General features: G+C 43.6%; 1 protein-coding gene across 2 annotated transcripts; it reads left to right on the top strand.

Annotated features, from left to right (window-relative positions):
* The first annotated feature begins 44,174 nt into the window (after window positions 1-44,174).
* Window positions 44,175-68,079, top strand: EDAR (ectodysplasin A receptor). 2 transcript variants are annotated; one of them, XM_008937806.1, is made up of 11 exons: window positions 44,175-44,236; window positions 44,774-44,896; window positions 46,064-46,245; window positions 50,923-51,008; window positions 60,681-60,767; window positions 61,897-62,025; window positions 62,114-62,188; window positions 62,495-62,567; window positions 63,310-63,469; window positions 66,393-66,453; window positions 67,760-68,079. In XM_008937806.1, exons 1-11 carry the CDS (start codon window positions 44,186-44,188, stop codon window positions 68,077-68,079), a joined length of 1,347 nt encoding a protein of 448 aa, XP_008936054.1. In that variant the 5' UTR covers window positions 44,175-44,185. The 2 variants fall into 2 exon arrangements, with proteins under 2 accessions (XP_008936054.1, XP_008936055.1); XM_008937807.1 differs by having other exon boundaries at window positions 44,186-44,236; window positions 61,900-62,025.
* Window positions 68,080-71,574: the final 3,495 nt, after the last annotated feature.

The following is a 71,574-nucleotide window of genomic DNA, read 5'->3' as shown; positions in this document are numbered from 1 at the left end:
TGTGAATACGTCCTTTTAGCATGCTGATTTTTACTTTCCCTGCTTCCACCATCTCGCTGTAAAACGGTGCTGAGGGACAAGAAAGTGAGCTGTCACCTCCACCAAGGAGTAGGGCAGCAGTGGCATCACACACTTGCTCCAAGCACCATCTGCTGTAGCTCTAGGTAGTGTTGGAGGAGAGTTGAAATGTGCGGCTCAGCTACCTCGGGGGAGCAGAGAGCTCAGCCAGGGCTGCAAAACTTACTCCAACAGTCAAGTGTTGGCTCTCGCATGACTCTCAAAAGACTATCATTGGTGCTGAGCTGGGTGCTTTTAGCTGCTGCTGCCGTGGCTACAGCACTGACTGGAAAAAGTGCAGCCAGGCGCTTCTATGCCTAGCAGAAAAAGTGTTCTCATTTTTGCAACCACTGGAGCTTGAAGTCTTCCATGAAGGAGGACTAGGCAGCACTTCAGATCTGTCCCCCGTGGGGTGATGGGTGAGATCCTCATCCAGTGCAACAGTGCCAAGGAGCTTGGTTATCACTTCCTCTGTGGGCTACCACCCAAAACCTCTTCATATGCCTCGAGCTACAAGGAAAGCTTTCACACGTACAAGACGAGGCCTATGGCTACTGCTGCCACTGCTCTATGGCAGAGATGGGAGTGAGATATCCCCAGAGATGGGAGATATGTTGTACACTGAAGTTTCAAGTGATAGCTCTTGAAATGTTTTGGGCAAACGATGGAAATCTCAAACACTTCTGTAAGAAAAATCACAGGAGATTGCAAATATGAAAAGGAAATTAATGCGACTGTGCAAAGTGGAGTCAAACCCCGTGACTACGATCAGGATTTCTCAGTTCTTTGTTCTTCTCTGTTAGAAATAGCTAAGAGGTAGAAAGTGGAAAGAAAAGAAGCTTAGGCATCCGCTATCAAAAAGCAACAGTGATAGGAATTTAATTTTGAAATTAAACGAGAACAAACAAATGAAGGAACTGTATTATATTCACCAGCAGCTGGTTTGGCTCCACACCACTCAGTGGAATAGCTTTATCTTCAGGTAAGTTCCTGTGAGGCCAGTTATCCCTGGAGATGTCTGACAAGGGTGAAACTGTTCCTAAAGCTTAGCCCAGCTCTTTTGGTAGGTAGTGTACAGTGTAGTTGTGTTGCTGTTTGCAATAATGTAGTCTGAAGGCAACAAAGAGCTCAGATGAGAGTACTCAGAAAAAGCCAGCAGGCTTTTTTTTTCTTTAGTAGATAGATAGCTTTTAAAGAAAACTGCTGCCATAAATGGGCTTGTTTTGGTGTTTGTTTGGTTTTTTTGTTTGTTTTTTTTTTTTGTATTTCAGCTATATGGAAAATGTGATGTTTTAATTTCTCACATCAGATCATGAGATGGTAGATTTCAAGGGATGTTACTGACCTGTATGCCATGGAAATCATCTCACTGAAAATGTTGAACCGAATGCAGTTGTATCAGAGAGGTGTTTAGATTTATTCTGAAAATGGCTTCACGTGTAACGTTTCAACTTTTTTTTTTTTTTCAATTTTAACTTCAACTTTCACCTTGTAAAGGTGGCATTTCTTGGAGGACTGGAATAGTTTGACAGAGTCTACAAATTTCTGACTGAACCCCTATAGCCATGTGAGCTAAATGGTCAAAGTCGCAGTTTTCAAAAAATAGCAGCATAAGCTTTTGAAGATAAGATGAATATTAAGATAATGTTTTTCTCATGTTGTCATCAGTGGAGGAATTCCCCTCTAATATCCTCAACAGAGTTGTTTCCTTTAACCATGCTAGGGTGGAACTGGGTTTCAGATCATATCTGTGCTGCTTCTCTTCTCAGCTAAAGAGTTGATAAATCGCTACTGCCTATAACAGGATAACCAGAGAGGTTCCAGCATTACCACACCCTCCATGAGTCAGTTGTGAGGAGCTGGGAGTACATTAGCCTTTCCTTTCACTCCTGTTAAAGTTATCCCCTTTCTCCCTCTGATTATTCTCCAAACCAGGCATTTGCTGCCTTCTGGTGGCCTCTCGACCCTCAAGACCAACTGTCTTTTTTTATGATGCATCCAGAAAATAACAGGGGCCCTGTTTTACCCAACAGCTCCTGGAGCTTTTAGACATGATATAAGGAAGACATTTTTTTACAATGAGGGTGGTGAAAAACTAGAACAGCTTGCCCAGAGAGGTGGTAGATGCCCCAACCCTTGAAATATTTAAGGTCAGGTTGGACAGGGCTCTGAGCAAACTGATCTAGTTGAAGATGTTCTTGTTCACTGCAGGGAACTCCAACCCAGAAGAGTCTACAATTCTATGAAAACTCTCCCTTCCTAATTTGAAGAAATATTCTGGCCAATGCATTGTTAGGGCAGAGTTGTTTCCAAAAACAGAGACACTTTCTTGCTAGGTATATTCCAGGAAGGTAAGTCCCTGTAAAGGATTAGATATTAGTGAACAAGGACAGAATTATGATATTTATAACTGTCTACCTTGGCAAATATTATTGGCCTGTGCCAGTGGCCACCACGTGGACAAAGTGCTTGGCTATACTTTTACCAGAAGAGAACTTGGCTTCGTACAGCAGAAGAATAGGACATCCAGATATTATTTGGAGGCCAAGTAACTTGTTGTTCTTTAGTTTGATTTATCACTCATCCAGTTGTATTAAAAAAAAATTCCAAACTGAGATCCTGGACCCATCCTCTCAATGGCAGAGCTCCCACCAGGGTGGTGTGCCCAGCTTTTGCTGGCTCTGTGGCAACATTTAGGGATCAAATGCTGCTTCCTGAACCATGTTAGCTTTGAACACATTTCTTCTGAACTGATGTAGTTCAGATCTTTCAGCTGCTTTCCACCAGGGAAATCAGAACAAAACTAGAGAGGAAGTTATTTTCAAATTCAGAAGGAGTCCATTAGAAACAAAAGAATAAAAGATAAACAAAGGCGATTTTAAAGTATTATTTGCTATTGTCTTTTGGAGACGTTGAAGGTTTGCCAGTGGATTGTCAAATCTATGCAGACACAGAGTCAGGGCCACATCCTCCTGATCTGACACTAGTGAGAGCTGGTTTTGGACTGCCAGAAGTGGCATTCTGTCAAGCTGATCCACAATACTTGAGCTGAAATCACCCACCATGAATCTAGCAACAGGTTTTACGTTACCACATTACCAAAACCTCTGACCATCTGCAGTGCAAAATCAATAGCAAAGTCCCTGGTGGATTTCACAGAGTTTCTGGCATTTATTCTTTTTCAAACTCAGTTCTGCAGAGTTTTTTCTTCAGATTTGGTGCCTTAAATTCTTCTCATTTCCTTTTTGGGAGGAGAGGGCTGGTAAGCTTTTATATGGCAGAAGGGACTGACAGAGCTGTGTCAGATTTATAACAGAAAGGCTTTGACAGGAGCTTGCTGTGGCCTCATTCCCTGCCCCACAAGAAATCTCTCCAGCAGTTGGTAGTGTCTCAACTCTGCCTCTCCTGGCTCGCTGTGCACACAAGGCTAGGAGGGTCTCAATGAAATAACTCTCCAGGAACCTGCTCCAATAATAAACATGTACAGGGGAAACTGTGTTTTGGGAATGTAAGTTGGGTACAGTCAATGGCCACGGGGGAGGTGGGGAGGAAAACCAAAAGAGTTGATAATATTTAGCTTAACTATGCTCGTGACATCCCAAAACATAGATAGACCTGAGACTCTTGATCTTCAAGGCTAAGATCAACCTAGTTGCAAACCTCCAGCATCCAACCTTTCCCAATCAATCTTCAGTAAGATGTTTGCTTCCCTACTGGAGCCTGGCATAGGAAGATATAGGAGCTCCAGTTTCTCACTGTCTTTGTCTCTGCTGTATGAATGCTGATGGATGTTCATCCCCTGCAGATTGTGTTAATGAGCCTCAGGATCATTAGGCTTTACAACCAGGACTTGGTGCTGCAAAACTTGGCAGAATCCAAGTCCAAGCCAGCTCTTTGGTAATAAGGAACCCTGAAAAAAATCACTTTTTTTCCCCCCCACCTCCCCTGGAGGCTGTTTTTTAAGTGAAGCTCTGTTAGACCAGCCTTTATCTTCTGTTCAGCAATGGAACAGGCTGAGGACCAAAGCAGAAACATATGGCCAAGCACTGAGAGAGCTTTTAATTTTGACAGTGCATCCATCTCTTCCTTCGGATATATGACAAAGAAAAACTACTCAAGTGTCAGTTAAGCAGCATACAATTATTTGTAGATTGAATGTCAGGATTTTTCTTTTGATTTTAAGCAAGAACCATTTTAATATTTCAGGATTAGATGTTTATAATTATCCAGGCTAGGAGGATGCATTCCATTTTTCTCTCACAACTGTATACACACTCCATTGCTTGGGAGAAGGACTCAGGAGGCAAAGAGACCTGTATATTAATAGCTGATAAATAGAGGCTTTATAGAAACTGAATTCTGTCACTAAAATGAAGGAGAGAAAAATGCTCTATGCATTTAGATCACACATCTTGGAAGGGAAAAACTGCAAAGATATGAGGAACAGACGAGATCAAAGGCTAAAAATGGCAGAATCTGCTGAACTACCTAGTGCTGGTTTATAGCCTGCTATAGTTAGAAACTATGAACCAAACAAACATGGGGCTTAAATTTACCACTTATAACAAAAAGGAGTTTGAAATTACCATCCTAAGGTAAAGTTTCTTTTCCTGATTCAATTAAAAAAAAAAAATTGCAATAGACCTCAAAGGGGTAGAGTTTAGTCAGTGCTGAGCACAGTCTAATGCTGTCCCTGTAGGGCAGTTGCTAAAGAAAGAAATCCAAACAACAACAAAAACAATAATAAATAAATAATTAGATAGATTGATGGCTAGATAGATAAATAAATAATAAAAGGCTGGGGATGTGTTCTATTTTTGCCACCTGTGATTTTGCCATTTCTTCTTTCGCTGAGTAGCTCGTGACAATGGGTCCCTCGAGTTAGATGTGTTTGTATTTCCAAAAATAGGAGAGAATGATCTGTGGGCTGTCACCCATCCAGTGGCCCGTGACAGGGGGGCAAGTGATGTAACACCACCTTCAGCTGGCCACCCCCTTTCTTTCTGAGTCTTTTCCACCTGCACAGCAGGCATGGCTCAGTGGCTCGTGGACTCACCTCTGAGCCATGGGAGTTTATGGGCTGGTGGATCTGTGTGATTCGAGGCTGGTGTGAAGTTTGTCAGTCTGAAACTGGATTCATGAAGCATTCAGTTGTGGGGGCTGCAGGAGGGCAGTAATTTCCAAGAGAGGGACAGAGCACACAGCTGAGGGCAGTAACTATCTCAGCTGTCACCATTTAATCCATCACCAAATTTGAGTGTCAGCACCCTCCAAGAGAGACAAAAGCAGAACCGAGTATCCAAGCATTGTGGGACACAGATTTATTTCATTACATTCAAATACTTCCCCGTGATGAGCCTCATCTCTTTAAATTTTCCATACAGGAAAAGCATGTGCTAACATATTGCCAATTGGAGGGGTATATTTTTGTGTGCATGTGTAGATCCGGCTGGTTTCTTTGGGATGTAAAATACAAAGGAAAAGAGCCATTGTTCTTTCCTTGTTTTCAATTTTCAAAAATTACCAGTTCTCATAAGAAGTCCAAAACAGATAACAGATGGCACTGGCTAGGAACAAGGAAACCTAGATGCAAATACATTATGGTACACAGAGAACGTCTCTGATGTGGTGGAGTTATGTTTTCTATCATGGGTTCTAACTGGTAGTGAGAAGAATCCTGCACTAGCACTTGGTGGTATTTAATTGGATGTGAAAGGTGTAAATAATTCATCTGCTGACCAAACAACAAAATCGGTAATAAAGGAATAAATACATAAGTAAATAAATAAACAGACATACAGGAGCCTGAGCCATTTCCCAGTGAAGTCCAGAGGAGACTCCCCAGTAATGTCACCAGCTATTTGGATGGGACCCACATGCCTGTGTCTGATTTTCATCCCGGGTTTGGGATGTGCTATAAAAGGGAAATAAAGGTTCTTGTCTGTGAATTCCTTCCTGGTCCAAGCAAGGAGCTGCTGGTTTTCACAGCCATCCAAATGGAGTGCTGTGTGGAGCCACTCAGAGAAGGCAGAAGATCTGGCAGGTCAGCCACACAGGTCCCAGGAAGCCTCTCTGCCCCTGCTCCCCCCAGCCTGGAGATCCTTACAATGAACCAGGAGCCACGGCTGGACTGAGCCACGGGGGCTTGTCCATAGCTCTGTGGTGCAGGTCTCCCAGAACTGGTGTATGGCTGGTTTTAATTTAGCTTAGGTGGAAGTCAGACTAAATAAACAAACAGATATCTCTGGTGTGAGTGTCTCTGTATGGGGAAACACCAGGAGCTCTTTCAGGAGGCAGCCCTAGGGGGTACAGCACACGGGTGAAGCATGTCCACTTTTAGATGAGACATCTGGTTGCAGTTTTATGGGTGTACATGTTTCCCACTCACTCCTGCCCACAGTGTCACCTCTACCTCAGCTTTTAAATCCCAGTCTCCAAAGCAGGGAAAGACAGCACAGGTTAAAAGAAACTAAAATCCCACCAGCTTCTCTTTCTGCTGAGAGTGAACCTCTTCTAGTAGCAAATCCATCCCCAGGAATGAACAATAGAGGTCTGAGCAGGTGGAAAGTTGATATCTGATGTCTTGGTCGAGTGAGACTACAATTGCATGCTTGCTTCCTGCAGAAATGGGTGCTTGCCAAACCTCTGGTGGAATACAGAGCACTTGTTCCTTGTGCTGAAGAGGGCTAAGTTATCAGGCCTTCTACCTAACACAACAGACAGACAAATGCACTCAAAATGACAGAGAGATTTCTAATATTTACTCTTTGCCCCTGCCCTCAGTGCTTGTACAGGCAGATCCATGGCAGTGAGCACAGCTTTGCTGTGTTGGTAGAAGGATGTGGTTAAATGCTTACTGTTTTTTTTTCTAGAAAATGAGTATGTTGAAGCAGTGCCAGTCAAATACTGGCAGAAATTTGAGAAAGCCTCTGTAGCTCACTTGCTTGTTGGTGCTCCACTCCTAAGTCATGTCCCCATCCCACACCTTTGCTGCTAAAATACCTTTTCTGTAGCCCTTCTGCCTTACAACACTGAATCTGTGCCTATAGGGAGCATCAGAGCATCAACAGCTTTCCTCATCCTATGAGAAAGATATAAACCTCAATTTTTCTTTGAAGTACTTATTAACACTGCTGTTGTGTTCAGGTGAAGCTGCCTCTGAGTTCACTGAGGTTTGCCCACGTGAGGAGCAAAGGCTCTGTCCCCTTGGGAGCACTCAAGCCATTTTCTAGTAATTTGTCTGCTAAGATGACAGATTTCCTTATTATAGCACTGAAAACAGGAACTTCACTGTCTTCTAACAGAAATGACTTTACATATTTCATGAAGCTGAGCCAAAGGCACTGCTCTTGTACACTGGAGTTGGTGGCTGTTTAGTTGGTCTGGACATGAGAATTATCTACTTCCCCTTCCTCTTTTTTTTTGTTTTTGTTAATGAAGGCTTTATACCTGACTAAAATACATAGCTATATTTCTCCCTTCAGGTCATGTAATTGGAAGCTTTGAGTTGGGGGTGGGGGTAAAAAAGTTCACTTACTAAGTAAGATTAAAGCAATTAAAGGCTAAGGCTCATATTTAATTTTCCCTTGTAGATGCAATTTTTCATACAGTGACAGCATCAAAACCTTTTCAAGTTTTATAGCTATTTCACATTTGGCAGAAACAACAGGAAACCATCTGTAGCAAAGCAGGATTGTTGTAAGCATAATATTCAGTAATGAAAAAAAGATTAAAAGAAAACACTGTTATCTTTCCATGATAGCTTTGAAGGCACAAGGAGCAGGATGCTTGTGTTTGCCCATCTATCTACTAGTATAAAAAATGTCTAGATGAAGCAACCATGCAGAAAGTTGATTATTTCAGCAGAAGGAAGAAGTCCAATAGGAAATTTGACTTTTGGTTTCTTGTTGAGAATTCCATGCTGATTGGAAAGATACCTATGCAGAGGAGGTTGTAGATAGCTGCTTTCTGTCTATTGTGACTTACATGGCAGAGCTTATAAGCACACACACAACTCCAAAGAAGCAAGTTGTCCCATGGAAGGCGAGTAAGCTACTCATGTTCTTGAGCTTTAACTCCATGCTTAAAAGTCTTTCTGGACCAGGGAAATAAAAATAAATTGTGGGAATTCAGACGGCTCATAGTGTTCTCTGTTCCCTTATGGCAAAGTGTCATTCTTGCTTTGTTGTGTTTTTTTTTTTGTGTTGGAAATGAGACATCCAGACTGAAATAATGCACACTCATCGGTTATGGGTGAAAAATGCTTTTTGCTAAAACTTAATCAGGCTGCCATATCCTGAGGCTGAAGTTTTAGAGGTCCTCATGCTAGCCACTGAGTATTTCTGAAGAGCATGGTCAGTCCTGTGAAGTTGTTACAGTGCTACAAGCACGCTCAAATTTCTGGTCAAGCCAAAATACTCCACAGTATGGTGGTTCAACAAAGGGAAAGAATGATTCTTTCAGGTGTTCTTTAAAATTTAGCCTGGGCTCTTTTCTCAAAAAATGCTGAAATTTTGACTAGTGAATGTGAAACGTATCAGCCCCTCTGTGATATGTTTTGCCACTGACAGTGTTTCACATATTAGTAACCAGACCTAGTTTTAAGATAGTATTTCCCTGTGCAAAAGTCAAAATATGTCAGGGAACTGCAGTATCTTCTTGTTGTTAATGTCTTAAATTATCACTAGACACCCTGTTTTTCCAGTTTTCAAGGCAAGTTATGAAGTTGTTCTTTTTTTTTTTTCAAGTGCTGAGCCGATGAGACATTAAAGGTTTCTTTTTCAAATAGTTTGGCTGTTGGGTTGCTCCTTTCACTCACACCTGCCCCTTGACTTAGAAATCGTCTCCGCCTCCTCAGCATCAAACACTGAATTTACATAGGCACAAAGAAAGCGTGGAAGGCCAACAGCTCCTGCAGTCATTAAGATGGGAATGCAAGAAGGACAAAGCAGCACAATGGTAAGAGAAATATCACAATACCCTTCTTCCAGGCTGACTAACTAGGGCTTTCCCACAGGAGGGAACGGGGCTGAGGATACCGCAGGATTAGCAGATGCATGTCGGGCTGCTGGCGATGACTAAGCTGGTAACAGCAAGCGAGTCGAAGTTCTAGACATGAGTCAGGTTCTGAACTTGTTGTGGTTTGTAGCGGCTCAAAAGGCTTTGTACAGCATCACGGTGTAAGTCTGGGACTGTGAAGTGATGGGCTTACAGCTGGCTGAGCTGGCTGCTTTGGAAGGGAACACTTGCTTTCAGCAAAATGTTGTCGTCGAGCTCAGCTCCACGCGTTGCTCACCCACAGCACAGCCTTGGGTGTGCCTCTCACATTACTTTAATGCCTTTCTGAAGTACTCTGGCTTATTAAGTCAGTAGCTTCTTCCTAATTACACAAGAAGAATTTCAGGGATGCACATAAATGTGGCAAAGTTCTTTCTTCAAAAATATGTGACAAAAATAAGGAAAAAAGCCAACAGTGGAATGATATATGTGCTTACCACTGAAAGTCATTTTTTTTGTATGGCTTTTTCTTCTGGAATTCTAAAACGCAGAAGCAAAGAAAATGAGAAGGAAGCCTGGTGTCTGGATTTGTTTTGTTCCTTCAGAACTTTCTGTTCGTCCCTTTTAAACTAAGTTTGGTGGAAAGATTTAAGTGGAAAGACTTGAGATGCTCCCTCAGTTCTGATGTCGTGGGTGTTCTTGCTGTTTCTTGTAACAAACTGTGGATGTTATGCTTTTATTTGATGTTGCTGTTGCTGTTGCTGGACAGAATATTAAAGAAAAGGTACAACTGCTGCATGAGCTGCCAAAACAGTACTAGTTTAATCAAAATGAATGAAACAGAAAGGCATCTGCTTCTCCCCTTGCAAAGCCAAGTGCAAAGGCTGTGCTGAAAGCTCAAGTTCCCCAGAAAAACGTGCAGAAGCAAAGCTGCTATCTGTGGTATTTTCCCTATCCTTAGGAGAGCTAGCTGGATTAGTTTCACAAGTGTTGTACACAAACCTTTGCTTAGCTTCACAAACATGTCCATTTTTGCAGAACAGATGCAAGTTCATAAACAGTTATGTTTCATTTTGCAATATTTTCCATCTGAAGCCTTCACCCTTTTTCGTGTCTACGGATGAAGTACTGCTCCTTAATCACAGAAGAGCAATTAGTGATGGGTGTGTGAAGTGCACAGAGTAACTGACACTCTCTGAATCTCTCATTTGGGAGCACTCCGAGGTGGGAAGCAGATACTTTTCTTAGATCATCTTCATGGACTTAATCCCATGGAGGAACTCGGGTGCCTGGCAAACCTGTCACTTCACATGCTGAGTCTAAAATTTAGATCCTAAGAAACCTTGCTCACCTGCCCCTTCACCCCAGAGGTACCTACATTCCTCAACACCCACGTCTGCATCCACTGAGTTCCTTGCGTGCCTGAGCGTGTGCTTCTGGACATGCTTTACCTGGCCTGGCTCTGCTGGGTGAACAAACCCACACGCCACATCTAAGGCCTGGCCAGTGAGAGTGGCCACACTTCTGCAGTTAGTCCTTGCACAGGGAACGCATGTGGGAGATCTGGACTCCATGTGCTCCTCAGCCTGGGGACATTTTAGCTGTCTGTTCCACAAGAGAGCCCCCAGCCCCAGCTCCTGTGTGTTCTGGAGGAGGTGTCTCTCCATTGCTCTTATTTTGCACTGTTGCAGTTTCCCAGGCATCAGTGACTGGAGAGCAAAAGGAAAACAGTCATTCTGCCTGGTGGCTGGGGTCCTTGCCAGGGTGTGTGGACATGTGGGCTCTGTTGACTACTCAACAGAAGATATTTAAATTTTTGTCAGAGTGAGAACTGGAGCCCAGTTTCCAAACCCTGTCCCAGGTGGTGGCCCAAATCGCTCAGTTTGCCAGTCATGTGTCTGATTGAAAAAGAGAAAAAACCCTGTCTCATGCAAAGCAGAAAAGCATCAACATGAGGGAGCTGGACAGCCCTGCAAGGGAGTCCCCCGCTAGCCAGGATGCCCAGCTGGGAGCTCGGGGCTGTCCCCTCTCTGTGGAGCCCACCTGGCCTGACCCCAACCACCAGTGGGGAAGATTTCATACTGGTGGTTGAACAAATGTGAATGCTTTCTGCAGACAGAGGTGTTTGGCCTTGCATCACCCCATGGATGATATATCATAAAGCACAAAGATATAAGACTTGAGTGCAAAGCAGCAGTGCCAGGGGTTCCACGGGCTGAATTTTGTGAGCTGCCTGGAGGACAGGATGGCAAAGCCTCGCCAGGTTCCTAAGCTTTGCCAAGGTCATGGTCGAGGTGTATCTGCTGGCTTTTCAGGTCCTCTGTTTTGAGGTGTCTTGCTCTCCCCAGGGTCTGGCTGTAGCAAGGATGCTGCCACTTCCTGTGGCTTCCACAGAGCACTGAGTCCATCGTGGCACTGCTCCTGTTGTGATTCTGGCCTGATCCCTGCTGAAGTGGGGACATTTCTTAGGAAATATGTGCTAGAGATTAGCACAGGTTAGTTTAAATTAGGGATGGCTAGGAGAAGAGTACCTCCAGGAGAACCAGCAGGAGTGGAGCTTGATTTCTGATAGATCAGTGACTTGTGGCTGATTGCCAGCTCCAGCTGAAGCTCTGCCCAGTGGGATGTTTGCTGCCAAGACCTTGCTGCTGTGAAACCTCTGGGGCCCAGGTTCCTCCCTGCACCATCCAGGTGGGCAGGAGTGCTGGGAGGTGGGTTGGGGGGTGCACAGGTAAGTGCACACAAGCACGATTGCTTTGGAATCCAGCTCAAATTGGGGGAAATAGTTTTTAAAAAAAAGTCCTCCTGCAAATATCCAGTCACCCCATGGTTTTGGCACTCTCTGGAGAGACAGCAGTTCAAAGTTCAGCTCCCTGTTCCAAATCAAACAGAGAGAGTATTTGATGTTGTCCCACTTTACTGAGTGCGTCATACTACTTCGTGAAGAAATTGATCTGTGGAAACCATGTACTCTTCTGAAACGTGGTAACCACAGCCTGTATGCAAGCCCCTGGTGCCAGAGGGTTAGCCAGGCTTTTTAATCTGCCCAAGAACAGCTCTGCAGAGTGCAAGCAGAGAGCACAGCAGAGATTTAGGGGCAAGGTGTTGCAGGGGCAAACTTCAGTGAAGGGGTAGTAGATTATATGAATGTGGTCATCTTAAGGTTTTCATTTCCAGGCTTTTGACTGGCTTTGAAGTAAAAATGGTAGTATTTTCTGAACACTGAAGGCAGACTTAAAAAAAACCCCACTTTTATTGTAAGACTATTTGGTTTTTATTTAGGAGACTTTGCAAACTGCACTTAGACACTTTTCTCTGAGTAGGCCCAATGTTTTCAGCTGGTGATGCTGTTCTGAGAGCTGGGGCAGCACGACCTGGTCTTTATGTTTTGAAGACTAAAGTTATTCCCTTTTGGAGAAGTTTGTTTTATTAGACACATAAAATTAGGGAGAGCCATTTTTTTTTTTGCTCTGTATACAGCTTTGGCTTCTTCCTAGATGAAGAATGTATGTGCAGGAGATAGAGGACCACAGAGATTCAGGTGAGGAACTTTATATATACAACAGACTGAGCAAGGAAAAAGTACAGAGCTGGTTCCATGCAAACAGGCAAACTCAGTCTTGTTTCTTTAAGGCTTTAAACTTACATCACTCTGAGGTGCCACTAGACATGGCAGTCTTACAGCTTTTTCTTTTTACAGATTTGTGTACACAGTATGCCATGGCATGACAGCAAAAATGAAACAGTTTTAATTGCCATAGAATGTGTGTGGGTTTGGGTCACTTTTGACTACATGTCAATGGTGCAGAATAGTGCAGAAAAGTCACAAAGAGAACTTGCTAGTGCCAAAGAAAAATGCTGCCCTTTCTGTTGCACCCTGGTGGGTCGAGCTTTGACACAATTAAGCACAACGTAAAGATAACTCATCTGTCAATACCATCATGTATCATAAAAGAAGGAGCTCTCTGTGATGCATGGTTTCAATTAGCTGTCACTTGCTGTCAAAGCTGAGATCCAGTGTTCACGTTTGGCACTTAGCTGCATACATGAGTTTTTGGAGATGTCTTAGAAGGCAGAGCCAAAAGAGCCAAAAACTGACTCTGGAAGCAACCTGAGTGCACATGTGAACACAAGCAGTCACTATCCACTGAAAGCTCTGTCCTTTAAACAGGTTTCCTGCTTGCCTCCTTTTTTGGAGAAGGAGCCAAGGCAGGCTTTCACTGTTCACCATTTAAAGCACATCACGAAAAAATGCCCCCAGGTCTCTGCACAGTGTGACATTTTAGACAAGCTGTAAAAGAAATGTAGTTCCTTAGTTGCTGTTGTGCACTTGATAGTTGTTTCTTCCAGAAATGCTGTTTCTGTAGCCATTTACTTACTTCAAGCAGTGACAGAAATAGATCATTTTCTATTACAGAGTTTTGCTATAGAATACATGGCTGCAGGTACAACTATTACAAATCCACCCCTTACACAGGGCAGTGCATTTAGTCAGGCAAAGCCATCTTCTAAGAGCTAATGATTCATGACTGTGTTGTTACATTTCACTTTTCAATCTTGACGTTACCCACCCCTTTGCAGGCAGAGGCTGCTGATGCATGATGCCACATTGCCCTGGTGGGCAATGGACCCCAGATAGGTGAGGGTGTGTTGCCTGGATTTTGCTCCAGATGGGATTTTTCTGATGTAGATGCAGCACGTGCCCAGCATGTCTTTGCCACCTTCTGTTTATGGGGAAGTTGTACAGCTACAGAGAATGACTACATGAAGGAAGCAGGTAGAGCAGAGGGTCAGGATTACAGTGCATATGAGGGTTGGAAGAAAGGGTGCTCAAAACCTGTTTGGGCTTCCAAGTGTATGAAGAGCTGTGGGGACATAAGCAATGGCTGCAGGAACAACATGGGGTGTGGTTCAGGGGAGGGGGTACCTGCTGTGTTCCACTGATGTGCTGCTCCAGCTGGAGTAGAGTGAGGAAGGGCAGTGAGAGGGGGTATGCAGAGTTAAAGACGAGTCATTGGGACCATAAAGTGTGTGTGTTGAGGAAGAAGCTGAGTTAAAACAAGGCAAAAGACTGAATGGGGACAAAAATAGGAAATGTTTGGAGGATGAGGAGAAAGATAGCATCTTTTGGGGGGCTGGAGAGGGAAGGGCTGGGGAATCCAGGGCATTTGCTGCCTAATTCATTTCTGGTGCTCTCATTAGGCCAGGAGGCCCTGATAGTGCCTGTAACTGCTCTTGAAAACTGCATTTTTAACAGGCAGGCAGCAATGGAGCAGCTGCCTGGAGCCACGTATTTCTGTTTCCCTCCCTCTTCTGCCGCTCCCCGTGAGCCAGGGCAGGCTGAACTGGCCTTGCTCAGGCTTCATTTCTGTACAAAGATGTGCTTTGTTTATTGCATTTGACTCTGGGTTCAAGAAGCATTCTGTAGCCTGCTGTCAGGAGCTGAAACGTCAGAATGAAATACTGAATGCTATTTCCTCAGCTGCTCAGTGTCAGAAATTATGGAGGCTCCAGGCTAAGCGTCTGCAGTGGATTCCTCTGATTGCTGTCGTAGAGCCATGCTCCATTTTTCAGTACATTTGCCACAGGTTGAGGAAACTGATTTCTTTGAGAAGCTCCTGCTGGCACCAGATAGAAGACATCAACCCCCAAGGGGAAAAAAAAAAAAAAGGCAACAGCACAACAAATAAACAACAAAACACCCCACAGAAAAAAAAGAAAAGCATAAATGGTACATCTCTCAAATGTGATAGTGGAACAGGATACCTCTGGCCATGCTGAGATTGATGCTGCAGCTTCACAGGCAGTTGTGTCAGTTCAGTTCAGCTTGAGTGTAGACATTTCTCCTCCCATCCTAGTGGGCAGGCAGGTGTTGAACGTGTTGTACAGGCTCTCTTACCACCCTCCCTTTTGCCCTATTTTAAATCTGCTGCAAACTTAACCTGCTTTATTCAGATTTGTAATGGCATGAGGTTTATGTGCTAGCTGGGACATGTAAATACCTGGAGTCCTAGAAATGCTCATAATTTGCATTCTTAATAAAACGTAATTTTCAATCCTAAATATAGAAAGTGCTCTGTAACTGAAGTGGATGGAACCAGCTCCTTTTTCTCAGATCTCAACACCCCAAATATCCCTGTGAGATCAGAAATTTTGGAAAGACAAAAGGCCTGGCTCTGAACTGCTTGAAAAAGAATCAGAAAACCAAATCTAGAGCTTTCTGTTGGGTTAAATCCAGAACGTGCTGATGGATCCTCTCCAATGGCAAGGCCAATCTGTGATGCTAGAACAGCCCTTAAAGACCCTTAGTTTTGTTGCTAATCCCATATTGCTTTCTGGTCCCAGGATCAGATATAAGCATTATGAAATGCTGAAGAAAAGCAAGTTTTTCTGCCTTTGAATTTTATATTGACCATTTATACTCTCATTTGCCTGCCTTCTTTTTCTCTGTCAATGTGATTTCTGAATATCTCCTTAAAAATGTTTTGGAGTGCTAACACAGCATTATTCCAAATGACATGGTAATTAATCACCATGGAAAATGCTCCTTAACTGGTTCTGCACCACGAATGGCATCGTTAGACCCCAGCTTTTATTGGGCCTTTGAGCAATACAACAATACAGACAATAAATATCTTTGCAAATTGCTGGGTGTTACTCTATGACATTTTCTGACCATGTCACTTCAAAGCCTTCCTTAATGAGTTAATTAATTAATTAATACTGCAGTTTCAGCAGTTTTGAGCTCAGGGAGATTCAGCTGTGTTTCTCTGTGTCCTGACGTTGTCCTAAGCACTCTCTCCCTTCTATCATCTGCTTCATATATGTTGGGGCTTTATGGCTTTGCCTTCCATCAGATGAGTTCAGCATAAAAGCAAGTCCTTACTGCCAAGGGTTTTCTTCCAGAGGAATTTAAGAGGCTGAACAAAAGTGTCTAACCACAGCTCTCTTAGGAAGAGAATGAATATGTCTAAAATGAGGAAGCTAGGCTTGTTTCAGAAAGCATGAGGATGACACGAGCTGGTGCTGCAGCCCTTCTCCTCATCTCCCACCACGTCACAAACCTTTCATCCCTTCAGAAGCAGCTGGGACACCACTCCTTCCCTGGCAGTGCTGGTGGATCAGTCAGCCCAGCTGGTGCCCCGTCCTGCAGCCTGGCTGCCCAAGGCAAGGGGAGGGCTGTGCCAAAAACACAGGTGCCCACACAGGTGGCCAAACCTCCTTCAAACTCCTGCCCCATGCCTCAGACTGTTGGTCATGGCCAGCTCCTTCCCTGAGCACACCCTCAAACACTCCTTCACGTTCGTCTGTTTTTCCTTCCACCTCCTACCTGCACCAGGGGGTTGATTTTTCTTTTTTTTTCCCTTTTTTTTTCCCTTCACCTCAAAGTGATAGCAATTCCTGGTGCATTTATCTTCGATGATGTGGTCGTTGTGAGATGAAGTACCTGCAGCAGCCAGTCTGCGGTGGATTTCAACGCAGGCGAGTCTCAACAATGAGCTTAAAGGAGGGTGTCAGGTATAAATCTTGTCTTCAAACAGCCAGGGTGCATTCCAGACTTCAGAGACACCTCTTTGTGTGGAAGGATTTTTTTTTATTTTTTTTTTTTTATGCCTCCTATTTCTTTTTCTTGGACCTGGAAGAGGATGAAAGTGTCGGGGTGTGTGCATTCGTTTAGGCTGATAATGAGAGTGGGGCTCAGGGGCATGGTAATTTGGCAGCCTCTTCACTTCCTGTAACAGTTTAAAAAAAAAATCATCCAAAGGCTGCTTAAAGACAAACATTTTTTGTTTAACTAGTGGTGGTTCATTTTCTGAACAACCATGCAATTAATCTTATTTGTATTAAAGAGGCAGGCTGCTTTTTGTAAGCTTTTCTGAGCTATAATTAATGTAAGATCAAAAATGCTACAGAGACGTACTATTTAACTTCTCATAGGTGCGACTACACAACATCTGCAGCAATTAGAGAAGCAAAAGAAGGCAGCATTGTGTAGTTTTTTTCCCTTCAAAGTGTCTCTGTTAAGCCTCTTTCCTGCACGCAACTCTTCAGTGCTTTGGCTGTGAACTTAATTTTTGGTGAGGAGAGTAATTGATACTGAAACCTCAGATTTTTTTTTTCTTTAATAACATTGAGAGATAAACACAAGGTTCAAAAATGCTATCAGCTAGGTCAGACTTGTGAAGACTGCACCCGTGAAGCTAAGTGCAGGACTCTCTGTGTTGCACCTTGAAGGACTGGCCCCAAACAAGAGTGTTTATTGCTTGCATAGGAGTTTTCAAGCAAATCCATACGTGTGTTAAAACTTGAAAAGCATCATAGCAGTTTCATGCTTTTACATGTTAAAAATCCTGGATGTCTTTGTCACTAGGAATTCTGTAACACAGATTATCTTTTAGCTGTGCTGCTTAAAAAAATAATTAGTTCATAAGTATAAGTAGTAATAAGTAGCAGCTCACTTATCTCTGGATGATTAAATGAAGAACGACTCTGGAATGTATCACTTGAAGACATGGGACAAGAAAAGTGCATAGTTTTACCTTGGCACTAGCTGCCTCCAGCTCCACCAACCTTTCAGCTCCTCCTCTAGCAAAAGGAAAATCTACTTTTCCCTGGCCTAAAACCAAAACATGGATGGCTCCAAGCATGTCACTGAGCTTCACAAAGCAACAGCATGCTTTGCCATTGCATGCAAACAATGGGGGCATGACTTCATTACACTGGGGATCACTCATTTCATATGCATGCTAACTTTTTGCAAAGAGAAGCTGCAGCTAAATCATTCCTCTTAGTATCAGAACCCTTCTGAAATGACTCAGGTAAAGTCAGCTCTGTGATCTGGGATAAGTCTGATCTCAAACATTGTTTGAAGAGCAATCTCTCCTGGTATGCTCCCAAAGCCAACAGAAGCACCATCTGATGTGCACTAAACCACAGTAAGAATGAAAAAGAATCTTTGTCTTTTCTCTGTGGCATGCAAGTGTCACCTGGGCAGTGACATACAAAGAAGTTAGGACAGAGGGATGTCCACCACACCAGAGCTCTGCCCTAGAAAAGTTTGTGTTGTCTTATGTGGAGTCCTCCTGTCTCCAGTAACTGTGTTTCTAGAAACTTGGAGACAAATGTGAGCAAGGCAGTGCTGAGCACCCTGCTGCTGTGCCCCAGCAGCTCCTCCCTGGAGAGAAAGCAGTCTGGTGGCCTTGTGACCCAGGGGTCCTTGCATTTAACCCATGCTTCATGTCTGAAGATAAATAGGTTTGGGTTGGAGAAATGTTTGCAGAACTGAATCATGGAAATTTACACATGCTGATTACATCATATTTATTTCTGTTTACTTTGTGACTCATAACTTGCCTAAGTATATGCAAGCAAAAAGGCTAACAATTTCTTGTATTTAAATGGAAAGTCATCCACCATATACAAGAGACATCTGGTCTCTAAAGCTCTCCCTCTAATCCCTCTCAGGGTCAAAACCCAACAAGATGTTTATGGGGTGTTGGGATGCTGATGCACGAGTGTTTCCCTCAGAGCAGGAGGGTTTGGCTTTCTGCAGAGACTGGCTGCAGCAGGGTGGCACAGTGGCCAGCTTGGAGGTGTATGGACAACCAGTAGCTGCTTAAGCCCTAACAAAATCAGGCACAGGCAAATGTCAACAGCTTGATCTTTTTTTCTTAATTGCAAAACTGTCAGGCATATAAAAAATCCACACTTCCTGTACCAAAATCTGTATGTTCTTTGAATAGTTTCCAGGTTTTTAGGTTTTAACAGAGGTGAACCCCTCCCACAGTCCCCTCAATTACTCATCTTCCCAAGCACTCTTTCATCTTATCTTTCAGACTGTAAGAACTTTGAGGAAGAGACAGTCTTTATTTGTGTACTGTACAACACCCAGTATATTTAACATTAAACTCCAGTGTTTGCCTACATTGTAAAATACTTACCAAACAGTGTGGTTTAAGAGGGTGTCAAGGGTGTTGGTTTCTAGCTATTAAGAAGGGAGTGAGAAACAGTGTGAACCTACTGTAGGTTTTGCTCAGAACAAAATGATAGAACGTGGAGCGCCCTGAGGATTTCAGAGCACCCCAAGTACAGCATTGCTCAGTACACAAGTTGAGGTTGTCCATGTATGACAGTTTTGGGTCTTAGCTGCTTTCTGCCCCACACAACTTGCACAATAATTGAAGCCATCTTCATGAAAAAGCTTTGAAGGATGTTTTCAGAAAGAGCTGGAGAGGTGTAAGAAGCTACAGTCACTGAGCTCACACTGAACAGGCTCCATTTGCTCAGGGAAACAAGGTGGTTTTGAGTTTGTCTTTGCCTCTCCCACCCATCTGCTTTTACCCAACTGATGGACTGTGTGAGGCCCCAGGTTTTTCATCCTGCTTTCAAAATGCAGACCTCCTTTAAAGTTAGAGGAACAGTGTCTTTGATGCCTTTTATTTATGATACCATATAATCCCTACACATACGTTCACTTTATAGGTAAGAACACAGCAGCTAGTTTGACTCTGTGTGACACTTTGTCCACGTGCTGCTTTCCTCTGGTGACCTGCAAGAGTATAAAGTCAGAAAAATAGTATTTTCACCCTCAGTTCATGTAGGACTCAGTAATTGTGTGCACACCAGCCACTGGAAGTTTATATTGGTTTTCTTTCCGTGACTACCATCATAACCTGAAATCAGAAAATCACTCATCTTGTTTTATATGGTCTCAAGGATGAGACCTTTCAGTATTGCTTTTTTTTCTGCCTGATTTTGAGTAAAAGATCCTTCTGAAGAGCTGTATCCCTTTGCCTGCCTATGTGTGGCTACTGCCATTGAGGATGTGCTGTGTAAGATGTCCTGGTGAGGCTGACAGGAGATCCAGAGGGGACCTGCATTCTTTTGGAGTGGCATACTGGGGTCGGGCAGGGTGCCATAGGACATCTCAGATGGCACCAGCCACCTGTGCATGAGCCCTTCTGGAGTCCAGCAGCTAGAAGAATTACTTAGCTAACAGCTCCAGAAGGACCCTGATCTTCTCAGTGGTTATCAGATGACTTTTTTTCCCTGAGTGCATCATGCATTTTCTTCTTTCTTTGCTCCCGTGGCAGTCCCAGCTCTCCAAGCAACCACAGCTTACATGCTTGCTACTCTATATAGTGGATTCCTAACTTGAATATAAAGGTGATCACTTTACAACATCCTAGCAGGGTTCCAAAGTTAAGTAGATTCTTTAATATCACAAATACAAACCAATTATTAACTCTTAATAAACTTTTAAGAAAATCGGAGTGAGAACAGACGACTAAAAAATTGGCAGAGAGAGAAGATTAAAAGAAAATTTTTTGAGTTCTATCTCCAAAAACATTAAACATCCAAAAAGTTATCTCATTGTGTTTCTTAAAAATTACTTTTATAAATTTCCTATGTCTTGTGCAGCTTATTCTTATGTTCCCAAAGACGCCTGGAACAAGAACAAGCCTGTGACATTACTGAACAAGTAACATGAGATTTACTTCAACACGTACTACAAATCCTAGGTAAAGAGGCTGCACTTATCTAAAATGCTTTTTTTCAAGCCTGATCTATTAGAGTGATCTAGTAATCTAAATTACTAGATGTAATCTAAAACTTTGTCCAAACCTTCAGCTCAGTGGTATGGAGAGGAAGACCACTAAGAACCTCAGAAAAGCTTGACGTCTTCTTTTAGTCAAAACTTGCTTCTCTCTGTATTCATTTCTTTCTTAAAGACACGTGACAAAGTGGAGTTAAAGTATCTCTGCATCTGAGGGAGGTCACAGATTTGTCTCTTATGGTGGTAGCAGGCTGATGAGAATTAACATAGGATACTGCTTGTGAGGAATAGTCATAGCAGAGAATTACACCTCCTGCATGCTTTATTCCCTTTTCCCTTGACCCCAGATTTCCAATAATTTACAAACCCCCTCTTTAGCCCCATTAGATTGAATTTGGGGAAGACAAATTTGAGAGTGTGGTAGCATTGATCTATAGTAATGAAGTGTTTGTAAAAAACATGGTTTACTTCACCTTGCACTCAAAGCTAGAGGATATAACCCAAGAGCTGTCTTAAAGCTGTCCCAGTGCTGCTGAGCCTCCCACAGCCTGTGTTCTTCGTAACTGCCACCAGAAGTCAGAGCAGAGCTGTCACACCAGAGATTCAATGTCTTTTTGAAATATGTTTAGGCTGGTTGGTAGCTCAGAGGAAGTTGTCTGAGGGATGAAGTCTGGCACACCTGAGGGATGTCTGTACATGGGTCTCAGCACCTTTTATGTGTGGAGATGAGGATCGGTCTCACCGGCCCCAAATCCACCACCACAGAGCTCTCCAGGCCACGTTCACAGGGGAGTTTGCATTAATGCTAATCAAAGCTGCACATAGAAAGGGGCAGTCTTTTCAGCCAGTCATCTGTTCACACACACGTGCAAACCCTGCCAACACAGTTTCTAAGCAACTGAAACCATTTATAAACTGAGTTCTAATTAAAAATAGAGTTTTAGACAATAAACCTGGAAAGAGGCTTTGGAAAAGACAAAGTGATTCCAACACAAGTCACCTGAGAACAGCAAGGTGTCCCACATGGTATCCCTGTCCCAGAGCCCTATGAGGTGTCCCCAGGAGGGTCTCCAGCCCCCTGAGCTGCCTGGGTCAGGCAGGAGGATGACCCACAGAGTGTTGCCTACCTGCTCAGCGGCACAGTGCTCAAGGGGAAGTACAGGCTGCCTCAGGATCACTGCTCAGTGCCATAATGGGTGGCTAATTATAGGTCTTGCAGTGAAAGAAGCAGACCCACAGAGATCTTAAGCTACTAGAATTTAAGTGGAGTTGTTATTTCTGGGATATTAGTCCCACAGGCCAAAGTACAATTAAAGCGGCGTTTTATGTACGGCTTTAAATTAATCCTCTTATAAAGGAGTCACTTAGACACAGTGTTTCACCTTCTGCTTCCTCCTTGCCATGCCACTGATGTCTGGAAGAGCTCTGGTTTGGATCTTTGCGTGGCACAGGGTAAAGGGCTGAGCAGGTACAGCCTGGCAAGCTTGATCGTGCAAGCTGGGGTGCCTTTGAAATCACCAGAAAACCTGATCCTGTACACCAAACAAACAAGCCCTGTGCTAGCCAGAACTTCTCCAAAACAGCCAAGGGAGTTGTTTCCTGTATGCATAGAACAAGTTCTTGACAAGTCAGAGGTCTCTTTGGTTCCTAATGGGAACCTAGAAATATAGTTAGCTACACCTAGCAACTTTAAAGTGAGATATTACAATAAAACTCTGCACACATCCTAGTAATGGCCAAGAAAAAGGTTTCCACAAGTTGTCCGTAGCTGACCTCTCCCCAAAAAATGAGCTGTATCAGGAAAAGACTGAGGAAAATGAACTCTCAGATTTCCAAGTAGGTGAGAAGCCATTTCACCCTTTTTTAAAGTGGGCAAACTGACAGAAAGATGGATGGATTTTGAAGGCTCAGAGTTGGCATGGAAATGGCCTTTGCTGGGGAGTACATACTTTTCTCACTTCAAAATAAAAATGAGCAGAGCATGGCAGGGTTAGGAGTGTTTGCAAGCTCTGCCTTGGGACAGGGCAGTGGTAGAGAGGAAAAAATTAACCCTCAGAACTGAGGACTGTGCCTTTACTTGTTTTCTGCCAGGGATATTTTCAAAGTCAAAGTACTGTTTAGAGGGTCCTGTGGGTTTACTCAGGATGTCATTGAAGCTCAGGAGGCTGAAGTTTGGATGTATCCCACAGATTGTGCTGTCCTACTGAGAAGCAGCATGCAGTTGGATGGTGAGAAGTCTTTAACACAGTGCAGACAATAGATAGGACTGTATTTTCAGTCATTCATGTAACAACTTCAACCTCAAAACACATGGTAGGCGTTTACAAAAGAATATCCAAGCTGTACAGAAGAGCAGGCTTGTTCATGTCAGCATGACCCAGGGCAGAAAACACAGCATTGTGTTCACCCATACTTTCTATTTCCAGTTGGAGGTTGGGAGTTTGGAGCATGTGAATGGGGAGGGGAATGTTTTAGGTGTTACAGGAAAATATCATCTGGTGAAATGCACTTTCAGAAGTGAGCTCTGGACTTGGCAACGTGGAGATGGCTGAAGTATTTAATCTAGAAAGATCAGTGGGACTTGGGTTGCATGGCCACTCTGCAGGGAGCTAGGCAGCCTTTTGTGGTCCTGTGCTCCTCACAGCCTAGCTTGCAAACACTCCTTTTCCCGAGCACCAAGAATCCTTCCCTAACCACAGTTTAAATAGGATGCCTGTTTACTAATCTTAAATAGCACCGTCAGCAGCTTGATACTTCAAAGATCTTGCTGGGCTGCTGGCTGCCTGCCAGTACCCTGAAGGAAAGGTGCCCACACCACTTGGCACAATAGCTGGTGTTTCTCTTTGTCTCACCTCATCATCAGTGCCAAACCTGCCCCTCTGCTGAAGCCCAGGCTCTCTCCTAACCCCTGCCTGCTGACTACACACCACACATACAATGGCCTTTGCAAACAATTCATTGTCTCTGAGATGCACAGCACACCTTGGGGAATAGCTCCTTCTTCAGCAGAGAAAACCTGTTCCCTGAGATGCAGGTATATGGGAACAAAGAAGAGATGTGGGCACTCTAATTAGACTGTTGCAGAACCATCCTCCCAACCCCTAGCTCTCTGAAAACATTTAATGGATAAAACAGTGATTCCTGAGCAAAAGAGGAATCTAGTCATAACCTAATATAACCCAGTCCTAGAGTAAGCTGAGTACTGTTCTTAAAGCCTGTTCACATACAATGGCCTTTGCAAACAATTCATTGTCTCTGAGATGCACAGCACACCTTGGGGAATAGCTCCTTCTTCAGCAGAGAAAACCTGTTCCCTGAGATGCAGGTATATGGGAACAAAGAAGAGATGTGGGCACTCTAATTAGACTGTTGCAGAACCATCCTCCCAACCCCTAGCTCTCTGAAAACATTTAATGGATAAAACAGTGATTCCTGAGCAAAAGAGGGATCTAGTCATAACCTAATAACGCAGTCGTAGAGTAAGCTGAGTACTGTTCTTAAGCCTGTTGGCTTTCCAAAGATTTCAGTTTTTGTGACAGGATGCTAGATGTATTGCCCAAATGGTCTGTCAAATCTATCACAATGACAAGGAAATATTGTGCTCCCCTCCTTCACTCTGAAATTCCTTGAATACCTGGTGCCAGCAGTTCAGCTGGTAATGCAAGGAGGGATGAAAGCAGACAGCCTTGTCTAGAAGAAGTGACTTTTCAAATGAGCTGTGACAGGCTCCCTTCATCTTTCTGTAACGTGTCATTTTGATGCAAGCAACAGACGACTACAAATAAGCCCTTTGGTACAGGAAAGGCTACAGCAGTTTTCATCTTTTCACTGATTGTGAGCTGTTACTTAAGTGTTAATGGACTAGTGATTGTTCCATTACTTGGAATATATAGAGTGGTGGATTTCGGGCTCTGAGCTAGGATTTGGCTGTGTTCAAGAGCATGTGAAGGTTTCTGATCAGGCTGCTAAGTGCAGGTTTCTGTTAGGGTGAGTGTGTGGTGCGTGTAGGGGTGTTGTTTTCACAGGGAAATTACACAGCTCCTTCCTTGGAGCACAGTGAGCACAAAGCGTTTTTATCTGCGTGATCCTCTTTTATTAACTCTGTCAACTACCATATTGAGTGCAGTCTTTGTGTGTCATGGCTCGAATCCAGATGAGGCCAGGATCCCTGAGAGCTTCAGCGCATACTTCAGTGGGGTTTCACCTGTGCAGCTGTGCCTGATGCTCCACCTCAGGCGGCGAGCAGCCTTGTCCTTCCCCCAGTCCCAGGCTCTGCCTTTGAACCAGAGCTGTTCAGACAACTCACATCCTCTCAGTGTCTCAGCCCCTCCCAGTCTAGGGACTGTGGTCTCTAACCCCCATAGTTCTGGAGGCAGGGTCACCTCGGTGACCACCCCACCCCACCAGATGGAAGTGGGACGTGGGACTGTATGCAGAGATGCAGCTTTGTCCCTCAATGCCTCTCAACAGGCACTGCTGGAGATGACTGGTTTAAGAACTTCAACACAACAGAAAATCTCTAAAGGACAGGGGAAAAAAGCCTACCCAGAAAACAAGATGAAGCTGATTGAGCCTGTTTCACTCAGGCAAGCCCCATGTGAGGTGTGACCAGAAGCTACTGCCTGCACACCATGATGTTGGCACAGCAGAAATAATGTATGTGTGGCAATGCAAGGGCTGATGTGTGCTTTGGGCTTTGCTTCTCCTGGCTTAGCCCCAACCTATATTAAAGTAGCCTGAGCATTGCTTTAGTTTGTGTCCAGCTTAGAAGGGCTCCAACAGACCACTGAAGCTCATGGGCAGGGTGTAGGAATGCTTACAGGTTTTTGATGTTATTTGAAGCATCTATGGCAGCTTGTCAGACTGATCCATAGGAAGATAACCAAAGTCTACTCAGCTGCACATGAGCTCACCCTTCTGAGACAGGTCCAAGGCTTTACAAAAATAAGCATGTTTGCATAGAAGAGCAAACGTTTCCCATATTTGCTGCTTCCAAACTGATCTACAGCAGTCAGTCTATCATGGGAATTACTCGTCTGTGTTTCAGCCCCTCCCTGTAAAGCATGCTCCCACTGTGCAACACAACAAATTCTGCTAGACTACTTAGCAGTGCAGGCCAAGCTCCAGCCTCTGTTACTGCAGCATGCTTTCAGGATAACCTCCCTTCCCTGCAAGGTGGCTTAATGCAGAAACTTCTGTAGCGTGAGGCCAAGAACAGGAGCAGGAGCAGCACTGCACAGGGTGGTTGGCATGCTCTGTTTAGCTACCTAAGAATATTCAGCTGAGGTCTGCCTGTGCCTCCTATAGGTTAGAAAAGGAGCATTAGTCCTTTCTGCCACTGTAGAGTGATTTATAATATACCAATGGACAGATGTTGTCTTTCCCAATGAGAGGAGATTCCTGTTTTCCAGCTATACAGCACTTTCACATCTCTGCATCTCAGAGCTGCAGATGCAAGTGCTGCCAACATACAGGACTTCAGCACAGGACATCAGAGGTGTGTGAAGCATGAGAGAACATTTACCTTTGCATCCCTCAGACTGCTCTCTTAGCTGCTTGCTGGTGTAACTCAGGACGTTCCAGGTTTTTCCATGCTGGGTGTTGCTAAGTAAGCAGACTGAGAACACTTTAGCAGCCACCTTTAGCAGGAGTGTTACAGGTTTAATGTGCTTTAACTTTGTGGGTTTAGTTCATTCCCTCACTCCCGTTCTTCTCCCAGACTCCCCCAGTATTTACAAGCCTTTAGTGTTATTTTAGCTTCTTGCTATTGCATTCATCATAATCTGTGAAAATCAGAGCTGACATGATGACAAAAGTTGTCACTTTGAGTACATTGTTTACTTGGCTTGAACAGTTATTTTTATAGTCTCTCCAGAGAAAGTTTCTTATTCAAATCTGCCAGAGATACTCAACAAGTTTAACTAGAAACTTGGCATTTCCTCTCCCAAAAATTGTTTGAATGATATTTTCCAGCAACAGACTAATTGACAACATCTTGCTTCGCAGAGGCACACATCCTTCTGCATTGGATTTTCTCAACACGTTGGCACCTGGAGCTTGGGGTTCAGCACAGCATCCCTCAGCAAGTACACAGCTCAGCTAGGAGGCGTGCTGATCAATCTCCAAAACTCAATTTTGTGTAAAAGAGGGGTAAAAATCCTGTCAACTCGTGATGAGAGTGATTCTTCAGGCCCAGGCTGAGATTTCTCCAGTGTTCCACGCTGTATATTTTACATACTGAATCTCCCATCAACTGAATTTTCCCCAAGGCTTTCATATTGTTCTAATGGAAACAACAGCTAAGATCTTTTCCAAGCCAGTGGAACGAGACACCATGTTTGACAGGGAGGGCCTAAGATTTACGTTTTGCTTGCTTCATGCTTAGACTTGAATCTACCAAAACAGCTTCTCCAAGAGGGGATAGTCCTGTGTTATTTATATCCAAGAACATTGCAGTCACTGGTGTGATCCAGGGCTGTCTGTGTCTGGGTTATTTCCATATCAATACCTGCAGATGTTTTAACTTGCAGTATGGGTAGGCCAAATTTTATTTGTGACCAATACAGAATACCCAGCCCCCTGAAATTTTTACGGGTTATTTCCATATCAATACCTGCAGACGTTTTAACTTGCAGTATGGGTAGGCTAAATTTTACTTGTGACCAATACAGAATACCCAACCCCCTGAAATTTTTAGCTAGCAGTTATACCTTCCACAAATTTGGGTGGGGTAGATTCACTAGCACCATAAAATGCTTTACAATATATGCCTTTGGCCTCCAGAAACATCAGTTTGCAGGATCTCTGCAGAAATCACTGTTAGATGCCTACAAGGCTGCAAAACAATACTTCTAGGTATAGCCAACTGGTAAAAATCAGTATAATTTGCAATCTGCACTGTACTTAAGGGAGCAGGAAATGAGGATACATGGTAATCCAGCAGCAGCAGTCATGATTTCAGGGTGGTTGGGAGAACTTGCCACAAAAAAAAAGAAGCTGAGTTCTGCATTAGAAACATGTTTATTTAGATTAAGAAAAATTTCATGCAAAATCACCCTGAGCATCTGACCCAACTCTACAGCAGGCAAAGAAAAGGAAAAAATACCCTGAACTTTGTTATTGTACAGAGTCACATCTATTCTGGTTTTGATTTGTATATCATTTTAGGCTTTAAGGAGTAAACAATGTGTTTCTGCTTCTGGCCCTTCAAGCAGCTATTTGATTTCCTTTCTCACCTCTAAGGTGGGGGGTTTGCTGCGTGTCCTGCCTTGACTTCTGGCTCTTCCCAGTGCCTGGATGCTGAGAAGTGGTGCCTGGGAGCACTGGAGCACCCAGCATTACTCTTGTGTCCTCTTTGGGCTGTTCATCCTGGTAAGCCACCCATGCCCTATCTGCACCACCCTTCTCTCCCCACTGCTATAAATGCCTGTCCCTTCATAGATCCCACACCAGATGTGGTGACATTACTTTGCTGGACATAAGATGTTTTCCTTAGGTGCCCTGCAGAAGCAATACGTTTTTAACATGAAGTGGAACTAGTTAAAATACATCAAGCTGATTTCAGAGGTAGATCCCACAATCTGTCTGGTTCAAGAAGGGAGATTACCCCATAAACTAACTCTAAGCAGCATCCCAAGGTCCTCCAGAAAGTTTGGAAGGAGATATTACCAGTATAAGCTAGTTCTGTGTGAGCTGACCCAGCCAAAGAGCAGGCTCCCTCCATTGCAGCAGACTAGAGCTGGCTTTGATGTACTTTGATGATGAGCTTTCTGTTCAGGATAAACTCCAAACAGTGTGGTCCTGTCCTAACATCTGGGACTGAGATCAGACACACAGTCTTTCCACCCCCTCTATTTCTGCAAAAGTGTTCAGTTAGCACCAGCTTGCTCATGTGATTGTCTAAGTAGAGCTTTGACCTGTTTGTCAGACTCCTTTCAAAGCAGGTACTTGACTCCAGCAGTTGGTTTCTCTGAGTGCAAACTCAAGCAAGCAATAATACACCTCAAAGGCACTCCAGTCTATTTTTAATGCAGTGTCTTTTGAAGCGACTAAAGAAAACAGGTAAAAAGCTAAAAACATATATTTTCATCATCTGTCTCTTTCTCCTTGGGGCTTGATGTTACTGCAACCTGGAAGATGGGGTCTTTTAAAATTTGACCATGTGGAGCAACGCAGAAATTTCACTCTCTGAATGCCCTGACTTTCTGTTTAGTAGGAGTAATAGTGGGAAAATTTTAGGGTTTGTGTGAAATCGAAGCTTTCAGTATTTCATCTAAGTTGTGGATCTTCAAATATAGAATATCTGCAGTGTATATTTGCTGAAGTCTATAGTTTTGCATTGTTTTATTAAAATAGATGTTATTTATTAAGGCATCCTCCAGTATTTGAGCTCAGGGTTGGCCATCAAGTGACACACAAGATACTCAGAGAGGTTAGTGGACAAAGGGGAGCAATTTCTTTGCTCTGTTTAAAGTTCTTGCCAGCCCTCACAACTGGATTCTCTCCTGACCACACAAATATGTTTGCCCGTAATACACTCAGTCCTCAAAAAGAGACGTTAGAATTTGAGGATGAAAGCAGACTTTTGTAGAGGAAATATTGCAAAGATGTTCTGCCAGAAAAAATCTTTTTAAGGAACTTGAGCATCCAACTCAAAATAGCAGCTCATGATGCTGGAGTCATTGCTTTCATCCAGTATCACAGTGAAAAGATCTGAGCTGGCATAGCTCAGCATTTCTGCAGGAGATATGATGACAGCTTTCAGAGGGTGCAGATTGCTTTTGTTCTCCAGATGAAAACACTCTTACCATGGCAGTCTCAACATCCCCTTCATCAACCTGGCAAAGCAGGGAGCATGGAGAATGGGAATGTGTTGCTATGACATCACTGGCAAGACAACAATTTTGGTCAAGTTTACTCCAGCAGAGTGAAAATCCCAGGACAGTTGTGAGGCACAAAAGGGATGGATTTGCTGGTGGATAAATACCAACACTGCAAAGCTGATACATGTCTTCCAAATGCAAGAGTTTTTTTCACATCTCGGTAGAAATGCCAACATAGATTGTGAGGAAGGAGGAAGAAAAGTCAAAAAACTTACCAGCTTCAAACATGTAGCTTAATAGATGGGATTTTATGGTCTCTAATAGCTCCCAAGCTGATTGTGGGACCTTTATTCTCTCCACAGCCTCATCCAGGGATGTGTGAAGAAGAGTTTATAAACTCTTCAATGAGCTGAAGTCCAGGATGGCTGAGGCCTTCATGATCTGTTCAGTTTTAGACATTAATCTCAAGAAAGATGAGGGCAAGCTGGATAAAATCCAGGTAGAAGCACAAACAGCCAAAGCTCTGGAAATCATGGTTTAGTGGTGCAAGACTGGATGAATTAGGACTGTTTTGCATAAAATATGACCAAGCTGAGACTTGAGGTCAGACTCAAATACCTAGGAGACTATTGCAAGGCAGAAGGAAATAATCTGTTCTTCCCATCTGTGGTGGATAAAACAAATGGCAGCAGCTTCAAGTGAATGAAGAGACATGTAGATTAGACATTAAGAGAAGCTGCTTAATACCAAGAACATCAAAGCAATGAAAAAAATAGATGGAAAATTGTGTAATCTCTTGTCACTGGAGGTTCCCGAGACCCAGTTAGAGAAATGTTTGTTGGGGTGATGGTGAATGATTTTGTTGTAGTGTGAAACAGAAGGGTAGATTAGATAAATTCTTCAGGTCCCATCCTTTGAGTTGTTATTTTTTTTTTAATTATTATTTTGATTGAATTAGTTGATAACTGATAAGTATATAATAAACACATATATCAGCATCACCATTTTTTCTCTGACAGGATACATTTAACTGTACTGATAGATTGAACTGGCAAAGCTCTAGATAATTCTCTGTCAAATCTAATAGCTTTATAGTCCTGTGGTTTTGGTGCTAGGTGTGTTTAGGAGGTACACAGACTTCTAAAGAAAGTACAGTTGAGAAGATGTAAGAATCTTGGTTTAATCAGGATAATTTAATGTAGCTCTGATATTTGTTTCAGTATAAGCTTTATTCTATTAAAGTTACCTCATCATCAAAATCAGTCCTGCAAAAACAGGGAGATGAAGTACAGGAAAAACATCCATGCTGGCTTTGCAAAAGGAATTTTTATGCTAATATACTTGGCCACAACTGTCGTGCACATAGACACAAACTAGAAAGCTGTCAGATGTGATAGAAATGAAATATAGGGAGAATTAATTTTTTTCCATGTTTAGTAATGAACTGCAGGAAAGCCATAAGATGGAGATGCAATATCCAAGCCAGTAAGCATCTAGGATCCAAGTTTTCCAATAAAGAGTCATGTGAACTGAGGAAGTGCTTGTAGTATCATTTGAATTGGAGGGAAGTTTGATCCAAGAAGAGCCTTCAACCTCCCATGGCTGCAATTTCAGTGAGTTCTGAAGTGCTAAGAAAGTAAAAGAACCGTACTTGAACTTACATATGTAAGCTGTTCTTTCTTATAATCCTGATAAACACAAAATATCCATGAATGACCAAAAAAAAAACCAATTTAATGTTCTTGGAATTAGCTTAGTTTTAGTCAGCTCTGCTTTCTGCCTTGCACTTCTGCCCACAAGCTACATGGAGTGACATACCTGCAACCACACATACAGTGTTTCTCCTCTGTCAGGGACCTGTGCACTGCTTCCCAACAGCCCATCTGCCCTGGCCAGAGCCTGAAGTATCCAACTTCATCCCTCATCCTCCCATGGACATATTGGGACCTCATAAGGACATTTCTTTGAGTGCCTCCTCAGCCTCCTCCTCCTGCTTTAGAACTTTATTCCTTATAAAGTCCAGATGTGTTCCACCAACCTGTGGCAAGGTAAATCTGCATTCTTGGCTGCAAGACTCTCATACAAACCCATCCATGACATGTCCAGCCCTGAAAAAGAAAAAAAAAAACAACCAAAAAAATAACAAAACCAAACCCAAAACAAAACAAAGCAAAGCAAAACAAAAAAACCCACAGGGCACAGTGAGAACCTCCTCCTCCACAAGCTCCAAAATCCAGGGACTGATGAGTCAGCACAAACTTCCAGCAAATTCTGCCTCTTCCTAGCCTAGGGGGATCCTAAATAGCTCTGACAATTCTGCCCAGCTCTGCTCCAATACCTGTTTGAATGCACCTGAAATAGAGACAAGAGCAGTGACCTGGACTAGCTGAAGTGGTCGGACACAGGCACGGTCCTGGTGCAGGTACCAAATCTGTACTTGACTTTCCTCTACAGCCTGAAATGAGAGAGAAGCACCTGCCTCCTCTCAGAGGCTGCAGCCGTGCAACTGCTAAACCACTACAAGGGCCCCAGCCAGAGCAAATGAAGGCTCCAGCAAGAGTGGATTTCCTCCTGCCCAGGGAAGGGGTTTCAGACTGCACTCTCCCCAAGCACACATCCCAGTTGAAGGCAGAACCAGTCTGTCTGTCTGCCCACACAGGCTCCTCTCAGCTGAGCAGTTGCTCCACACACATGGCTCAGGGATAAGGCTTCACTCGGAAGGGCAGAACCTGCCCAGGTTTTTCTTCTGCTGTGGTGCAGCTCCTGCTTCACCCACGGTACCTGCTCTGTCTGTGCCTATCCCTCAGCTATCCAGCTCCTGAGTGCAGCCCAGAATACTTGTATGGCTCCCTCCAGGCTGGTGGGTGACCAAGGTTTTGTCCTACCAACTAGTTCTTTGCTCTAATTCTTGTCACCATCCCAAGCCAGTGCAGAGCTTTGTTGGGGGACAGCTTTCTCTCTGCTCCCACGGGGCAGACATCCCTGCTCTTTGTCAATTGGTCTTCTTCCATGCCTTCAGGAGGGAGCCTGAGCCTCATCACAAGGATGTTTTAAGGCTCATCCTTTCCCTCTCAGCACAGGATGGCTCCAGTTCTGCTTCCTGAAGCCTCTGCAACCTGTGCCATTCCCTCGTGTTGCAGTTGCTTCCAGCCCTGGAGGCCCCACACCTTGTGATTGCCTCCAACCCCCCAAGGCCCCATGCCATTTTCTGGACTCCTATAACCCAGACCCCACCACGAATGGAGCAGCTGGCTGGTGGCACCCCACCAAAGGGCAAACACGACCTCTTCTTAGCTTTGCTGCCTTCCAGTTACATGATATTCCCCACTCCTTTCCTCACCCTCAGTGCCTTTTCTCCAGACTGGGCTCCTGATCTAGACACCAGCTCTCCATGCCTCCTCCAGCTTTGTGCCTAGACTTTTGCCCTGGTTCCTGCTTCCACACAGCTTCATCCCTCCTCCCCAGTTGCCCTCTGGTCTTCATTTCTCTTCTAACCAGAGAACAGGGAGCCCTGTCCCACCCACAACCTAGTGTATAGGTGTGGCAGCACCTTGTGAGGTTTAAAGCTTAGGCAGTGCTCAGAGTAATTAAGGGGCCAAAGGGATTCCTCCCCAGCTTGGGGGCTCTGGGAGAGTGGGGATGTGCAGACCTTCCCCCTGCAGTCAGACACCTCTTGGCTCATGTTTTCATGTCATTCCAACCAGCCTTGGACAGCTACAGGTCTGCCTCGTGCAGACAGGACCTTTGCCATGTTGAAATGCCTCCAAGCAACAACCACCCATGTTGGCAGGCTATTAAGTTTCTATAGAATTTTGACAAGCTTCCAGATGAACATCAAACCATCTTAGATCTCCCGAGGGGCTAAGAATTAAAAAAAAAAAGACTTCACATGTCATTATTCCCTGCAGCTTTGTAGCTAAGTTAGACTCTGTTGATGTTACTGCCAATAAATAGCTTATCTTTAAACTACCTCTCTACTCAGTCTTGGTTGCATTCTCAGGTTAGTGTTGGTTGTTGAGGTAGCAAGCCAGGAATCTCACAGCATATATAGGAGACATATTCATCATCTATATCTGCCTGTACCTTTTTCGTTCCATTAAGCAGAATCTTGCATGATAGCTGAATATTTCTGTGGGAAAACTTGCTTTCACAGAAGGAGGGGAGTGCAGGAATAATATATGTGCTAATGCACTGCCCCCCAGTGGAGTCGGGGGCTGGTTTAGGAGATGGAGCTTTGCAACCCTTCACTTGCACAGGAAACACTCATATATTAAACCAAAACGTTAATTTAACCGTTGGTGGGGCAGTGTTAAATCTATTCAAAGGTGTTTTGTGGAGAGGGTAATTCTCATCCAAATTTAAATATGAAGTGTGTAATAATGCTGACTTAAAACATCTCCTTTCTGAGGAAGTGCTGCAGTCAGGGAGCAGAAAGTCATCATCTGCTTCTGGATGGCACTTCACATTCCCTGCCAAGGGGAGCTATAGGAAGTTGCCATTTTTAAAGAATAACAAAACCAAAACTGTCTCAAAGTGATGAGATGTTACACATAACTACTAAAACAGCTGGAAAGAGCTGTATCTATTCACTGGATCATCCAATAGGAAAATATGTCACCTTCTGGTTTGTACCAGAAAGATTATGTTTATTTGAGCATGTAAAATGCATTTTTTCTTTTTAATGCTGCCTTTCTTTCTCTCACTGGCTCATTGTCTTCCAGGCTTCTTAGGACTGTCATTGCTTCCTAGAACTGTCATCGCTTACTAGAGATCCCTTTCCTGTCCTCATTTAATTTTTCCTACAGCAACACAGAATATTGTAGAAACTGCTGTTTGGTTCACAGCTACAGTCACCATTTTGGCATGCCCAGAGACTTTTATCAAACAGCAGCTTTAGATGAATATAATTTAAAAAAATTCACACAGCTAAATGCCCGGATGGTAGAAATCAAGAGCATTGATTCTATGATTCTATGATTGCTTCAGTTCTGTACTGTTGTTATCCTTGTCATTTTGCCCACAGTGATCTTCCCCATTTCTGTCACATCACTTCTCTGTCAGAAGAGGGTAATGCCTCTGAAACCACATCTCCAAGTTTTCATCTGCTTGTGTCACTGGAACAGGATGAGGCAATAAATGTGCAGAGAGATAATAAAAAGATCTTCTGCTCACAGCATGGTTGGGTTGTAACACCATAAAAGTTGTCTGAATCAGCCAAATGACCAGTTAATGAATCCAGATGGAGAGGAAATGTAAAGCCAATGTGAAATACAGCAATATTTGAAGAGAACATGTAAGCTAGGCATAGCAGCACTCGAGGGAGAAGCAGGCAGCAGTCTTCCCCAGGTAACTGGGTGAGGCAGTTGTGAACACCCTGGTATTGTATGGGAAAAAGCAGCACAAGAACAAGCAGAAAGAGTACAGATTCCCTTCTGTATGTATACATTTTCCCTAACACTCTACAGTCTCCCTTTCTAATCATTATTTTGCCTAACTAATCAAACATTAGTTTGCATCTTTGCCTGTGCCTTCTGGGGTGCTCGCTGTCAGGTCAGCAGGTGGCAAAGCCCGACCCTCAGACCTTGCAGGGTGTCCAGCACCACGTGCAATGGTTTCCAGTTAGCCCAGTTCCCAGGCTGCAGGCTGAGACACGAGCAGGATCCATGGGAGACAGCCCCATGCCTGCCCTGGGGTGGCCATCCTGGCAGGAGACTTGCTCAGCTCCCTGCAGAGATTTTGTTAGTGTTTTTTACACAAGAAATCCACCTGTGTCTTCTGTAAATAACAGAGGAAATAAAGACGTTGCATAAATCTGATGTGTGATGCAATGCAACCTTGGTGGGTAATACCAGCATCCTAAATTATTCTTAACAGGAAGCTTTAATTCCTCAGTAGAGCAGGTACTGTGGGCTGTCTGGACTCCAAAAAAGCATTTGACGCTGATATGCCTAAAGAACATAGGATAGATCCAACTGGTAAAACATGAGCAAGCAGAAAGCCATGGACAAGTCATGTCAGAGAAGTAATTACTGAACTGAAGGCCTCTACCTGCTCTCTCAAAACCAGTGTTATTCCAGTGTGCTTGGACTGCAAGCTGCAATCAGAATTGGCTGAGCACACCGAGCTGGAAGGCAATATCCCTGCTGAAACAGCCAAGGTGCAGTCACAAGGTTGCTGCTTCGTAGGAAGGAGGCCAAGTGGTTACTCACCCAAGCTTATGGTGATGGTGTCTCAAAGTTCTCATGATGTGTGTGATGGTGGTACTGTTGGGAGAACAGGCACAGTGAAGTGATGTCTTTTATTAGACAAGCCAATAGACCTGGAAAAAAAATGAACATCTCAGGTCTAGTTCCAGAGTCCCAGAAAGTAGCTGTAAAAGCCATGCTAACAGCAAGGTAGAAGCAGTCACCCTTGGGTCAATCTTGCTGTGCTCTTCAGTCCCACCACATGAGGGAGAAAAAGGTGGTTAACACCTGTGGAGCATGGGGGGCTTTACCTGGGAGCGATGTGACAGGCTCTAAACTCCTGCAGAGGGGAAAAAAGGAGGGGGGGGAGAAGAGAAAAAAATACTCATTAGCACCTGTGTTATATTTTTAAATACATTATTACACTTCTGGTATTTTGTAATTAACCCAAGTTAATTGCGAGCTCTTGGCTTGCACATTTCCAGCCCAGAGGATAACCAGTTTTTAAAACTAGCTTGCTCCCTTGAAAGGCTCAGCTTGACACAGCCTTACTAACAGGTTTATCAGATAAGGCACCACTAGGCTTAATGCATTTCTTAATTAGGAATGTAAACAAGTTCATTAAAAAAAATGAGGGCCTCAGAGAAATTATGAAGAGATTTTATGATTATCGACTTGAAAGTGAAAGTATTCCAGCAGAGAAAGCCATTTCTTCCTTCTTCCCTGGCAGTGGAGACAACCTGGTTTCTGGTTGTAGCTCTCCATGGCGCATTGAGCACAGAGGCCTCCCTCCACGGGGACGTTATCTGAGATTTGGGACATCCAGGCTGAACAGAGGTGGGAGGGATAGTCAGCCCCTCTGAAGGGGCACGGATATAAATAGATGTTTGTGTACACATAATTTCTATGGGCACGTCTGTGGAGTGGGCTGTGACTTCAGCTGCTATTAGCCAGGGTGGTGGTAGTTCCTCCTCTCGCCCGGACACGTAGTGGTTGGCATAAACAGCAGACCCAGCAGGTTGTAGCTCGCAGCTCCCCACAGATATGGGGGATTTGGTTGCTCAGGCATGTTCAGTGCCTGGCATTGGATTGGAAGCTGTATTTTGGCCTCTACACCCCCTCCTCTTCACGTCCCTCCGGAGGGGTGCAAATGCCCACGACACGCGTGGGTGGAGAGGGTACGTGAGGGGGCTGCTCCCACACAGCACCCCCACAGAGGGGTCCCTGGCTGGTGCTGGGGTGCTGGGGCACCCCACGCCGTGCCCAGCAGGCAGCTCTGCCCCCTGGGCACCCCCGGCACGGCGCCTGCTCGCTGTGTGGCCCCCGCTCCCCCTGGAGAACTTCCCCTCTCCCTGCTCTTCCCAACAATGGTGGCCCGGGCAGCTCGGGATGTAGTTTTGAATTTAAATGCAGCCAGCCTTCAGTTTACAAAAATAATGAATCCTCTTCAAAGAGAGTTATGTAAAAAGTAGAGTAATAAAAAAATAATGTTTGTTGGCAGTGTGCGTATCCCTTTGTCTGCAAGACAGGGGCCTGTTGACAAACAAGAGGCTTTTCTGGGGCTCTAAAACCAAGTACCAAAGTACAAATGGCCACCACCTAATGCTGGCTTCACTGCATTTGCTAAACACAGTGAAACAGTGTTTTTAGACCAGATCTTAGGAAGAAGTTCTTCAGTAGGAGGGTGGTGAGACTCTGGAACAGATTGCCCAGAGAGGTTTTGGATGCCCCCTCCCTGGAGGTGTTCAAGGCCAGGTTGGATGAAGCCTTGCGCAACCTAGCCCTGCCCATGGCAGGGAGGTTGGATTAGATGATCTCTAGGGTCCCTTCCAACCTAAACCATTCCATGATTCTATGAAACTGCTGCACTGTTGCTCAATGCACTTGTACAAGGAAAGAAAGATCATGGCCAGGACCCTCCCAGTGACATTCTCCCCCATGCTTAGGGGAGGTTCACCCTCCAAAGGTACCATCAAACTCCACTGCAGCCCAGCTGCTCTTCACAGGGCCTGTAAGATGCACTAATTTAGTTTGTGTAAACCATGGGAAAAAAAACAACTGTGTGTTGGCCTTTCTAACAATTTCCTGGCTTTTAGCTAAGAAATGCAAACGTGCTGCAGAGCTAAGAGCAGACATTATTTATTCATGGTCACCATGGGATTTCTATCCTATTTACAATTTCAATAAATTCCATTGATGGTCACTGTAGGATTTTACCACAATTTCTTCCTGTAAAGTACATCTAAATTTCTCCACCTCTGTCCTGTCCATCAAATATTATTGTATTAAAAAGATGTCAGTCTCTGCACAGTGCTAAAATTCCTCCACTTCTCAAATACTGTGAGATTTGAAGGTACTTGGCAGTTCACAGGGTCAGACCCTGAGAAATGGAAGCAAATCGTGAGCTCAAATCCTTAGTGATCTTAATAATGCAAATTGTTATTAGGTTGTCTGTCATCTAGAAACCCAGTAAAAAGGAAAAGGTGTTAGAAGAACATCATCATTGCTTTGGTGGTTTGCATTTTCCTAATAAGTTTTTAATTTTCTGCTCCTAATAGAAAGTAGTACTTGTCTTAGGAACTCAGGAGAGCTTCTGAATCTAAAATGAGTTGCTTTTGTACCAGCAATTTCACCTCACCCCTGGAAGCAAAATGCCAAAACCAAGTTTCCTCTCCCTCAGGTAGGGGCAGATGGGGAAGGTTCTTAGGAAGCAGTGATGGAGCACTGAGCCAACGTGGCACTGGGACAACCCGGGAGATGGGGAACAACTTTACTGTTGCTCATTAATTCTTGCCTTAGAATGATGAGGCTGGAGAGTCTAACGTGCTCATTTGCAATTTTTCATGGTGATGTAAGAGCCCTCTTGCATCTATTTCCATGGAAGACTTGGGTGCCCTCTGGCAGCTGCCAGCTGGCAGCGGGGCAAGCTCACCTAGGCAGCAGAGCAGGAGCTCTACAGGGGCAAGTGGGGTGCAGCCCTGACGTGTCTCCAGCAAGCAACTCCCACCACCCCCATTGCCAGCACTTCTGAAAAGAAAAGCCCTAGCCCTCCTAAAATAAACAAGCAAACCAACAGGAATATGTCAGTTGAGGCACTTCCCAGCAGGTATTAGGAGGGGCTGAAAATAACAGGGAAGTCTTCATGTAAATCACCTTAAAAAGAAAAAATATTTTCAGGGAGATGGAAAGCAAGCCTCTCCCACTGAGGAAAATCCTTATGGGGACTGGCCAAACAAGTCAACATATTTTTCCCACATTACAAACATGAGGTTTCTGATTTTTTATTTTTTTTTAAACTGTGCATCAGAAAAAATCCCAGATTATTATTATTTTTTTTTTTAATTATAGAAAACAAAAGAGGTCATAGGACTTAGCCTAAGGGTCAGGGCAGTCTTTTGACTGAGTCAAAAGTCCTTGCTCACATTTTTGCCCTAATGAGTATTTTCTTGTTTGTATAAGGCAACACCAAACACAGAACCCTCCATGGCAGGAGGTCACCAGTGCCTTTTCCCTACCCTATCATTTCTCCACCGAAATACCAGATTTTCTAGCAGGCGCATCACTGAAGTGAATGTGCTGCAGTGGCAGGTTGTGGTATCAATGGTTTTCTGCCTAAAAAGCCATCCCATGCTCACTCCCCTCTCACTTCCCTGAGTGGCTTGGGTCGCTGGGGCAGCAGGGAGGGAGGTTTGCCTGAAAACCATGTGCCCTGGGAGGACTTTAGGGTGGAGATGGAGACTACCATGCTCCTCTGGCAGACCTTGGTCCAGCAGGGCTGGGCAGGGAGACCCAAGGGTCCCCTCAGCTCTGTGCCATTTTGGCTCTCTATCTGAGAGCCAGTATGTGTCTTTAGGTAAGGTGAGAAAGCAGGTTGGAATAGGCTTCCAGATGTAGTTTCCAACTAAGCAAGTCTGTAAGAGACAGATAGCTCTATATTAGGCTTGATTGCCCCCAAATCCTCAGCCTGCGGTGCCCCCATCCACAAATTAAGGAATCTTTTATGTCCCCTCTTGTCAATGCAGTTCCCACTGGAAAAACTCTGGTTTCTGTGCCCGAGCGATGAGTTCTTTTTCTGATGGAGTTGCCAGATCACAGAGGCAATTAAAGTTTTATGTGTAGCTTGAGCTGTTCTCTCTTCCTTTTGATGTTTTGGGTAAAGGGAGGAAGAGAGTTGTATCATTTAAACACTTTTCACATCTCTCTCGGAGGTAACTTTAAAGGTGTGTTTGCAAGGTCGAAGCAATAAACAGCTATGGGAAACAGTGTAGTTCATGTTGTCCTACAGATGTAATACTGTTCTGTGCAATATTTTTTCACAACAATACAAACTGTAACCAAGGCTACAAAGTAGTTTTCTTCATTGTTTCTGTTTCCGTTTCTTAAAGTTCTTTAAGTTTATCCTCTCCCTGAGCTTCCCACTGCCATCATTGCCATTCTCCATCAGGCTCAGGGAATTCTCATTCCTCCTGAAAGAAAAATTCAGGCCACATATTTTGTTCCACAAAAAAAAAGTGTTGGTCTCATACAAAATACAAAAGTGTTTGTCTCATATTCTGCTGTTGTTAGTCATAGAGATCTTGGATGTGGATTCCTGATCAATACTGGTTTGCCAGCTACTCAGGATTCACATTAATAACAGCAGACCTGCTAACCAAACTGCTTCTTAGAAAACCCCAGAAGAGAAATGAGTATGGAAACGCCAAAATGGTGAAGTTGTCTGAGAGCTTTTGTGCCTTTCCCTCTTGCAAAGTCAAGTTTTGTGTCCTTGAGGTGTATCTACGTCAATGCAGTGACATCAAAAATGATCCACCACTCTACAACATTAAGAAATACATTTTGCTGTATTTCAATCCATGTGTTTTGTTTTCCTCCTTTTTCCAAATGTATAATTAAAAAAACAAAAAGTCTACGATAGGAAATTTTGTGCTGTGTTAATTACTGAAGCCACAGAATTAAAATAACAGCTAAGGCCATCCATCAAAATCTGTGAGCTTTAGTTTAGACCACCAGCTGTGGTAGCCTCATTGTTTGTACATTTTCTATGTTTACTCCACTTACCCATGGATACTGAGCATCCCTGAGTAGCATGCTACCATGTACTATATTATCATGGCAGTGCTACCTTATCATCTAAATAAATTACCAAATTCAAAGGCTAACTACCACAAATGGTGTTTTTTTCTCCTTTGGACAGAATGAACCAAGCATTTTCTGCCTGGGGATTGATTTATGTATTTGCTTGTTTTTATCTGTGAGTTCTTGGTAGGAAGCCACAGAGACTATGTGGAAGGGCCTTTTGTCAGGGAGGAGAAGTGTTTGAGTGTGTGGAGCTGCTGGAGCGTGTCCAGAGAAGGGCCACCAGAATGATCCGAGGGCTGGAGCAGCTCTGCTGTGAGGACAGACTGAGAGAGTTGGGGCTGTTCAGTCTGGAGAAGAGAAGGCTCCGAGGGGACCTTATTGTGGCCTTCCAGTATCTTAGGGGCGCCTACAAGAAAGCTGGGGAGGGACTTTTTAGGATATCGAGTAACGACAGGACTGGGGGGAATGGGGCAAAGCTGGAAGTGGGCAGATTCAGGCTGGATGTGAGGAAGAAGTTCTTCCCCATGAGAGTGGTGAGACCCTGGAATGGGTTGCCCAGGGTGGTGGTTGAGGCCCCATCCCTGGGGGTCTTTAAGGCCAGGCTGGAGGAGGCTCTGGGCAGCCTGATCTAGTGGGAGGTGTCCCTGCTCATGGCAGAGGGGTTGGAACTGGGGGATCCTTGGGGTCCCTTCCAACCCTGACAGATTCTGATCTGTTTTAGCAGAGGACTTTAGAGCCCTAATGGCTCAATGGTTGGACTTGATGATCTTAACGGTCTCTTCCAACCTAAAGGATTCTATGATTCTATGAGTAAAAGGGTCCCAGGCATCTCCTTCCCTATTCCTCCAGACCAGACTTGTGCCTTGCAGTCTACAGGACAGAAGCTCAGATAAGGAGTCTCTAGCATTTGTCACTCCTCCCACTCACCATTGCATGTCATCCTGCAGGGAAGAGTCGTTTGCTTTAGTCAGAGCACAGCAGAGTAGGAAGGAAAGGTGCAGCATCTGTTAATTCATTAAGAAATAATTGCTTTAATGATTTGGGCCATAATAAGTGGTCACTCTTTTTCCCATTTCTTGATAGAAGCTGGCTGATTGTCCAAGCTTTGCATCTCTTCATAGAGATAAAAGCAATCTTAGCACAAGAAGACCCCTTGCTGGGTGGATGGGGTTAATACGTGGCAGATAGTACAGTGCAGGTATAAATTAACTTGCCTGAAAATTGAAAGCAAGCCCAAAAGCAGCCTGGCATATCTGGGTGGATGTCTTCAGGTATTACCCCACTGATGAGCTGCCTGTGGCCCAGAAACCTCTGCATCTGCCTTCACCAACTCCTGTGTTACAAAATTTAAGTAAGAATTTTGGGTTTTAACTCCAAAGAAGGGAAAAAAAAAAAAAAAAAGCCATCCTGTTTATGTCAGTATACTTGACTGGGAGGCTGAATAATTAAATTCAAAATTTTTGTCTTCCAATTTGGGGAAAAAGTCTCCCCTGGAGTTCTAATCTGGCCATGTTCAGCATTTTGAACTGGCTTTTTCCAGTCAATAAATATTTCCCATGTGCTTGACATATTGCTGTGTATAACAGTGGAATGCAGGGGGAAAAACTGTGTGTTTACACACAAAACATACCCCCACATGCATGTTTATATTGAGACAGAAAGAATACTTTATGTGTGCGTGTACAACCTGACACGTTCAACATTTCATGTCAATAGATGCCAAATGACTGGAGAAGATTGTTTTATACATTCATGGGCTACATTCTTCATTTCCCTTTTTTAAATCTGGCTCTGATTTCATACAAGTACCTTAAACAGCAAACATCTGGGTGGCTTGAAAGCAACCGAAGCATGTTTTTACTGTAAGAGGTATTCTTACTGTGAAGTTACAGATATTTACTAGTAAAATTTTTGGTCCTGGGCAGCTTCAGACCTGGTTTCTAACAAATGCAATAATTTTGCAGTATCAGTGAGGACACAGCCTTAATAATATTCATATTTAAAGTCTAACAAGCTCTTTTGTAATTAGAATTCAGTTTAACAGATGTCTGCATTAAGACTATATCCTTGGAACTTTTCCAAGCAACAGCACTGCCATAACCAAAGCCATTGTCCAACTTCCATGTCTGACAGTTTAAACAATGGCATTATTATTTTCCATCTCTTACCTCCAGATTTAGGACAATTTCTTTCTGATTTTCTTTTGTTTCTGGGTTTCACAGTGCAATTTCCTGCAGAAATGAATGTACTCATAATTCAGGTTGTCCACCCACCCACCCAGTTACCTGTCTCAGCTAGCCCAATTGCTGGAAGGAACATATAAAGCAAGTTCCTAGGTGGATGCTGGAGTGATATAATCTTTGTTTAATCTACTTAGCGTTTAAAAATGTAAATGTTAACAGCTATCTCAAATACTAGAGTGCTGCTCTTATGATGGTTGCATGCTTGAATGTGGCACAAAGCAGTAATTGTATTCTTCTGGGAGACTAAAGGCATTGCAGTGTCTGAGACCCGGAAAATTTAAAGAGTACTTTACATCTGCTAGGACCAAAGTGTTGCAATTGTGTCTCAAACATTTGCAATTCGAAGCTGCAAAATCCCTAGGGCATATTATGTGCTGTAACAATACCATTAAATATGTTGTATCATGCTAAGAAGACAATTTGTGCCTCCTTTTCCTGTCTCTTTTTCCCCTTTAGAAAGAAATCTGGTATATGAATATGTAACATTAGCTCTTATTCAAAGTTATTCATCTGAAGAAATGAAATAAATTAGCACGTGTGTTTATAAGAGGGATTGCAGCCTTTCTTTTCCCCAGCCATTGTTATAGCACTTCAGATGTAAAGTTTGGCTTCTTCCTTGGGTTTAACCTCTTGAATCTGCACTTTACCTATCAAAAAGCAGCCAATGCTTCCTACAGAAGAAAAGAAAGCCCTGGGCTTTCTTGGTAGATCCACAGGAGCTGGCTGCCCACGCTGCTTGCCAGCGGTTCACTCCCTGGCTCTGCTTTTGGTTGCTCCATCTAGATCTTTCCTCAACAAATCTGATCTGGTGGGGTCAAGCACTAAGTGGTGTGGGCAGGAGCCAGGTGATGGATCCCCAGCCCTGTTTTATCTGGCAGTTGAGACGTTGCTGGTCCTCCCTTCCTCTGTGGGAGGATTTGTCAGCAAGCCAGGAGGTGCCAGGGCTCAGACCTGGTTCCTCATCTTTCACCAATTTTTGTGAACACTGCCAGCCTGGACTCCCCATGCCATTGGTCTCCTCAAAGAGAGGAAAGAGATGTGTGGTGAGGGTGTGTAGGGTGTGTGTGTGTGTGAGTGCACGTGCACATCTCCCCCTCTCTTTGTTTGGACCTCCGGGCATCGCTCCCATGCAACTTTTGTTCTGCTTATGAGCCCTTCTGTTCTTATTTTGGCAACACAGACCTGTTTACTCGTGCTTATAAACAATCCCTGATTCTATCTTTTCAGATAAAATATCAAGAGAGCATGGCTCACCTGAGTGAACGTACATGGACTCACGTGTTCCCTTTCCTGGTGGTAGGTACTTATGTGTGTTCATACAAAGAGAACTGCAGTCTGCCTGGGTCCTTGCAAACATCTCTGAATGCTCATGGCACAGCTACAGGTGGCTTAGGGACAGGACAGAGCAGATAGAAGGCACCAGAAGAGACAGTTGGCCTGGCTGTCACACGAAGCACAGCCCTATCAGGGTTGAGTTCCAAAGCAGTGCATTGCCTCGGGTGGTTACAGTTGTCCCTTGCACTCACATTTATGGAGGCTTGTTAGAGCTGGGAGGGATGAGGGTACAAACTCAGGCCTTTGCTGTGCAGGAGGGGATTACCAGGTCAGGACTCATGGCCTTCAGTATTTTGAGGAGCAGCTGTGCCAACAAACAGCAACATCAGTCCTCTGAGGAACTCCTCTGAGAGGGAGCAGGTTGCTGAAGACCATATCTGCCTCCATCCCACGCAGTGTCACCCCTTCTGTTTCTGAGCTTGGGCGAGGGGAGGGGACGAGGCGTGGGGTAGGGAGGGGGTGGAAGTGACAGTGCTCTGAGCTGCTCTCTGGTGACAGGTCTCCCTGGTGTACTCTGCCAGCGCCGAATACTCCAACTGTGGAGAGAACGAATACTACAACCAGACCACCGGCATGTGCCACGACTGCCCCAAGTGTGAGCCAGGGGAAGAGCCTTACATGGTAACTCCAGCTTCTTCTGCTAGTAGGGGGGCACACAGCGAGCACCAAGTGAAAAAAAAAACCAAATACTTTGTTACATGGCCATAATATATGGATAGGAGAGAAAACGGGGAAGGATGGAGGTGCTGGAGCAGGGATGCTGATGCCTGTGAGGGTGTTGTGGGAGCAAGGTGTGTGCACACCCATGCACCCCGCCCCAGGAGCAGCCTGCTGAAAGGGATAGTGCAGAAGCTGTAAGGTAAATGTTGCACAAACAGCCTCCACCAGTGAGTTCTCATCTCAATAATTATTTAAAATCTGATGTTGCCATTCCAGTGTGGTGGGATCAGTGGGTTAGTCTGGTGTGCTTGCAGGCCCCCCACACTGAGAATTTAATTTTGCTCTCCTGCGAAGATATTTTGGCACTAGAGGGACTTGGAGGCTTCTGCAACATTTTAAATGATGGTTCCTAGGTAACCATTTGATTTACAGCAGATAATTGTGGCTTATTAAAAAATAAAAGACTGAAATCCTGTTTGGTTTTAATGGGATAAACATCCTACTGCAAGAATTTCACACAGTTAGTAGCCCTGAACAAGTAGGTTTGAATAATAACCAGCTGGGTTTAGCTTTATTTAATCTAAATGTAATGTTCAGCTGGGACATGCAAGTTCAGAGGTTACAAAATCTGATCTGAACATTGCAGTTTGTGATGTTCCTTCTGGCCTCTACGAGCTTGCAGGCAAGATCACTGATCTCTGTGCTGCAGCCGTGTTTCCCCTGTAATCTTCTTCCCCTGTAATCTTCTTCTGTAATCTGTAATTCTGTAAAGAAATAAAAAAAAAGTCGATGCTGTAATCGACTCTTCAATTTTCAGTTCACTCTCTATGTGAGGAGCAGCCAAAATTCACTTCCATGGCTTGCTGGCATGTGATACCAATAGCTACACTTCCCAAGGAGAGCTCCAGCTCCCCTTTTCCCTCTCCAGCACACAGTATCCTGCATCCTGATGTCCTCCCATGGCCTTTTTAGGACAGACAGTCCCTTTTAAGGGATGAAATGAGAGACTTTTTTCCCTTGATAGGGCGTTGTGCTGCAAAGCCAACAGGCCAGGCTACCAACATCCCCCTTTGCCAGAAGGCAGCATGCAGCTCAAGCCTCTTTTTCCCCAACCTTGTGTTGTCCTAGACCTGTGGCTACGGTACCAAGGACGAGGACTATGGCTGCATCCCATGCCCCTCAGAGAAGTTCTCCAGAGGAGGTTACCAGATCTGCAGGAGGCACAAAGACTGCGAGGGGTTTTTCCGAGCGACGGTCCTGACGCCGGGGGACCAGGAGAATGATGCTGAGTGTGGGCCTTGCCTCCCAGGGTAAGGATCTAAACACAAACCCTTTGCTCTGCTCAGGGTGCTGCTAAATACCTGTCTAATGGCAAAATCCCTGGCAGCCTCTCTTCGTGTCCTAGCTGGCTGTAGGTACAACACTGTTGACTGGTGCTTTTTCTGCTGAAGCAATGCATTCAAATGTTTCAAAAACTCTGGGGAATGGAGTGAATCAGATGATGTTGTTAATCCTACTGAAATCTTAATGAAGAAACAACTGTTTGGAACAACTAGAAAAATTGAAACTTCTCCTCTTACTAGAAGTGGAGATGGAACAGCTCATGGACCTAAGCACAGTGCCATTTAAAATGCTCTCAGAAATCCAGCTTGGCCTCCAAGGGCCACCTTGTAAGTCCTGCATCCTATGACAGAGCTCCATGAAGTACAGGATACTCTGGCACTACAGAGTATTTAGGAGCATAAAATATCTCCTTTCCAGATGTGACCAGCTGACAAATTTGTCAGTACTCAACAGCATTAGCTAACAGAGCTGTTGGGTGAGATTTTACCAAGGCATTTGAGTCCCAGGGTCCTTTCTAGGCAGCACAAAGGGGTGTAAAGAGCTGCTAATGCAGTGTATGTGCTGTTATTCAGAGCCAAAACAAGTTCCAGGGCTGGCTGAAGAGGCTTAAAATAGATGCTGTTAATTAAGTCTATCTTTTTAATGGTCTCTTACACTCAGTGTAATTCTGATAGTAACGGTGAGAATGCAATTATTATACTGAATATGTTAACACATATTCTTGACTGAAGAATATATTACCTTTGAAAGCCTGCAAACCCGAGCACACATTTGCTTTCTCAACATTTTTTTTTTGTAGTAAACACAACCTCACCTTACATAACTTTCTAGTTTTTGCCTCTTTGGTTTGGAGAGTAATTCCTCCTGCCATATGACTTTCGTGTGGTGAGCGAACGCTGTATAACCCACGCTACCAAAGAGCCCCTGCAAGCTTCCAGGTTTATTATCTCAGTGAGTCTGGGGGAAATTTTCACAGTTTACAAATAAAAAGAAAGACTTGTCTAGCTGCCAGCCCAACAGACTGATGGTGTGATTTGAAAAGAGCTCCCTCTTTGACTTCCCCTCCTCCGTCATAAAGAGCAGGAAAGTTAAATGTGGCCACAGTGGCTGTTTTGCAATTTCTGGCAGGACTAATGAGGTCACCCAGGTGGGAGCAGGGTGCTGGAGAAGAATAACCAGCTTGCACAGCTGCTGCTTGGGGAGTGATCTCAAAACATGGGGTTTGCACAGGTGGAACCTGCAGCAGAAGCCGGGCTGCCAGAGTCAAGCTGTGTGCTGCTCGGGGTGGGACTCAGCTCCTGGGATAGTGTGGCAAAGGCAGGGGTTAAGGACAAACACCCTCTGAGCTTGGAGAGGTGGAATTCTCAAGATATGGGCTAAAAGAAGCTGTGAAGCTGCCTTGGCTCCTCGTGTGGCTTCAGAGAGCCCAGAGGCTGGTCAGAGCAGGTGAGCAGCCCCAGGTGACTGGTGTGGTCACCACCAGGTGAGAGCAGCTGGCAGAGTGCTCCCTTGCCTGGGTGTTCAACCTCCAAGGATCCCAGAGTATTGGGGAAGGAAAAAGTTCCATTTTCAGAGCACTATGAGTCCATAATATGCTGCAGAGCTTCCCAAGGTGACAGCTCACATGCTCTGATCTATATTTAGGGGCAACTCATCCCTTTGCTATTTGGCACCAGCTCAGTAGAGCAGCCCGAGGAAAAGATGAGCATGTGGCACATTCTGGCCAAAACTTTTTGGATAAAACACCACGGGACTGACAGCCTTTTCCCTGTGGCTACAAGTGGCTTCCTCTATCGTTTGCCTTAAAGTAGGTGCTGGATAGTTAGATATTTTTACTTCTATTTTTTCACTGCTACTAATAATGAGTTTTAGGGAAAAAGTTTGGTACAGGAGCGTGGGTCATCCACTGCTCCTGAGTCCAGGTTCCCTTCCATATAAAATGTGAATTACACTATTTGCCATGCTCACCAGAAGGATGCAAGATTGTGACCAGGGAAGAGTTGAAAGACTTAGCTCAGAAGCTGTGGTCCTCAAAACCCAACTTCAGCTGCCAGTGACCTCTGGAGGTACCCAGACCTTACCTCCTGAGACACTGCAGGCTTCATCCTCTGCTCCTACCCAGAAGCTCTTCCATTTTGGTAAACAGGACAGGTCAAGAATGTGGAAAGAGGAGCAATGCAAACTGTTTCCCTCAATGGGATGGTCCATTAAGTGCTCCTTTTGTGTGACTGAAATCACAGTGACCTGGAGCAGCCCCAGTGGGTGAGAGCAAGAGTCCCTCTAGCCTTGTTGGCTCTCTTCAGCAGAGGCCCTAAGTGGAAGCCCACAGAGTAAGAACAGCCCAAGTGTATATGATACATGCTGTCCCAGCACCTGTTTTCATCTCAGAGTATGTCCTTGGTCTCCTCACAAACTGGAATTAAAAAGGGGTCATTGTCTTTTAAAATGTAGTCAGAGATGCCTCTGCTACTGACAGTTCTCCTTTTGATGTGTTTGTCCATGGTTACAGCAAATTCTGGTTCCATTTTCTTCTCTGAGGTGTTTTAAGAGAAGAAATGAGCTCACTCTTCTGTTTCCTGAATGAAAAGGTTAAGCCAATGTATTTCCAATGAAATAAAATCCCTCCTTGCAGTTTTGGATAAGGCAGCAGATGTCTCCACCTCTGTGCTCCTCAGCTCTGCTGTCCCCTGCTGAGAACAGCCCCTTCCCAGTCCCAGGTGCCCTGGGCCATGCAGCAGGTTAGACCTAAACCTAGGGCCAAGTCTTTGAGTGTGACTTGACACCACCAAGGTTAGCTGAGATAAACCACCATGGTGTTAAGCAAGAAAATATTTAAGTCTATTCTGCAGTCTAGCCTTCCTCTACTCTTGGATTCTGCCTGTAACACTTCAAAATCTGAGCTTGAGAGGTGCCAAGGAAAGGGAAAGAATGGGTCTCACTGTGGAAGAGTAACAGTGTGAAATTCATTATTTCATTTCTGGACCACTCCTCTGTATCTAGTGATATAAAGGAGTCAGATTTTTCCAACATTGCCCTTAATATTTGGTGCATTGCACAGTAGTGAGAAATGAAATCTCTTGCCAGTGCTTCACAGAGGTGACTCGTTAATGTTTGAAGCTGGAGAGCTTCCTTCCCCTGTGTGTGAGCAGTTCCTTGCCACTGAGGATCATCTTCAGTTTTCTTCACACATCTTCCACCATTCTGCCTTGTGGTAAAACCCAATAAATATTCCACCAGCTTGGTTTAATTAGCTGTCAGAAGGGTTGTTTGTCTTTCCTAAAGCACTGTGCTATTAACTGTGGCTCCTAACTGTCCTGTATTTTTCTTTCTAGATTTATATGTACCTTTGGCTTGCCACTCTTTTTGTGTGTGTGGTTTGGAAGTAATTTCCTGCTTATTTATTAGCTGCTTCATAATCCAACATTATGCAGACCCCTGTGAGAGAGGGACTATGAAGTTTTGCTCCTGAGAGAAGTGTAGAGTGGCAGATGGGGCATAAGAGACATTTGAAGGGGAAAATGGGTGTCTTTTAAAAACAGTAAGAAAGAAAGGAGGAACCATGTTCAATTTACCTGCCCTCTGAGGTACCTCCAACCCCCATCCTCAACTCTCCATGCTCCATTTCTTGGACCCACATCCCTTTCTTGTAGGCTGGGTCATTTATTAATTACCAAGGGGTTTGATGGAGTTTCAGCAGTCATTCCCTAACAATGAATACATTTTTCCAGAAAAAAAAAGCCCATACTACACATGCACATACAGGTATGTAAGAGCAGAAAACAGATTCCCCATTGTCTGAAGTGTTTATTATGTTAAGCACCTGTCCACATAGAGTGGATTATGAATTTAATAATTTCTTCATTCAAATTTGTAGTGATTTACAAGTGATTTGTAAAGATGTATTCATAACTTCCACTCTGCATGATTTTGGTGTAATTTACTCATTAGGTTGCCTGTGGATCCAATTCTTTCATAACCAATTACCTTATTTCAACACTAATTTTATTAGCATCCCAGAAGTTCCAAACATGCAAACCTGTCCTTCGTGCTGCAATTCCACTATCAAAGACCAACACAAACTCAAAAAGATAAACCCCAAACTGTAAACCTTAATCTGGCTGTCCCTGTGAGGCTGGTATTTTCCTGTATGTTTTTTTTTTTAATTCTGATTTGGCTCAGATTTGGTTCTAACATTAAGGAGATTATTGTTAGGGTGTTTGTGAAGAAAATTAGCCAACCATATCCAACTGGTGGTCTTGCCTGAGAGACTGCTGCTTCAAAAAACAGCATTCCCTTATTCTGAAAAAAAAACTTATGTCAGGGCATGCTGCAAACTGCAGCTTGAACTCAGCAGGGAGAATGATGTTGTTTTAGGCAATGATACTACTTCTTGTCATGTAGGCTGATGGTTGATTAATTGCCTTTTAGGAGGAAGGGAAGAGGAGAAACACTGTCTCCATTCAGGCAGTTTAAAAACAACCAAAAAAATGAAGACGAACAATCTTTGCATCAAATTGCTTATAAAAGTTTTGTTTTTTTTTTTTTTAATGATTTTATCTGGGTATAATTGGTTGTGGCTGAACCCTGCTCAGTTGTAGTGTATTCATTTACACTGTTTTGCCTCATCTTGCCCTTCTTTTTAGTTACTACATGCTGGAGAACAGACCTCGGAACATCTATGGGATGGTTTGCTACTCCTGCTTGCTGGCACCTCCCCACACCAAGGAATGTAAGTGTCCTGCAGCTCCTGTGCACTTCTTTTGGCTTGCAGTCATCTGGAAGCTCAATATGAAGCCTTTCAGCAGTAATTATTACGTTCAAACAGTAAGTCCCATCTCCAGCAAAGCAATTTCTGCTCCAGGCTAGTCCAACAGCAGGAGGAAATGCTGAACGTTTGGGGAGAGATCAGAACCTTTGGTTTTAGGACCTGCTGTTTGCAGGTTGTGCTCCAGTTTTCATCTGTGAAGACATCCTGTCCAGGACTCACTATGGTTATTTAGCCAGTAGGTGGAGGAAGGCACAAATCTGTGTGTTTTTTTAGTTCAGCTATGAAGAAAACACACCTCTTCATATCCTTTGGTTCCAGAGGGATGCCAGGGCTGACATAGACGTGTGGTGGTCAGCACTGATAAGAGCCAGTTCTGTAGATGGCATTGACAAAAGAAGCTGTGGTTTGCCTCCTGAAAAAACCTCTCTGTCCATGTGTGTGGCACCCCAGCAGTACCTGCCATGGCTTACCCCTGCTCCTGCCCTGGGCAGGAGGGACAGTCATGCATCAGCAGTGTGATGCAGATGTCAGCCCCATCAAAAACTACTTTCTTCTTTAGGGAGTAAAGAAAGTGAGAAAAAGAAAGGGAAAAAATAAGTTCTTTTTCAAGAACTATATTACTTTGACACCCCCTTGGAGAATCTGGAACAGATCAGGAGAAAAAGCTTAAAAAAACCCTAAGAAACACACCAGACAAAATGGACCTTCCTTCAGAGAAACTTGTTGCATCTAAACCCCAAACCCTGTCCATGTTCTGTTCTTTTTAAAGTCTTTGTCATGAAAAAGGATTCCAATGTTTTGCCTGTGCTGTTGGAAAGCAGAGGTTGACACAAAGGTCCCTGAGCATTTATTTGTGTCCATAATTAGCAGTTACTTGGGTGAGGTGCTGCTGCACTGCGTGTCCTTGTTACTCTGCAAGCCACCTCAGAGGACAGGTCCTGAACTGTTACCACCTTTCCTAAAGTGCAAGAGCTCAGGTGAGCCAGAGGATAATTACAACCCCACAGAGCTCCTGAGGAGCAGTAACAGCCCCAGGGGAGTTGTCTCCCTCAGCTGCCTGCATGGGAGGTGGCTGGTCCCTTGTGCAGCTGCTCACCCTGCCTGGCTGCAGGAGCCCACCCAGGCCTGGGACATCCACTTGTGCCTGAGAATGGGGGTGAGAGAGGGCAGGGTGAGTGTGATTTTGGTGAGATCAGCTCTGTAGTAGGTGAGGTGAGGGTGTGATCTCTGGGAGGAATTTAGGCAGGTGCCTGAACTTACAAAAGGACTGGGTTACTAAGGTAGGAGGAAATATCAGTCCTAGAAAGAGTAAACATAACCATTTTAATTAAGTCTGTGAACCCAACCATGTGATTACAAGTGTTCAAAAGGTGGTAAAGCTTCTTCAAATCCAGATCTCTCACATCATTAAGCTCAGGTAATTTGGTTTATGATGGCTAAACCTCTGGACACTGTTTGGAATGGCAGCTCCCTAATTCACAGGCAATAATTTCCACTCTGGGTGGAAAATGAGCCTTGCTGCAGGAACCTCTTGAAAATCTCACTGTTGTGGTAGGCAGCATAAAATCTGGTATTAGCAAATTATCTTTACTGCATGTTTCACTGTCATCACATTATACCAGTAAGAGCAAAGGAAAGGTGACCTGTCAGTGTTGCATGACTGCATCAGTTTTGGAGGTTTGAAAAGTCCAATCTCCTCTAAGTGCTGTGCTCTAAATGCCTTAATAGCATTCAACCTCAACAGGAGCACATGGTTTCTGTCTTGTGAAGGGTAAAATCAGCTCTTTGGTAGGAATGCTTCCTCTGTGCAGAACAGCTTCTGTTTATTGACTGGCCATCACGGTGGAGAATCCAGAATGAGAACTCCAGATGGTCCCAGGAATCTTCTCTTCTTTTTATGAGATTTCAAAACAGCATGGAACAACATTCAGGAGCCTAAACCCCCCACAAAAAGGGTGCCTCTCCCCTAAAGCTCCTTTTCTCCTAGCACTCCTGCACACAGCACAGCACTGGAGAAAGGTGACCCAATGGGTTGCAAGGAAACAAGGATGACAAATATTACTTAAAAATAGGAAGGTGGGGTGACAGACTTCAGCTCTGCACTTCAAGCCAGAAATATGAGGAGAGAGAAATCTCATTTCAGGCCTTCTTTAGGTCTGAGATAGGTTTGGAGGACAGTGGTGCTCTCCTTAGCTGGAAAAACACCTTGCTGTGGAAGGTGCCTGGCCTGTGTGCTACAGGGGGCCAGGGGAGTGAAGTGGGGGGGCTGTGCTGCTGCATGGAAACCTGCTCAGAGAATTTGCCTGATGACACATTTTAGCTGGCAGAAAAGTATTTGGGTTTGATCAAAGGGTAAACAAATAGCTTTCAACTCCAAGAGCCTGCTGTGCAACTTTCATGTCCTACACACTCCATAAACCTTGAAATGCTGGGGAAACAAGATGAACACCCCGTGTCTCAGCACCTGGAAATATTAGAGTCAAAAAGGCTGCAAGTGAGGAAGAAATTCCCTGATGGGCCTTTTTTTTTTTTGTTCCTCTCAGGAGACTTGAGAAATAAAAAGCACAAAATAGCATTAAAAATAGGGGTCAGAGAGGAAGACATTTCACAGAGGTCAGAGATTTCAGGCCAATGTATTGGCAGGTTACCATGTTGGAACTCTCTGTGGACTGAAGGGTGGGAGCAACAGTGTTTTGCAGTCATAGAGTCATAGAATGTCTGGGTTGGAAGGGCCTCCAAAGGTCATCTAGCCCAACCCTCCTGCCATAAACAGGGACATCTCCAACTGGGTCAAGTCACTGAAAGCTTTATCCAGCCTGACCTTGAATGTCCCCAGGGATGGGGCCTCCAGCACCTCTCTGGGCAACCTATTCCAGTGGTCTAGCAACCTATTGCAGTGGTCTCTTCCAGCCTGGGTGGAGTACCAGGCTTCAGTGGCAGCCTGTGGGCAATGGGCATGGACGAGGAAGAGGCTGTGCATGACCATCCTCATGTGCTCCTAAGGATTTTGGTTGTTTAGCAGGATAGCCTTTTCTTACTGGGAAAAGGGTAAACACCACTGTAAAGGCTCCAATTTTTCATCTCTTGGGCACTGTGGAACACTTATGGAATATTTCCAGGCCCTCAAGTCTGCTGTGTAGGAGCCTCAGGTCTGGACTGCTCAACTCACAGGAGCTCAGTGCCAAAACCTCAAAGCTGTGAGACCTTCAGCTGTGCATGGAGCAGATCAGGAGCCACCAGTGCCCCTTGCTGACAGCAAACTGGGACGTGATGCCTCTGTGATAAACAGCAGCACTGCAGAAAGGAGGGGAGGCAGGTTTCCTATGCAAATCAAATAATTAAGATAACGAGCAGCAAACTTTAAGATGTGGCTTCCCACAGGTAATGGTGTTGGATTTTCTGTTGACACCTCTGGGACTGGAGTCACTTGAGGCCTCTGACTACGTGGAGTGTTTTTGTTGTGTGATGGGCTTTGTTTTGGTTTGTTTTTCTTTTATCCAGTGTAAAAGTATGTGCAAAAGACAGAAGGTTTAAGACTACATCGAGTTTCTCTGATGGAGAGGTTTGCTGAAAGAGATTTTGTCTTTTGGCAGCTGCAATTCTCTATCTGTTTATGCATATTAACTCTGCTCCCCTCTTCAAACTTTGATATTCACCATTCCAATTCAAAAATAATGGAGGAAAACAAAATCAAACTCTACTAAGAAAACTTGAAGAACATTTACTCTGAAGTTTTGTTTACACAGTTGCCTCAAATATACAAATTCTTTTCCACTCCCAAGTTATTGATCTAGAGAACTCAGGAAGTGGTTGAGGGTTTTCTTTTTTCATCTGTATATATTATACATGGATGAGCACAAAATACTGTTATTTTCTCTTATTTTCTTTGCTGGTCATACAGATGAAAACAGATGCAATAATCAACCTGTGTAAGTTTTTAAGTCTAACATCTTCTGATGGTGGCTTAGGAAAATTTAAAAAAATAAATAAATATAACAAGTAGTTATTTTTAAATTACTAAAGAACGAATAGCATCTAGAAACATAACAGATCATTTTTATTGTTGAAACATTAGAACTTGAAAAGCAGCTAAACAGATGAGATGGAACAATGTGACAAGCTGTAGGCAGGGGGGTCCCTTCCACACCCGTCTACTGAAGACTGAGAGTCAGACTCTTTACATGAAATGCTTAAAACAAACAAGCCTAATGCCCAAACCACTTGTATGAGTGAATTTTTTTTTCAGAGATTTTTATTTTAACTCCCTATTCTTGGTAATATCACTCATTTTCTTTCCTTGCCAGTTTTGTTCTTTTTTAACAGGACTATTTCTTTTTCCTTCTTCTTCACGTTGTGCTTACAAATGAATCAAATCAACAGGATTGTTAGCTGGAGCTAACAAACTACTTTTTTTTTTTTCCCCTGTGTTGTTTGATCTCTGAACACCCCATTACTCTTCACAAGTGGAATGGGAGAAATGTTGAAGGCAGTACTTTACTGTTCATTGGTGGTATGGCCTAATTCTCATCCCCTTAGGGTCTGTCTATATTAGGAAAGAAAGGAAACTAACCTTAGGACAAAATTGGCCAGCTTCAGTCATAAACCTTCAAGGGGAGGGATCTGAGAAGCAAATATGGGTTTTGCTGTCCTCAGCTGATGGGAAAGCTGGGCCCAGGTATCTCTCAGGAGGGCATCTGCTTTCTGCACAGTTCTCCTGAAGCAAAACAATGACTTTGATGTGTTCCCCCGTGCTGGAGCTGCAGCTCCCACGCTGAGCAGCACTCACCCATGGGAGATATTGCAGGTCTCTGCAGCATTGCTCTGCCCAGGCTCACAGCAACCCTGAATTCACAACCCTGGACTCCTGGACACAGGCTTAGTTCATGAAGTGTGTGCCTGTGACCTTCCAGAACTGTGCAGTGATTACAGCTCCCAGCAAAGCTGAAGCAAAACTTCAACAGATGCAAATAAATTGTCAGACTAAGGCCACGTGAGCTGTAATCATCAGCACTTCCCTGCCCTGGCAAAGCAAAAGAAATAAAATAATTAAAGACATTACAGAGAAGACATCAGCAATATTTCCTTTTGTGTGTTTGAAGAGTAGTGGTTATGGGGAGAGTGACCAGACCAAAACCAGAAGTCTGAGGGAACATTGCTGTCACCATTTTTAGAAGGTTTAACCTCAGGAATTAGTTTACTTCATGCTCTTCCTGGGTTAATAACTACCTACACTAATTGAAGTATCTACCTGTGGCTCCAGGAAACATTAAATTGTCTTACAGTATCCTGCATGTGCCATGAAAGCGAGTCAGTAAAATAAAGAGCAGTCAAGCATCCCTCCATTGCCTAGGATGTGCTCTGTTAGTAGTGGTTTGTCATATTGTCAGAGCTGGCTCATGTGTGATCACTGTGATGTGTAAACACCTTAGAAGGTGGCTTGGCTTTTGACCTTCTAAGTGTGTAGGTTTTCCATATGAAGTGTTGCTTTCTTGAGTTTGAAACCAAATCTTCCATGTAAGTACCTGAATACAGAGTCCCATTAATTTGAAAATTCTGATCTATGCTTTCTACATATCTAGGTCTTTATTTATGACTAGGTTTAGTCATAATCCAGTTCTCAATTACTGTGTCATCCATAAACTGTCTACCTTCATTGAATTTCACCTCAATATCATTTACTTGTCATCTCCTATTCCAGGTTGCTTAGTTATTTATTGGCCTGTGTGCTCTATCTCCCTTTGCTCCTGTGGAACAGCCTCAGTGATGGGATGTGCAGCTTGGCTGGCAGTGAGGAGTGTCTGTTGCATTCACAAATGGGCCATGGCTGTGAGAAAAGAGATGCAGCAGGAGAAAGCAAGCTGCACTCCATGCCAAGAAATAGATACACAGATACACAAGGAAAGTTTTGAAACACTTCTTATTTCAGGATCACTCTGATGGTCTCTTTTATAGACGCTTTGAGTGTTTTTGAACTATCTTATTAAGGATTAAATAAACTTGAATGAAGCTGCTACTAGCTGGGAGCAGCAGACCTTTGCACAGGGCAGTGAGCTGACACCCCCAGCAACAGATCTCAGGGGCACATATGGTCTCCAATGCACCAGATTTTGTTCACTCACAGACACTTGCAAGGGGGCATGTTGGTAAAACATCCCCTCCCTGTGCCCTCCTCCTCCTCCTCTCACAAATCTGATAGTCTTGTTTGTCTTTTCTCTTTGTAAGTCTGGCTCAAGATACATTGACAACTTTAACAGTCTTATTGCATGTAGCAGAAAGGGTCTTTGAAACAGCAACACAACAAGTATTTTATTGCCCAGCGTTTGTTCACGAGGAGGGCAGAAGTCTGGCTGCATGGCAATTCATGTTAAAACCATCTTTGTGTTAAAAAAAAACCCAACATTCCAACGTGGATAGAAATTCAGTTGTTCTTTTAGTAAAACTGTATTTAGACTCCAAGAAAGTTATAACTAAATATACCATTTTTGAATTAAAAAAAAAAAAAGGCTAAACCTGACCAACCTGCAGTGATAAACTTCTTTCCTAATGTCTTTATCACATTCCTACAATATTACTTACAGGTGTCTAGGAATGTATACCACTCTTTTGTACAGCTATATTACAGCCATAAGTCTTTTCTTTGTGCTTAAAATAGAGATTTTTTCCATATGTTGTGCTGTAGCACCTTAGGAAGTCTCTGCCTGAACTCTACCTGAGCCATTACAGATTATGTGTGTCATCTATATTGAAACCAGAATTAATAATGTGATTGGGATGCAAAACTGGAACAACTGACTGACATTGTAGTCGTGGTGTAGTGCTGGCCTGGGAAAAAGCAGCAGCTCCAAGTTCTGCTTCTTTTTGCTCCCCCCAAACCAATATGAAGTGAACTTCTGCAGAAACTGGCTTTCTGGGTTCCTTTTGTAGTGCAGGTGCAGGAATTGGCACTTTCTTCTAAGCCACATCTGAAGAAAAATCTGGGCTTCTAATGAACGTGCCAAATTATTAAATTTGATAATAGGCTTAAAACATGCCTAACGAGTAACTCCCACCTAGGCCTGTGTCAAAGGCCATCACCTTCCAGCAGCAGCCTTGCTTCTGCCACAACAGGCACTGCAGCAGGAGCGAGGTGGCCCCGTGCCCGTGCAGAGGGAGTTCTGCACGTAGGCTCTGGAGCTGAAGGGGCTCACTCCTCAGCATGGGAGAGGCTCCTGTGTGTGTGTGTGTGTGAGCACACACCTGGCTGGGGCAACAGGCCCTATCCTGATGGGGGCAGAGCTGGGGGAAGCATGATGGTGATGCTGAATGGATGGATGACCTTCCTCCTCCTCACCATCCGATGCTCTGTGTGCTGCTGAGGGACTTCCCACCTCAGAAAGCTCAGCTTCCTTCCACAGGCAGGTGAAGAACATGAGGTTAACAACAGCAAAGGACTGAGAGATTGATTAGGCAGGAACACTTCAGTGAGTCCCTATCTCAGAGGAAGGAAAAGAGCCAGACAGGAGTCTGATAAAGCTTGCTTGTGGAGGAGACAAGCTGGATCCTGCTCAACAAGCTCCACACAGACAAAGCAGCACGGTGTGCCTGTGGTAGCTGAAAGGAGGTGTAGGAGAAGCTATTGTGGACTTGTTGGAGCTTGCAGAATTACAATTGGCTGTAATGGGATTTGCCAGGGGGATTGCAAGAATAAGCATAAGCCTGGTAGCTGGGGACATGAAAGAAAGTGCTGGGCTACAGCACTGGCCATTTACTACATTTCCTCTGTTGTCCAGCCACGATGAGTAAATACAAGGGTCAAGACCAAGAATGACTCACTTTGGTTTTGAGAATTGCTGAAAATTTAACAAATTACCTGTCTTTAATCTCCATGGCATGCAAGTGATGTATTCATCTACTGATACCTAGATGGTCTGCTGCTGTGCTGCAGTTCCTGGAGCTCACAGCTAGTTCTTGTTAGAAGGAGATCTCACACAGAGGGAGTAGAGGACAGACTGATGTCAGCTGCCTGTCATTTACATAACATGAAGAGCATCTGAATTAACAAATTAGTATATTTAAAGCTTTATGAAAACACTTCTTCAGTTTGAAAAAAATTTATCCATTTCCTTCCAACAAATGAGGTTAGAAAGAAGCTTTACCATTGTTAAAGACAGTTTCTTTTGAAGACATCTGCAGCTCATGCTCTGGGGCCACGTGAAGTGGACGTTTCTCATTCCCTACAAGCAGCCATGTTTTGGGTTAGGTAATGCTGGGGTTTTTTTTTGTCTTTTTAGAAAACATTTCTCTTAATGTGAAGAACATGTATATTGCTTTGTTCTTAACCATGGAACATTTCTCAGGCCATTCCAGAGCACTTAATTTCCTGTCAAGTTTACCTGGTGCATTTAATTTCTTGGAGTAATTACTAGGTCAAGAGAATGGCAGAGTCCTGAGCTGCTCTAGCTGCCAGACTAGCTTGTGGAACCATGTGCTGTGTGCACCTCTCCAGATGACTGGGACACTCTTTTGCCTTTAGGTCTGCTGAGTTTCATTATCACTGCACTTTTTCCACAGGCAGCTAATAGGAAGCAGGAGGGATTTCATGCCCTCACCAAGCCAGAAGATGTTTTTCAGTGTCTGTTGATAGGAGCTGTTTGTGTTACCCCCTTACCAATGATATTAAAGTTTATTTGACAATGAAAAGAGCATTTTCTCCCAAGCCTAATGTTTTTATTCTGTTTTGGAATGCTGTGCCAACACTATCCTGTGTGAAAGCATTCCCATCAGCTGCCCTGTCCCCAACAATACACAGTGCTGTCTGCCATTGTCAGAATGGGTTAATTCATGGCTTGGTTGTACTGTTTTGAAAACTTGGTGTGTAGCACCATCTGGAAGAGTAATATGAACTTTTAAACTTACCTGGAGAGTTTAGACATGGAAGCCCCTATTGAACAGCCTGACTCCTCTGCCAGCATGAAATAGGAAGTTCTTCATTTCATTGTTTGTGGATTTCACACCTCTCCAGAATATAGATTTAGATTGACAGGGGGGATCATAAGAAACATACTGCCCAGCTGGAGGGCAGGAAATTCTAATATTCCCTTTTATGGAAGTGCAGCTCCATGGAACAGGAAGGCAATCAACACTGTTATTTGTCACCTCTCTTAGCATTTCCTGGGGGGGTCACGAGGGTTTCCATGCCAGCTGAGTTTCCCAATGATCCTTCTGCTGCAGGATACCTGGGAGAGGCACTGACCTGAGGAGTACACGGGCTGGGGCTTGGGCTCTGCAGCTGCAAAGGATGGAGTGGGGGCTGTAAACAGCTCGAGTCACCTCTTCCTTTTACCCAGGGCAGATCTGTAATACTGGAATCTTTGTGTCTGAAGATGCTTGGGTTTCTCTAGGTTCATAATCATGCAGGAGTTTTGACTTCTTCCACTCCTTCTGGATCCTATGCACAAATGTATTCTGTAATGCAGTTTTCCAATCTGCCAGAAATCCCCATTGGGGTTCATGACGTTTCAAAACCAACAAGTTCATGAGTACTTTGCTAAAGAATGGGAAATGCAATCAAGGCTCTGTTTACTTGTGCCAAGGGATTGGTTTGACTGACCAAAGCAACTGTGGAAGCTCATGGCCTGTCTGTTTATATTGCAGGTGCAGGGGCTACCTCTGGCATTTCAGCCATTTTCCCAAGTACCTCTGGCACAAGCACTTTCTCACCTTACCAGCATGCTCACAAAGGTAAGAATATATTCACAGATTTAACTTAGCAGCCATTTGTTTGGAAAATGGCATCAACTATGTGCCATTTCAGCCAAACTGAAAATACTGTGAATTTTGTTGCCACTGTTTCCAGATTTCCAAAACTGCAATTCAAAATAATTCAGAATTAGTTTCTATTTCTTGGTTAATCAACACCACCGTTTTAGATAGATGGACTTAAAATGGATTTTAATTGTACCCAGTAATGCCAGCAGTAAACTCAGCTCATTATTTGTAGCCATACAGAAATGCCTCAGCAAAGCTTAGCTGACACTGGTGAAAATAATTTCATACACAAATATGGCTGGTTTCTTCCTGAGCTGACATAAACAGTTCTCCAGCATGTTTATCAAGTTTTAAAAATCTGGGAACCTGAGAAGACACAACAGGAAAGATGTAGTTAATGAGGTACTTGACAATGCAGATCCTCCTGGTGTTGTCTGGAAATGTGATTGTGAGGATTGTTTTCAGAAAAAATAAAGTTTTTGTGCATTTTAGCACCCCTGTCATTTTCTGCATCTTTTTGTGGCTTTTTAAACTTCCCATCTTTTGCATCCCAATTCTGCTTCTGAATGCCTTTTCACACCTCTTGCTTTAAATTCACCTCCTAGCCGTGCTGGTTTTTATGTCTTTGTTAGAAAAACATCAGTTCTTCTAGGTGTGCATTGTGTTCTCCTTTTTACTACAAAGCTTTTCAGGCTGTCCTAGTTATCCACAGTCATTTCCCTCTCATCCTCTTTGTTTATTTTGATTTTCTTCTTCTTTCCAATACTGTTTCCCCAATACAGTTGTTAGGAAGGCTGCTACTCTTGCTTATATATAGCTTCCAATATGGTTATACAAATCCCTGCATCTTTAATCATACCATCCAATATTTTTAATGAATACTGTTTTCTAGTTACTGCAGCATAAATGCCACAATTTTGAAAACTGTTAATTAGTTTGCCTTTGAGATGTAACACTAATTTTTTCAATGCTTAACACATAACCAAGCCAGATCAACTAACTGAGTGTGCAACGTGTAAATGTAGAGCAGACCACAAACCATTAACTGTGCTCTGATCCCAAGAGTTGCTCCTTTATGGAAGTATTTTTTGGTTTATTCCAGCAGATCTTTCAGGACAAGGCCATCTGGCTACAGCTCTTATTATTGCCATGTCTACCATCTTCATAATGGCCATTGCCATCGTCCTCATCATCATGTTTTACATTGTGAAAACAAAACCTTCTGCTCAAGGTAACTGTTCAGCACGTGAAGTTTTAGCTGCAAAGGCTATTGTTAGGGAGCTTCTGAGAATAATTAGTGTTGTAATTTCATTTTCCAGCCTGTTGTAAGAGCCACTCAGTAAAAAATGTGGAAGCTCAGGCTAACACTCAAGAAGAGAAGAAAGAAGTGCAAGGTATAAGTTGCTTTCATTTTGTTTTTTTTTCTGTCCAAGACAACACTGAGCTTAAATACTCTTAATGCATTTCTCTAAATTACAATTTCTCTTTTGAATTGTATAAAATCCATGTCAGTTTACTAAGGAATTATGTATAATAGTTTTTGTGCTTCCAGAATGTCACTTAATCCCCTCACAGCAATTAAAAAGGTATCAGAGAGATTCATATTTGCAGTAAGCTTGCCAGCAGAACCAGCTCCTGAGACAAAATGCTGGTTTGGAAACTCCTTGCCAATTTAAATTTCTCTAATTGTTGATCTACAGATAATGTTGTGATATTCTCTGAGAAAGAAGAGTTTGAAAAACTGACAGCAACTCCAGCTAAGGCTGTTAAAAGGTGGGTAAAAGGCAAACATCATTCCAGTTTGGATTGGAGTGGGGGAGGGACATAGTCAGCATTCATCCTGGTACAGAGGAACAGGGGAAGAACAAATTAGAAGAGGATGCTGGTAATTTTCTGCAGCAGGGAGAAGACTGGACATGTTTATAGGCTTTTCCCCCTCACTGTTCTAAGAGAGGGTGACCAACATTACCCAAGAGAAACCTGTGTCCTCCCCAGGCCCTCCATGACCAATTCAGAAGCTCCTGGGTCTCCCTCTCCTCTTTTGAGAGGTCCATGTTTGGGATCAGAGTGCTGCTCTCACCTACATGCCCTTAGAAAGGTTCCTTTTCACTTCCAGGCAGGAGGAGCAAAAATAGGTGCTTGAGGCCTGAAGGAAACTCCTTGTCCATAGCATCATCTGGGTGGCATATTGTGATAGTTTTCCTGACTTTCTGTCTCCCTCTTGGCCATATCTGGCTGGGTAACACACTTCAGGTGGTTTAAAAGTTGTCCTCAGCTGGAAAATCCCTCTACAAAGAAGATTTTTGCAAACCATGCATGACTGTGTAACTTGGTGGGCATTGTGTCCGTGCTTGGGGCAGGCGTATGAAGCTACATTCACAGGATTTTGGAGGAAATGCACTTTAAAAAAAATGGAAGATACCTTTTTTCCATGACTCTAGGATAACAAAAAGGAGATGATTGGCATCAGTCCATGAGAGACTCCTGTAAAATAACCATATCCTTCACTTTCCAGTGAAAATGATGCCTCTTCTGAGAACGAACGACTTCTGAGCCGTAGTATGGATAGTGATGAAGAGGCTGCAGTTGACAAGCAAGGAACTCCAGAGAGATGCCTGTTATCTTTAGTGCATTTGGCCAGAGATAAATCTTCTACGAGCAATAAATCAACTGGGGTAAGGCTATTTTGAGATTTAAAAATTCAGAGTGTTTTCCTGTCTTCTTTTTTTAAGGAAAAAAAATATTCAAACTGTTCCTCCCCAGATTTCATTATAATGCAGACCATACTAATTTACAAGTTTCTCCAGACAAATTTAGTATAAAAACTCCTCTGCACAGTGACATAGATGTACATATATACTGCTCAGAGCTGAAAAAAATGTACATTTCTTAAAGAGTAGTAGCTGTGATTTTTTTGAGTATTCTATTTTATAGTCAAATAAAAAAGTAACAGCAAAGCTCCAATGTAGGTAATGCTTATAGAATTAACTTTGATGCTACATTTACCACAGAAAATCTAAGACAGAAAATAAATGTAGCAGCACAGCCAGATTCATACCACAGCACAGGAGCTGAGTACCTTGACCCAGTAGCATTGGTATTTCCACAGCAGAGGTTTTAATAATATTCTCTGCTGTGCTTGTTTTTCATGTATAATCCTGAAAAACACACACATGCTCTGAAGGACACTCCCATGCTCTCAAGGACTCTGGGCATCTCTTTGTTCTGCTGTGGAAGGCTTTCTCCTGCTGAGCATGTTGTGCTCAGGGTGTTTTCTCTCACTTGGAATATTTCAAGGTGTAGTTAAGGCCACAACTCACCCACAGAGCTTTTTAATTTGTATTAACATGAAACTGTCCTTAAAAAGGTCTGTTGAGATATTTTTTATCTTTTTAGTACTTAAGAACTTTTAAATGGCAATAGGTAAGGACAGAATTGTGACATTAATATCAAACATCAGGTATCTTTTAAGACTATAAAGGTTTGAAAATGCATCTCCTCATGTTTGCATGTTTTAAGTCATTGGGATGGGTCAGCTGAAAGTTTTTTGAAGATCTCATTTTTTCAGCTGAGTACAGACACAAAGTCTCAGCACAAGGTAAATGTTTTTGCAATTGCAGAGTTACAACCATCTGAAAATAACTTACTGCTCCTACACTCCCATTTCAAAATGGAGTTTTCTGAGGTCTCTGTAAATATGCAGCTTTATCATACTTCTGTATGCTCCTGAGATTGGATAGTACAAGTTATGTAGGCATGAAATCAGAACATATGATAGAAACTGGCTTACCTTCTAAAGGTGATGTGTAATAGATGTGTTCTCCAAAGTGGTTTAGATAGCTCATAAGCACACCTGAAGCACGAAATATTTCTCCCAGACCTTCTTTTCCCACCTACTTCTCATGGACTGAAGCCTGCTGACAAGGCTGAAGACAAACTTTTCAACAAATGTGCAGATTGCATCAAGATCCTCCACTCCGTACCTAAGATTTCATAATTAAGCCAGTTGCCACAAGTTAGAAAGGCAATAATTTGCTTCAGGCTGAAGATTAAGTAACATTTCTAGTACAGGAAAGAGTATTAAGTAGCTATGGGACAAGGGTAAAGAAAGTTAGAGAGTTGTTTTTAACCAAGTCCTCTCCTTCCTGATTAAACCAAAAACCATTAAGCAATGAGCTACCACAGGGAGGATCATCAGGCTCAACTTCACCTCTTCACTTTGAGCACAAGCTTTACAAATTCCCCATCTTCTGGCTCTGGTAGAAAAAGCATCCTGCTAAATTTTTCATGGGCATGGAATTATTCAACCTTGCCCTAAAAGTGAGAGAGTGAAAATAAGCATCCAATAGTTTGGGAGGAGTTTTAACAAACCCCATGAAAAGAAAGCTGCCTGTTTACAAGGTTCTAACACAGCTAATCTGAGCCTACAAGAGCAGCACAACCAATTAAGCACATGTCAATTATACCAGGAAGGTGGGACCAGCAATCAGTGCCTGGGTTGGGTTGTCTTGTGGTGCAGCACACTTGCTCACCATCTCTGCCTGCAAAACAGGCTTCAGGTGGAGCAGCCACCTTGTGGTCTCCAGCTGCAACTCTGTTAATCCAAGGCATGGATGTGCCTTGCCCTTTAGAGCCCAAATAAAACGAGGAAAGTCTTTCCATAATAAAAAATGAAATAAATTCTGAAAGCTGAGCTTTTCTTCTAGCCTGGTTTGCAGTGAAAGGTGGCGAATTTGTGGAGATAATGCTAGGGCCCTGTCAAAAAGACAGCTTTTCAGAAAGCTCAGTCCTAATGAGAGCTGACAGAGGGATGACAATTCCAGCCCCTGAGAACTCATGACATTTTGACATTTGTTTTCCCTTCACATTGAATCCAAGACGAAATCTTAAGGATATTTTTGCTAAATGAAACTGTATCAAAATGTCCATTTTCAGCTTGGAAAATATCAGGTTTTTCAGCCCAAGTTTCTTTTGTGTCAAAAATGGCTAGAGCACTCTGGACCTTAAATTTTCCCTGTCCAAAGCCTCACTGATTTTATTTATTTATAATCTATTTGTCAAATGTTTCAGATTCGACCAGGCAATATGTCATGGAAGGAAACACAGTTACTTCTTAATGTACTAAATGACAGCAAGGAAGATCCTCTCCTCTACAGACCCCTTAGATTACAGGAAGAAGAGAATTTCAGCCAGAATTTCATTCCCCCTGCTCAGTCCTGTCCTGTTTCCCTGCACATCCCTGCACTAATTGCCTATAGATGTGCTATTGGATTTATCCTCATTGTCAGGAGTTTGCTTTGGTCTGGAAGAGAAATAAAATACACAAATACCTGGAGCAGAAAAGTAGTTGATCTGAAAAAGGACTGGAAGATGGATGGAAAGATCTCTAGCAGTGGAAAATGAAATCAGAAATAGGTTTATGCTTCACAGAGTAATTGCTGTGTCCTTTTCTTTGAGTCTGCAAAAGGGACCCTTGGGGACGTTCTGTGATAATCCCCAGTGTCATGAAATGAAGAGCTCACACAGGTTTTCCATTTGTCTGCTAATTGTTTACTCCTGTGACTGAAACATTAATGAAACAAGACTCTTCTCTTTCAGATTCAGAGCAGAAGGAAGAAGATACTCGATGTGTACGCCAACGTGTGCGATGTCGCAGAAGGTGAGTGCACGGAGCTGGCACTGCTGCTGGCAGCACAGAAGGAGCTTGGAACCACTTGCTTCAGAGTAAGAAAGGCCTCAGCCCTCCTGTGGAAACCAGAAAGTCCATCACCATGAAAGACACCGTGGTGCCCTGAGCCCAGAGCTCTCCAGGCTCCTCTCCAGGTGTCTGCATGGGCTTCCTTCCCGTGGAGAGCTGGAAGGGTGGTGCTGGGCTGTACTGGGACCAAGATGCAGAGAAACACTCTCACATTCCCCATCTAGAGGAAACCTGTTTGATTGATTTGTTTAGTCTCGTGGATAAGAGATAGAAACTAGTTCCAAATATGAAAGTGTCATTTGGGGAGAGTCAGGACTGAGGGTAAAACAGAAGTATTGACCTGATCTGCTTCTCTAAATGCTGTCCTATCTCTCACAAAAAAGTGGAGTTTCCAAGTTTTAAGTGTCCTTCTTTAGCACTTGAGTACCTAGACTGCTTTGGCAGAAGAGACATGAATTAATTTCCCTGCAGAGCAGAAGACATGATTGCATTTCCTTACACACACACTTTGTGTGCATATGAGTTTTCTGTGGTTCAGGGAGCTCTATCTCCCACCAAATTACCACTTTTAGTATGAAGCAGGAAAACTACAGAAGCAAAAGACTGCCTTTGGAAAAATAGTGTAGCTGCTTCTCTCCTCACTTCTGTGACCATGAATACATAGAAAAAAATGTCCAGGAAAAAAGAAAATATAGCTTTTTCCCCACAAGATGAATGTTAAATCCTCTCCAGAGATTCAGTGATAGTAGTGACAATGGAGCACCTCGAGCAGGGACTTTCATGCTTGTGAGCATCTCGTTCACCTCCCTCCTCACATTCCTACAAGGGCAACTTCCAGTTATAGAGCTGTTGGAGCAGCTGCTGGTGGCAGGCTGAGGGAAGCAGCAGAGCTGTCTCTGCAGCTCACACGCTGTGCCTGACGTGCAGAGCTGTGTTAATGGAGCTGCTCACTAGAGAAAGGGTTGCAATACACTTTTTCTAACAGCTCAGTTGTTGAAGGAAGGGGCAGTGCTGTGGGAGTTCGTGCAACCCATCTAATTCTTCTTCCCCAGACAACTTCTTACCCTAATTATTGTACCCTGCTGTCACTAGGAAGAACTTGGTAATATACAGTAATATCTTTGGAGCTAGACATACCTATCATGGATTATCACTTGAAGATTTTAGCTGTGCTTACTGCTAGCATTATACACTGCAATAGAATAAAAGTCTTGACAGTCAAGGCTCGAGCACGGAGCCGTCTGACCACAAACCCCTCCCTTCGCAGGTCTGAGCCCCACGGAGCTGCCCTTCGACTGCCTGGAGAAGACCAGCCGAATGCTCAGCTCCACCTACAACACAGAGAAAGCCATCGTGAAGACGTGGCGCCACCTGGCCGAGAGCTTTGGGCTGAAGAGGGATGAAATCGGGGGCATGACAGACGGCATGCAGCTCTTCGACCGCATCAGCACGGCGGGGTACAGCATCCCAGAGCTGCTCACCAAACTGGTGCAGATCGAGCGGCTCGATGCCGTCGAGTCCTTGTGTGCAGATATCCTGGAGTGGGCACAAGCAACGCCTGCTCCTGAGCCAGCAGGGACGTCCTGACACCCCTGCCTGGCACCTGCACTTCCACATCACCCACCAGGACCAGGAGTCCAGCAAGCACCGCGGCAAAGACTTTGGACCAGAGACCGTTGATGTTCCTTCTACATAACGGCTCCTGCTCACCAACAGGAAGCTCCTCGACTTCTACAGAAGAGTGAAGTTACAGATCTACTAAAAGAAGAGCAGAGATCTCCCAAGAAGCTTGGCATAAAACATGTCATTGAGCAAAATGATCATGTGGAACAGTTACTGGCAATAGGTGGACACACAAACATCCACTCTGCAGTCTGTGTATGAATCTAAGTGCAGATGACCCCATCCTGCCTGGGCTCCAGCAAGCCATCAAATTGCTGTCTGAAAACATTCCTGTCTCTTACAGCTTCATTCTATGGTCTAATAGTCACAGTCAGAAGCAGTACCACAGCCACAGTATCAATTAATGCACATCAGGCACATTTCTATCACCTCTAGTGCATTTAATACATAACCACTTTCATTTTCATTGCTTATTATGGTTTTGTTTAACCTAGAAGTACTTGCATAGGTGTATCTACACAGCCCTCAGGTTAACTAACTATACTATATGAAAAAAGAGTCAATTTACAGATTGAAGTGCTTCAAAACTCTGTACATGATGCAGGTAAATGCACTTTTGGTCCATACTGACATTTCAGGAATTGTAGATTCAAACTGCTGACTTGCTGAGGACAAGCTGGGGAGCAAGTGGGCAATAAAAGTTGGCAGTTGTTCCAAGTTGAGGGCAACAAATTGTCTTCTTTGCCATTAGAAAAAAAAAAAAAGCCATGAAAAGGGCTTGTTGACTACCATTAAAAGTGTTTTTTTTTCAGTAGTGACATCTATACATCAAAATGCATTCCTAGCAAAGGCACTTCAGACAATAGCTGTGCACATCTGACATGGAGAGCAAAAGGAGTGGATTTCTTTAGAGACACCTGAAATTCAGAGGGAAAATTGTTTTTTAAATGCTATACTCTTGCAAAGGTAGGTCATGAGTAAGGAATCCACAGGTCAAAACCAACTCCTCTGGAAGTTAAAGCATTAGTGTGAGTTCATGTACAACAAAAATTGACCTTAGTTTTTTTTCTTTTAACTAATCCTTGATTTTCTCAGTTAAAAGTTCTCTAAAACTTGTTCAGACCCCAAATCAGTAGCTGATACCAAACCTATTTGCTTAATTTATAGCTAAAATGAGCAATGACAGATGTCAACAAGTGCAACCACTAAATTAAGAGACATGTCTGTTACAGAGCAGTATTGTTTAAATTCCCAAATGCAGGACTGAATAAAATGCTATTAAAAATATTAACTCTTGCCCCAAGGTTAACAACCAGTATTCCATCACTAAGTCACTAGATCTTATCTATGATAAGTAACTAGATCTTATCTATGATAGTATCATAATTCTGCAGAACATATAGTATCACCCTTTAATATCAATATTTAGTAGCTTTTCAGCACTTAATCTGTATAGCAGAGGAAGCACACCCTGCAACACAAACCCTATCCCTCTCATTATCCTGACCCCACCATTTCTTTCCTAGCATAACACACACTTCATTAATTTGCATAGACCAAATTGGATGAGAATTTTTACTTTTCTTTTAATGAAGCAGCAATCTGCAGTTATTTGAACATTGAACTGGCTTACTGATGTTTAATTTAGGGGTGAGATTCTTGCTGGCTTGAAAGCAGTGATGAATTCATAGAGATTCCAGCAGGCTTCAGTAAGATTTCTAGATCTGCTGACAACTCTGCAATCTTCAACAGGATTTTGAAGACCTAGAATTTACTAGAATTAAAAAAAAAAAAAAGGGTGGGGGGGAAAGGAAAAAAAAGAAAAGATAAAGATTCTTATTTTTCTTGTGCCAGTGTGTAACTACAGTGTTATTCAGTGGACTGCCTCCTGTATTTCATGTGTCATTTAATAGTATACATAATTTAATTGTTGAAAAGAAGATACAGGAATCCTCTTTTTGGTTTATTGGGCCATGAAAAGTTAGGGTCTTAAAACTGATTGTGCCAATGTGAACACAGACTATTTAACATTATTTTATTTAGTATGCAATATTTTTATTGTTACACAGAAGACATACAGGAATGAGAAGATATCCTGTAGAACTTGCCAAAGCTTACTCTCTAATAATTTTGTTTAATGCTGTATATATAACTTATTCTATTGTAAAGTATGAACATAAAATATGCTAATAAAAGAAAGAGGTCAAACACAGTTGTATTAGCCATTTCTTTGATTAAATCATATATTGCCTTACAAATCTGTAATGAAATGAGTCAGCCAAGGGCTAGCAGGCACATTCCTGTGGTATGGGAGTGTCTAGGTAACATCCATGGAGGAATCTTCCCCTTTCCATAGGATCCTGCTTCTCTGCATCATCACTCTTTGGAAACTTTTGAAGCAGAAATCGTTTTGCCAATATAGTTTGGGGTCAATATTTCACTTTGTAGCTACTCTGAAAATGCAAAACTCCCAGGAGCTCCTTGGAGAAACTGTGGGTTATGATCTGGGGACTGAGAGCTGGTACAGGCTGTGAGGCTGGTGAGTAATCTCACAGTAGCACCACTCCCTCATCAACGTGATCTCGTTTGGTGTTCCTAAATTAGCAATCCTCCCCCACATTATCAGAGATCTTAACTGGAAGCTGTCACTGCATGACAGGATATTTCCCTTCACCCCAGCACTAGTGAGAAGGCCAGCAGAGCTGCTAGCTTCTACTGGAAACAGAGCACCAAATTGCAGTTCCCCAGCCCCTGGTGACTGAGCTAAGGCTTTCAGAGGATTTCCTAGAGATCAAAGAGTTTCTAAATGGAAGAAGCAGTGTCCTACTTTAAAAACACACTGGGGTTTTGTTTATTCAGATTGAGTTGTTGGTTTCAGCACGGTGAATACATTCTTCCATCAAAGACTCCAGGAACTGCAGGGAGAGCTCTGAGCTTTCAAGGTGGCTGGGAGGAACTGGTGCTCTGAGTTTTGCTTCACTGCCTTTACTCCCTGCTCTGTGTGTGCAGGAGGTAACGCAGCGTGCAGCACACTCCGAGGGGCACTGCTGCATGCAGACAGCCACTGCCTGAAAGCCTTGGGCAGCTCTGCTTCAGCGTGCTTGTGGACAGCCACCTAGAGGAGAAAATTTGCCTTCTTAGGTTCAACTTGACAGTGCACAAACTCAGATCTGCCTCAAATACCCCTGTCCTTCCATTGTGCAAAATAAGGAAAGAAAACACAGAAAAACAAAAAAAAACAAGCCACCTGAGAGCTTCTGTGGGATGGCATCTTGGTTTCAATTTTTCCTTCCTTTTTATTTTCCATTTTCCTTCTTTTTTTTCTTTTTTTCAGGTTGCTTTTATTTCTCAACTTTTCATTCGTGCACAAAGCTTCCAGCACACTGGGATGTACTTGTGCAAATACAGGTGCCTGCAGTGAGATTCATCTTGTGTTAAAGCAGACATCTAAAATAATCA

The sequence above is a fragment of the Merops nubicus genome, unplaced genomic scaffold (assembly GCF_000691845.1).
Source record: "Merops nubicus isolate BGI_N331 unplaced genomic scaffold, ASM69184v1 scaffold6883, whole genome shotgun sequence".
Classification (NCBI taxonomy): Eukaryota; Metazoa; Chordata; class Aves; order Coraciiformes; family Meropidae; genus Merops; species Merops nubicus.
Note: the sequence above shows the minus strand (reverse complement) of the source record. Positions and strands in the feature narration are given on the sequence as shown.

Bases quoted from the DNA above. Each gene is read 5' to 3' on its own strand.
- EDAR (XM_008937806.1), top strand. From the start codon at position 44,186: ATGGCTCACCTGAGTGAACGTACATGGACTCACGTGTTCCCTTTCCTG. The intron at 60,768-61,896 runs GTAAGAATATAT...GGTTTATTCCAG, and splicing joins TTACCAGCATGCTCACAAAG to CAGATCTTTCAGGACAAGGC. The intron at 66,454-67,759 runs GTGAGTGCACGG...CTCCCTTCGCAG, and splicing joins CGTGTGCGATGTCGCAGAAG to GTCTGAGCCCCACGGAGCTG.